Genomic DNA, 72,089 nt, shown 5'->3' with positions numbered 1-72,089 from the left:
AATCTTCTTCAACTGGTCTGATTGTGCCTTTGAGACAATCTGTCTGGTGAGTGATAATGGCAAAGCTAGAGGTAAACACTGCACTATATGAGCAGTCACAGCCTGCCATTTCACATCGAGAAAAAGAATTACTTTACTCACCTGAGAAGTCAAATGGCATTTATTTGAGTCCAGCCACAGATTGTACTTAGCACAAAGACCTTGATGAGTTCTAAATATCTGGTGATGGTTACTTTTACTTGTTGCTCATCTTTTAAAGAGTTACAGAAAAAATATAGTTTCACATTATTTGTTAATTTCTTGGAGTATCTGATCAGATTCTGCTTTTCTGACAGGAATATACCCCTCAAATCCCCTCAAACGGGTCTTTGATTCAGAGAGGGGTGGAGACATGCTTTGAAAGTCCTCCAGGGTTTATGTCTCTGAATCAATAGTGTCACCATTTCAACATAAAAGTGAAAAGTGCCCGGCTTTCAGAGGAATACCCCGGCAGGCTGGCAGGGATACTTCCAGCCGCTCAAAAGGTAATCTAGCCTTTGTGCGTTGCTGACCTACAGCAGACAAGAGCTTCTGGACATCTGGACTCACAACTCCAACAGTTTTATCGCCGATCTCCGACTCATCCCAGAGATCTCCAGAACACCGGAGGCTGCCCACTCTCCCCGGCTGGGCGGAAGTGCACGCAGACGGCGCCGAGATCGTAAACAAAGGCGAGGTAGGCGCGGAGGGCTACGGGCTAAGCTAAAGCTAACACCACACCGGCTGCCTTTACCCAGTATTTTTCTCGCCAATGTCCGTTCTCTGGCAAACAAAATGGATGAGATACGGCTCTCCATCACTAACAACAGACGGATTATGGACTCAAATGTCATGTTTTTCACCGAAACATGGCTGAACAACAGCTGCCCGGACAATGCTATCGAGTTAGCAGGACGCCACACACGCCGAGCCGACAGGCTAGCAGATGACTCCGGCAAGACCAGAGGTGGAGGTTTGTGCATTTATATTAACAATGCTTGGTGCATGAACTCCACTACTACTGAGAGTCACTGCTCACCTAATGCGGAGTTTTTAATGGTCAAATGCAGACCTTATTATCTCCCCAGAGAATTCACTTCGATCATACTCACTGCCGTGTATATACCCCCCGACGCTAATGCTAGGTTGGCCATGAAAGAACTTTCTGCAGCCATTAACAAACACCAGAATAAACACCCCGAGGCTGCTTTTATTGTTGCTGGCGACTTCAACCACACCAACTTAAAGACAGTCCTCCCCAGATTCCACCAACATGTCTCCTGCCACACCAGAGGAGACAAGACTTTAGACCATGTGTATTCCAACCTGGCTGGAGCCTACAAAGCCACACCCCTCCCCCACATTGGACAATCGGACCATCTCTCCCTGTTCCTCACACCACGGTATTCACCACTCATCCAACGTGTGAAACCTGCTGTGAGGACAATTAAAGTGTGGCCAGAGGGGACAGACGCAGTGCTCCAGGACAGATTTAAAAACACAGACTGGAATATGTTCACCCACACAGACCTGGACCAGTACGCCTCATCTGTACTGGATTACATCTCCAAAACCACAGACAGTGTCACCACCCAGAAACGGATCACCATGTACCCCAACCAGAAGCCTTGGATGAACCGGGATGTTCGTCTCCTCCTGAAGGCCCGCAACACTGCCTTTAGGTCAGGAGATGCACACGCCTACAGTACAGCCAGGGCTAATCTAAAGAAGGGCATCAAAAAAGCCAAACACCATTACAAAAAGAAGGTAGAAGAACACTTCTCCAACTCCAACCCCCGACGCATGTGGCAAGGACTCCAGACCATCACAGACTACAGGACCACCAAACCCTCCCCCGCATCCTCTGATGTCTCCTTCCTCAACGAGCTCAACAACTTTTATGCTCGTTTTGAGCGAGGGAACCCCACAACCACAACCAAAGCAGACATGACGCCAGACCACCAACCTATGACTCTCTCCCCCACCGATGTAGGAGCGGTGCTGAGCAGGATCAATGTCCACAAGGCTGCAGGCCCTGATGGCATCCCCGGGCGTGTTCTCAGAGCGTGTTCTGGGGAGCTTGCAGGAGTGCTCACAGACATATTCAATCTGTCCTTGGCCCACGCTGTGGTACCGGCCTGCTTCAAATCCACCTCCATCGTCCCGATACCCAAAAACTCCAACCCATCTTGCCTCAATGATTACCGCCCAGTAGCACTCACCCCCATCATCACTAAGTGCTTAGAGCGACTGGTCCTAGCACACTTCAAATCCTGTCTCCCCCCCACCCTGGACCCCCACCAATTCGCATACCGCCGGAACAGGAGCACAGAGGATGCAGTCTCCATCGCAATGCACTCTGTCCTCTCACACCTGGACAACAACAACACCTACGCCAGAATGCTGTTTATAGACTTCAGTTCAGCATTCAATACAATCCACCCCTCACAACTCATCAGGAAACTGACAGACCTGGGCATCAGTTCCCTCATCTGCAAATGGTTACTGGACTTCCTGACCAACCGCCCCCAACATGTCCGGCTGGATAACCGCTGCTCATCTACCATCACAATGAACACCGGTGTACCACAAGGCTGTGTGATGAGCCCTTTCCTCTACTCCCTCTTCACCCACGACTGCAGACCTGCTGATGGTTCCAACACCATCATTAAGTTTGCAGATGACACCACGGTGATTGGCCTCATCAGTGACAACGATGAGGCCGCCTACAGGGAGGAGGTGGATCGTCTGGCTGAGTGGTGCGACAGAAACAACCTGCTGCTTAACACCGAGAAGACCAAGGAGCTCATCGTGGACTACAGGAGGAATGCTGACCCACATCCACCCATCCACATTAAGGGGACGGCTGTGGAGCGTGTGAGCAGCTTCAAGTTCCTGGGAGTCCACATCTCCGAGGATCTCACCTGGACGACCAACTGCTCCAAGCTGGTCAAGAAGGCTCACCAGCGCCTCTTCTTCTTGAGGACTCTGAGGAAGAACCACCTGTCCTCAGACATCCTGGTGAACTTCTATCGCTGCACCATCGAGAGCATCCTGACCAACTGTATAACAGTCTGGTACGGGAACTGCTCTGCCTCGGACCGGAAGGCGTTGCAGAGGGTCGTGAAAACTGCCCAGCGCATCGCCGGAGCACCACTTCCTGCCATAAAAGACATCTACAGGAAGCGGTGTCTGAAAAGGGCTGGGAAAATCATCAAAGACCCCAGTCACCCATCACATGGACTCTTCACCCTCCTGCCCTCTGGGAGGCGCCACAGGAGCCTCCGGACTAAGACCACCAGGTACCGGAACAGCTTCTTCCCCACAGCTGTCAGACTCCTGAACTCTGCCTCCTGACATCTGACCCACGTTAAACTCATGGACTGAACATACACACACCCACAATGGACAACTGTACCCTCAAACACAATAATAACATGGACTGAACCACCACTCACAACCACTAGCACTTTATATAGCCTCTGTAGAAACTATCTACACCCTCACTTATCTTAACTGCACTACTGTATAGCTCTGTGTAAATAATCATTCTGTACATTCGATAATTTTTAATCCTACAACTGTTTACAACTTGCATAGTTCCCATTTCTGTATAGCTGTATATCCCAGATTCTGTAAAGTTATTTATTTCATATTCTGTATAGTTTTTCATATTTATATCCTGTTCATATCCTGTACATAGCTTGTACTCACTACAGCCTGTACATACTTATAGTTATAGAATATTCACAACATACTTCATACCGTGTACATTATAACATACCATAATAGACCCATTTCTGTAATATACTCACATATCTATATTATTGCTAATATATATTGTAATATATCTATATCACTAAAGCACTTCTGGATGGATGCAAACTGCATTTCGTTGCCCTGTACCTGTGCATGTGCAATGACAATAAAGTTGAATTCTATTCTATTCTATTCTATTCTATTGATTTGTCAAAGCCAAAATTGGTGGTTTGGATTGAAGGACAGAAGGGATGTATATATGTATTTTATTTTCACCCATTTAAAAATGCACATTTTAAAAAACGTCATTTTAAAAGCAACTGATTTGCATGAAACTGACTTTTTGTGTCCAAGTCAGAAAACAACAGCAAATTTCCCAGATTGAAAGTAAAGTTTGATGGAAATTTTCATAGAGAAAGTTTGTGGTCCATGACCTGGTTTCATCCATGTTTTGAAACTAGCCCTGTGTCTCATGCCCCATTTACCAAGCCATGTCTGACACTCTTAATTGTGCAGTGTAGCACATGAATTTGGACAGGGTACTTAAATTCATAATTTCAAAACACGTTTTAAATGTCTTTCTCTCTATATATATATAGATATATTCAGCGCTTAGGCATAATATCACTAGGGATGGGAATCGAGAACCGGTACTCTACAATCAGTTCCAAATAGTTCAATTCCTAGGAATTGTTAGTCTGTGTCAGGATGAGGTCGTGGACGAAAGAAGGAGGACCCAAACGCTGGACTCACAGGTAGGTGAAGATTGGTGTTTTATTGTCAACGGAGTGAACAAACAGAACAGAAGTAGGAAACGGCTGGCCGGCTGGACGACTGACTGAATGGATGAATGAAAGACTGACTGACAACTGACCGGCTGACCTGACGGAACTGAACAGAGGACAACCTAACAGCGGCGAGAACAACATCACAATAACATCAATGACACGACATTGGACTGGTTGAACTGAGGGACATAAATACACAGGCTGAGTGATGAGAGATTAGAACCTGGTGAGTACACAGCTGAACATAATGACCTAATGATAAACGGGAAGAGGACGGAACATAATGCACATGGACCAAGGCTAACACAATAAAACAGGAGGTGAAGCAGACAGAATATAAACAGTGAACATGAACTAAGAATACTGGGTCAAAGACCCAGAAACCCTGTCACACTCCACGGTCTACAGCGTGGATATCGACATTGTACTTATATTGCACAAAAGGATGGGAGTGTGATGCTAAAGTGGAAACTGCATCCAGGACAGAAACACCCGTATTATGCCGCTTACCGAACTTTTGAATCTTTGCGAACACCTGCAAAGACAGTATGCTAATGCTAAGCAAGCCAAGAACCTAGCGTGATGATAAAGCTGCGTAAATGCCGACACCAGCCCAGTAGCCAGACCCTGAACTTCAACAGGTAACAAAGGCAGTGATGAGCAGTCAGCCTGCGGCCTCCGTTTCTACCTGTTCATGTTTTTAGAGTAGAATCACTGTGGTGACTGCTTTGAAGTGTCTTTGTGCTGGTTTTCACCTTTGCTTTGTGCGGTTGGCTTTGTGTTTATAACTAAATACAAAGAAAAAGATTGTGTGTTTCCTCATTAAAATAGGGATTTGTGTCGGTGTGTGGGACTGTAGCCTGTAGGTTTATATTATTGGATGGTGATTATGAAATAATGTGTTTCACATCATCTTATGGAGAAACATGAAATTAAAGAGTAGTATAACGAGTTACTTTTTCTTTGGAGTAATTAAGTAACGTACTACATTCTGTGTTATTTAGTCATCATAGGCATGAATGTCGTCGTTTTGGAAATTTGAATTATATTTGAAATGTTCTTGTGATTGCATCTTTAAAGAGTGTAAAAACAAGGACTGGTGCACATTTTTGAATTTATTTTCTCTATTTTTTTATTTTTTGCTTTTCTCTAATGCAGACATGGTCAAAATTATACACACAGGTTCAAATATACATAAATACATTATATACAAATATACATTGTAAGCTCAAGCTTACCCTTAGCTGGAAAATTGTGACTGTCCACAATGGACTGAGAGGGTGCTGATGAGGAAAGAAGCCCCAGCTCCAAAATCAATACCTTCAAGCACGACTGAAATTTATAGTTGCCAACATTCTCTGTATTATTGTACTGTCTCTACCTTACAACATAAAGCACCTTGATGTGACTGCTATGTGATTTCGCACTATATAAATAAAACTGAATTGAATTGAACTGACAAGCAAATATACTCTCTGGGAAAAACATTTCATGGTCAGAAGAGACAAAAATGAGCTATCACAATTACAAAGGTATGTCTGAAGTAGTTAAGGTGACTCTTTGAACTCTAACAACAATCTACCTCTCTAATTGTAAGCACAATGTAGCATCATGCTCTGTGTTTTTGCTGCCAGTGGTAGTTCATTGCAGAAAGTGGATGGAATAATAAAGAGGGAGGACTATCTTGAAATTTTTCAACTTCACCATAAATCAGCTGGTTAAAACTTGGACACAGGTGGGTGATCCAATAAACTGGTTTTGACCCACTTAAAATCAACCAGTTTAAATAAAATCTACCAGTTCTGCCAAGACAGCTGGTCAAATATCCAGCCAGAGGCTTGTTAATGGCTAACAGACTGCATGTGAAAAACATGGACATGCCTCTGGGCCTGAAAAGAGAACCCAGTGCATACATGCCATAAACCTGTACTTTTCATAATAGCCAGCAAATGGCAACTTCTATGGTTAGTAGTCTTTGATAGGGTTTTGTAGTCTTACTGAATACAACATGATGTTCATTTAGTGAGTTATGCTCACCATTAAAGTAAAAATGACAAGCTTTATATCAAGCCCACCATTATGATTATTTAAAGTCAGATCTACCCTCTGACTTAAGTCTATAATTTTTACCTTTCTAGCACACAGATAGCAGGATGGCAGCCATGAGAAGTGAACATTGTTCTGCACTCTTGTGTACACCATCCAAATAGTTGGATTTCATCTTATATAGGTATAAGTGCCTTTATCTGCTCTAATGCAAGCTGCAAGCATAACATGTGTAACATGACTAACAAGATAACTTCTTAAAATGTCGATAAATCATGAAACACATTGCGGCTGGAGCTCAGGAGGTAGAGCTGCTAATCGGAAGCTTGGTGGATGAATCCCTGGCTGCTCCCAGTCTGCATGCCAAATGTCCTTGGGCAAGATACTAACCCCAAGCTGCTTTCCGATGCATTCATCAAAGTATAAATGTGTGTGAATGTTAGAAAGAAAGCAGTTAGGTAGGAAAAAGTGTTCGCTTTCTGTACATAGCAGTCATCTTTGCATTGTATAGTATTCTGGCTTCTTTTTTTTTATATTTATATTTTTCTAATATAGCTCTAATTCACCTTTTCTTTCTGTAACAAATGAATTTCCCCAGTGTGGGATTAAATAAAGTCTGTTTCTATGTCTTGTATGAGTGGGTCTGAATGAGTGAATGAGGCAAGTTGTATAAAGTGCTTTGAGCGCTCATGTAGAGTATATATAAGTCTATATAAGAACCAGTCCATTTGCATGAAAGACTAACCCTAAAGTTTGCAGTTACAAAAAAAAGTGCAACTTTTCCCCACTTACTAGTAAGTCTAAAGTGCTTAAAAACTGCAAAGGCATTAAAAACCCCTGTTATCTGCTGTGCACGAATAGAAAGACTGACAGGGATAAGGGCAGTAATTAAAAGGGCTGGGCTTAGCAAATTGTCACTTACTGTGTGCTACTTGTAAGAGGCTGAAAGAAAGGATGTGGAGGTCAGGTTTGTGGATGTAAGTTGCTTAACTGAAATGCAAGAAACTTTCCTCTTGTCACTGACCTGCAATTAAAGGTTGTGTTTATAATAATCATATGGACCATCTTTCTCCAGACTTTAACCCAACTGTAATAACTATCTGTGGATGTAGACATTTTGCACTCTAAAACTTTGCCAAAGATCATGCACAGTTTTTTGAATCATGCATTATTAACTTTCTTGCCTGGGAATAGTTTTAAACATCAAAGTTAATTTTGATTTCTGTACAGGCAGCTGCCAAATTATGAGCCCCACAGATGGACCCAATTGGGATTAAACTTTAGAATATTTATAAAACTATCGCAAAATCTTATCAATGTCTCCTTGAATACTGTCTAGCTCTGCAGATAAATACTTAAATGTGTAATGTGAAGCAGAAGAAGAAAGCATAACAAGCCATTCTGGAATTTTTATAACTCTGATATTTCTTATGAAGTAGATAATCTAATACACTTTTATAACATTGTTCAGAGATGTGCAAAAGCATTATATCTCCTTTTCAGTTATTATATTGAATCTGCTGAAGATCCGTTTCCATCGGTTACGAATAGAGTTGTCTAAAATGGAATAAAACAATTGTCCTCAGTATCCATCATTGAAATTCACACTGCATGCTACTTACAGAGGAGCAGACACAAGGAATTAGACTTTTGGAGAGTGTAGGAGCCATTATGTGATTAAATTACCATTCATAATTTTACTATTTTGTGCTTTTATCCTGGATGGTTGCCTGGATAAACAGGCTGCCTCTTCCAAGAGAGATATGTGTTTTCCATATTGTACAATAATTTATTCAAATTGCATTTTTTAAGAGTTTGAGTACAATTTAAGAGCAGGAGAGAGACATGATATCTACACAGTGTCACGGTGCCCTTTTATATTTATACCTTTGATTTTAACAGATGTGTTGCATTTGGCAGCTGCAAAGAATAAACTGCTACTTCTACTTTCAATGCAGGTGAGTTCAGACTCGTTGAGGAAGAAAGACTGCGTCAAGTGTTGAAGTGAAGTATTGATCCTAGCAAACCGGGTTTAGTGAAGTCCATTTCATAAGGGAAAACAACAATGTCTTTTAGACATCATAAACCACGCAATAGGTCACATTTTGAGTTATGAAAGCATCTTAGTTTGAGGGATATTTGACGTTAAGATGGCATTCATTCCTTTCTTGTCTTGGTGACATATTAGAGCCAATTTTTTTTTTTTTTTTTTTTGGCCTTACAGTGCCTCCCAGTCGTCATTCAATATATTTCTTTCTGCACACATTACAAAAAAATATCGCACCTTCAGGAAAATGAGCTGAGGCATATTCAGCTCAGACAGGGGCATAAAACAAGCCCCATGCTGATCAACATACTCTGGTTTATAACTCACAAGCCTTGATAACAAAGACTGCAGTGGACAGCCAAATTGATGAGGCTGGTTTGTCTCTTTGTGGAGAAAAGGCCTTTGTCAAAAAGCTGGTTCAAACGCTGATAAATCACAAACCTCCAATTGTCTCCCGTCTCTTGTAAGCCTGTGATTTGTGGCGGTCTCCCTTTTTGTCTGCTCATATTCAAGTTTATCTAAACCCAGAGACTTCTTGTTGTCTCAGCCATAAATTAGACTCGTTACATCCTTTTCCAAGTAACGTTCCCAGAGTTCATATCCAGTTATTCAAGTGAAGATACAATTAAATGGCTGTGCTAATATGAGACTTTTTACAACTTGCAACAAAAAAAATGACTGTAAACAACCTGCTTACATGCTGTACACAGTGACTACAGAATGAAAAAACAGTTGTTAGATGTTAAATTTCATATCCAGCTGCTGCTGCATGATTACAAAACAAAGGCTCTGGTAACCATGATGGCAGTCCGCAGCATGAAGACACATAACCCCTCTGGAGATATGCAAATTATTAATCAGGACTTCTTCAAGGTCAGGCGCTCAGGCAATTTACATTTACCATGGTCACTAGCAAAACAAATCAATTTCTAAAACTTAACCTCTTCATGCCATTAGGTGAGCTGGCAGCGGACACATGCGTGCTGGTGACAGAGTAAGTTAGTGGGGGCTACTGAGAGGCTACATCCTCCCACACTCTTGAATGTGTCCTCTGTACAGAGAATCAGATGCAAAAAAAAAAGTGATAGATATGGAGCAATAGATGAAAAACTAAAACCCCCACAGAAATGGGTGCCAGGCAACAGATGCTGATAACTGCTTCAGATTAGATCCTAGATTGTCATCGGCTCACGGCAAGACTGATGCTATATTTACAGCTCCTCTCCTCTGATCGTCTGTGCCACCGTGGTGTGTCATCTCCACATTATGTCTGGCATCTACGATGGAGTGCCAGGTGTGAAATGGAGATGAAATATTCATTTTGAATACCAGCACACTTTCACTTAAGAAGGGAATAACACAGCAGAAGTAAGAGAGATGGAGGTTTTTGAAGTATATGCATTTGCGATTCAGACCGGGGCCCCAGATGTTAGGGGTTAAACATGTTTTTTTGCAGTTGTGAGAGCACTTTTAAAACATTTTCTCATGATGGAACTTGGAACTGTCACAGCTGAGCAAATGAAAATGATGTTCTTTGTGTTTCATCCAGCTATTTTGAAAAATAAAATGTGTTTTTTCTTCTTCTTTTTTTTTTCCAGTGAAGAGCTAAATATCAGCCCCCGGTTTAGAATTGGATTCAGAATTTCACTGAAAGCAAGGATCTTTAAAAATGGTCTATGGATTTGACAAAAAAAACATCCTAGTCAGCAATGATGTCAAAAGAGATAAGAGAAAGAGTGTGGGGGAAGATTGGTGTGGGGGGAAAGTACAAAGGAGCATAAAGAACATGTGCTGACACCAAAATTTTGACTTGAAAGCCTTTCTTTTGAAGAAGGTTTATAGGACTACCAAGTTAAAGTATAAACGTATTAAATTAACAGTTTTGTTAGCAGTATCAATGTTTTATGAAGAATACATACAGTGGGTTCCATGCTGCTACACATTAGATCACTGATGTATTACAATGTTTTTTGAGTTGCTTTGGCTTTATTCACAATATTTAGTTACTTCTGCACTCAAAATAGAAAATTTCTCATTCTTAGTCCATGCCCCCCATGGTACAATTAGCAAATGTACCATGGGGGGGCATGGCAGTCGACTGGACCAGCACAGACATGCTGCAGGACCGGATGCGCTGTCTACACCGGCTCTCTCTTACCCTTTACCCGCCCCTGTTGCTTGTCTTGTGTTTCTATGGTGTATTGATAGTCATGTGCTTTTTGTGCTGAGGGGTTTTTTCTGTTATCAAACTGTTCTCCCACTAGGAGCTCAGTCTGAGTGGAGTTTTTTTTTCTCCTCCTCTTACCTCATGTTATGTATTTTTGTTGTTTTTTTCCTATCAGCCTACCTTTCTGACATGTCTCCCCAATGCGATGTTTGTGCAAAGTTGGTCAGAAGGTTCCTTTGTAAGTGCGCATGCGCCATTAGCGTGCTGCCTGCTGTAACCCTAATTTCCTTCGGGATTAATAAAGTATTCTGATTCTGATTCTTGAGGTGAAACGGCATTTCATTACACTGTATACTGTGTATATTGTTCTACTGACAATAAAGTTCTTGAATTTTGAATCTTGAAATGTTTTATAACATTCAGGCAAATAACATTGGTTGTATTGTACATGTGTTATAATGTTTCTTCCCTCACTGGTTTATTCACCAATATATGTATGTTCCACTATGCAAGTCTTCACATGCAGTATTGTTCATCTAACTGTCAAACTCCAGCATATCCATGGAAGAGGAAGAGGAGACAACGTATTATATAGTGTTGTGTAAAAGTTTTGAGCTTTGTGTAAAAGCTTTCATTACATAGTGTTTATGATAGGTGCCAATCAGGCTTCAGATCAAATCATTGCACAGAAACAGCTCTTACCAAAAGCACAAGTGACTGAAGATCAATAGTGATTTACAGAGTTTCAGTCTTAGTTTTACTTTCTCTCACTGCTGCTTTTGACACTGTTATTCATCACATTTTAATTTAACGGCTTCGTGATTCAGTTAGTCAGATTCTTATTTGTCTCTCATGATACCTGAAGTGTGGACGTTTTTATGTTTCAGTCAGCAGTTTGAGACATCCACAAGTAAAGATTCAACCAGGAGTTCCTCAAGATTCTGTTCCTGGTCTATTATTTGGTACTATCATAAAAAAAAATCATAATATATCCTACAATTCTTATCCAGATGACACACACTTGCACCTATTCCAGTACTGAGATCACTTTGTTAGCTCGCAGTGCAAAATAGAGAATTACTTTTAAAATCATGTTATTACTTCACAAAGCTCTCAGTGCTTTGGCCTTCCAGTACATCTTTGACTTGTGCACTCAGTCAGAGCTCTCAGGTCATCAGGTGTAGATCTTTTAAAAATTTCTTAGAATGAAGAGGTATGCTGAGGGCGCCATCGATTGTTGAGGCCCTGTTCTTTGGAACAAGCTGCCTGCTGACCTGAGATCAATTACTTCTGAACCAACAGACATAAACAAGCTCGAAACTATTTTTTTAAAGTTTTATTTTGCTGTTTTTACTGCCTTAAGGAAATGGTAAACACACACGTTTTTATGTTCTTATTTTTAGTGTTAAGCGCATTAAGTTTACATATAATGAAACATGCTATAAAAATAAATTGCCATTGCAATTACTTCCAAGGAGTCAGACTTTGAGATTTCATTTTAATGTGCCATTTGAGGAATGCTTCTCCCGGCTTTCTAATTCTTTCCAGGTTTTCCACTGGATACCATTAATTTTCAGTTCATTTCTTATACCTCACCATTTTCAGAGGACTGTTTTTGTTATTTGTTTTTTTTTGTTTTTTGTTTTTGCTAAGCTTAATATGGAATCACGCATAAAAAGCCACCTAACTCATATGAACCAGTGGTGTAACTACACATATAGGGCAACTTAGCAAAGAAGCTTTTTTTTTTCTTGAATCTATGGAAAATGCTAAAGTTTACAGGGTTTGATGGGCATAATAGTGCTTTTTGCACAGAGTATTTCCACAGAGCTATTACCAAAAATTTGGCATATCGCACTGTGCAATGTGTCCTTAAAAAAAATAAGGAAACTGGACAAGTAGAGGAAAAAGGAGGATCTTTCAGGCCTAAGAATTATCTACAGCAGATGAACAATATCTAAAAGTCATGTCCTTAAGAAACAGGAAGAAAATCCATCAAAGACCTGACACATAACCCAAGAGATGCACCTGGCCTTTAAGCTGATCCATCTTCTGTTCACCAAAGCCTCATCAAAAATGTCTCGATGGAAGCATGACTGTGCAGAAGTCATTTTTAAGAAAGGGAAATGGAGAACAGACTGTAGTATGCCAAATAATGCAAGGACTGAACTGAAACTCAATGTCAACAGGTCTTGTGGAATGAGGCAGTGAAGAGAGAGCTACAACAGTGAGTGCCTAAAGTCATCTGTAAAATGTAGTGGAGCTTTTGTATTGCTTTTGTCAAAACTGATGGAATTATGAATGCAGAAATGTACAGTTAGAATTTGATCCACCATGCAACACCATCTGAAAAATGTCTGATCAGCATGACAATGACCCCAAACACACCGGCAATTCAGTGAAAGAATACCTAAATGGGAAAACATGCAATGGAACCCTATCATGAGCCCAGACCTTCAAAAATGTTCAACAATGGTGAAGCAGTTTGAAATCCTCTTGACAGAGAATGGGACACAATGCAGCCAACATCAAAACAAGAGCATTTAATCTCCTTCAAGAAGACTGTAGATCTATTTCTGAAAAATGTTTAAAATAGTTAGAAGAAAGTATGCCTAAAAAAGTTCAGAAGAATAAACGTCGTCATATTTACACTTAAGCTTATTAGAACTGTATGCATTGCTTTCACCTTATATATTGTATTTCCGTGTAATTTTGAACATTTCAATAAATTGCTGCATCCATTTCTCATTTTTCTACCAATTTATATGTAAAACAAATAAAGGGATTTGCAAGGAACAATATAAAAATGTAGACAATGAATGAAAAAGATAACACATGGCTAAATGAGTGAAAGGATTGCAAGCACCGCTGCTGTTCTGTTTAATATTGCTCACAGGAGGCTTATTTTTTCATCCCTGCACATGTCTTAGTGTTGATAATCTGGGTGTTTGTTTTTTTCCGTGGTTTACTGTTTTCCATGACCACTGGAGGAAAATCACCATAACCATTCACACTGATAAACAGAAATCAGCCATCCTCAAAGTATTCATTATCTGGGTTAGTAATCATCAGTGAAATGATGAGGGACAAGACGGTTAGGAATTTAAGGAGGATAGCATGCTTCTGGAGTCACCAGTCACTCTGTCAAACTAATAAAATAACACAATGTCATTTTCTGGCAATGATTTATTAATCATAACACACACACACACACACAGGCACATGTGAAAAGCTGTAATGCGTAGTATGGCCTTGTCGCTCATTTAAATAGTTTATTAAGTGCTGGGTGATAGTGTGTCATTTGTTTTAGAGTTATATCTATAAAATAATGTACAGTATTATGTTTCCCCCTGAACTGGAGAAGTATTGTGAAATAAAAAGTACTTAAAATTATATTCATATTCAATAAAAACACTCATTCGCTCACATTAATAGTCCAACAAAAACCATGTTATAATATTGTTGATGATTAACAAAAGTACTGTTTTTGATCAGTTCTAAATAAAAAGACCAGCACTGAGAAAATCCCTCTTGATGGTTCAATTTTAAGCCAGTAGGCTCTATACCCACTGCTTTCACAACAAAGCGGAGCTAAATGAAAAACTTTGCACACTCGGTTGTTTGTAAAAGAGAGACAAGGACACGGGACAACGGATCTGAGGACACGAATTCTTCACAGCAGCCAGTCAGCAGCCTGAACAGAGCTGGTTAATTGAGGAGCCTGAAATAGAGACATTCTATTAGGGCTGGGAAGACACCATTCACCAGCAGCCTATCAGGAGAAATAATTCTCTGACTTTGCTCTCTGTATACCCTCAAGATACTGTGAGGGGAAAAAAGAGACAGTTATCGAATAGCACAGAAATGCTGCATAGTCATAGATAGGAAGCACACTTGTGCTTTTTCTGGTATGCCCTAAAACTTCAAGCCCTTTTCTCTTTCAGCATTAGATTCAGAGTTATAGCTTAAATCCCTGTGGCCAATAATCATGAGCAGGAGTGGATCACCAGAATGACCTCTTGACAGCCATTAATGGCACTGAAAATAATAAAAGTGCTTAATTACCCATTATTCTTATCCACAGCCACGGTGAATAGCTTGTATTTTGGGTGTGTATTGGGTGATAAAGCCCCTTTTGGTCATTGTAATGTTGGCTTGCATCGTGAGAGCATTGCACTCTACTGGCAGCTATTATGTATTGCAGAATGGGCTCCAGCTTTCCTCTGAGACAGTTTTCAATCTTCAGCACAATGAATAACTCACCTGATTTTTGCACACGCCATCTGGAGAGCTACGCCTGATAACAACTACAAAAACAACAACACAGCTGTATCCCCTTTGCTATAGATTTAGAAAATCATAGACAATGTTGTCTCATTAATGAGATACAAAGAGCTATTAAAGTCTGTTTTTGAAATCACGCAAAAACACAGGGAATTTAATACCTCCAGTTTCTTCCGTCTGGGGAGCTTTAAATTCTCAAAGTTTGAAACTGGCTGTTATATTAGTTCGTCTACAGTCTGAAAACCCTTTGATTTCCCAAGTGACCTCAGCAACCCTGTGACATTTTTACCACTCTTTTCAGAAATCACTTAGACTTACTGCAGACTCTTACAGTGACTGTGGCACCAGACAGCAGTCAATAATACTGAAATCCCACAAATCTACGAGTCTTTTGCTGGAATAACTAATATTCATGGACATATCTTAAAATTCTTAATGAGGTGATATGTGTGTGTGTGTGTGTGTGTGTGTGTGTGTGTGTGTGTGTGTGTGTGTTATATTTGTTATGTACTGTTTTAATGTGCACATCACACTAAGTTGATTTTTTTCTTTCTTTGTGTTTTTTTTTTGTGTGTGAAAATGACGTATTCATGCTGTCAGTTGCACAAAGTGACAACCTTTACACTTTTGCACCAAGTTTGATTTTTGAAATATTGTACTTGAGATTTTTCTGTTTATTCTACGTTTGATCCAACATAGCAGCTGTGATTCCAAATTAGATAAACAGCACAATCAAAATGATTCATGAAAATTCCCAATCCAACAATATTCATTATTGAACAATCAGGGGGGGAAATGCTTTATAATTAATTATTCATTTATAATGGCTGCTAGAGGGAATGTTGTTGGTTCTGTTTATTTGATGTGTTTACTTGTTTTACGCTGCAGGGCAGCGCATATTGTCTCTAGGAGGACAATAAGTTTCAGTCCAATTCACCAACCCACTATGCAGAATAGCCCCCTCTCGAGTGTGTTAAGTATACTGCACTATTAATATTTATTTGCGCTTTTATTTCGGGCTTGCAATAGAATGTCTTCTTTAGTCTACTGTGGTATTACAGTACTGAAATAAAGATATTCTGTATTTTTTGAAGGACATAACTATTATAAGCGGAACCACATCAATGTCCACGATTTACCTGGGGAAATATTACACGCTTATTTCGAGGAGAGGACAACAAAAACTCTACTACACAAAAGCGCGATATGCCAGAGATACAAAGTCACTTCGTGACTGTCTAAAAGTAAACCACGTGTAAAGACGTTCGCATGGTTGTAAGACACTCCAGAGTAAAGACAGAGGAGGAACTCGAGAAATACTAAACAAAGAAGTCCAACCAAAAACCAAGAAGTAGATCGTCACAGAATCTGCCCATTCCCGCATAATCTCGCCTCTCATTGGTCAGGACTCAGCGGCCGTTCACGCCAATTGGCGAGCTCGGCCGTCGTTCAGGACGCTTCTTGGCCGTCCAGGGTTCCGCTGCGACGGGATCAGAAGACGCAAATCAAGTGAAAGAAATCTTCTGACAGGAGAAAAGTTCATGCTGGAGTTCTCAAAGACCTCCGAGGGCCTCATGAAGGTAAGAAGTCACGCTGACAGCGTTTTCTGTGTTTGCGGTATGAAGTTGTACACGATAGTTTGCAGTTTTGCACCGAGACTTTTTGTCTAAAGAAGGGAAAAAAGAAAAAAAAAAACCATAAAGCTTCAGCAGAGAGGGTACAGGCCGAGCCGTTTGACGTGTTTCCATTTGTGAAAAAAAAGTTTAAGACTAAATATTTTTCCTAAAAAACAAAACAAAACAAACGACTTTTCAGCTCGTCATCATCATCTTGAGCTTCAGATGACCGACTGATCTTTGATAATGCTGCTCTCTGTTGCAGCGGCTCCAGTTGTTAAACGACTCTTAAATCACAGAAGAGCATACGCCGGTCTTACAACACACAGCTGCTTAACTCGATGTAGTTCTTATTTTAAAACTATATCACCGCATGCAGGGAGGAAGCTAAGTGAGGAAGGAAGCTAAGTGGCCTGTGCAGAAATTAGGTTGGCTAACAAATCCAATTTAGTATCTAGACATGCTGCAGGAAATTCAGGAGACCTCTCGAGCTTTATTTCCCTCTAGCTGACCTCCATCTCACGTTAGTTTGTGTGGTTTCAGACTGCAAATAGGAATCTATGCGAAACTTTTATCTTTGACTAAGTATGAAATCATCTGTCAGATGAGGTTGAGTGGCTTTTGATCTGACTTCGTGTAGTTTCATGTAAAATAAATTGCTGTCTGGCATACTTTGGATAGTGTCAGTATGACAACTGGGATTTGGAAGCTTAGAAATCCTTCTTGGATTTAAAAAGAAAAAAGAAAAAAAGGGGGTATTTAAAGAACTTTGGCTGTACTAGGGTGAAAGAGGGTTTTTTCGCCCTATATACTACATACAAAAACACAAGAAGATACAAAACAAAGGCCTCTTTGCTCCAATGTTTGTTTGCAGCGAAAGTAACTGTGTGTTTTAACGAGTTTACAGTGTTGCAGACGAGGCACATGGCTATCCTGGCTTAAAACAACCACGGATAAAAAGATTATGGACACAGGGCTTTCGTCATCGGAAGTAGAGCAAGGAGAACTTGTGGGAATATTTGCATTTCCCATGCTACCACCCTTTGTTTGTATACACTAATAATTGCCAACTGTAGCTCAGGGGGATTAGGCAGAACAATTTTAAAATGTTGAGGGTCTAGAAAAGTACAGTGGCACATGCAGGCTCCTGTTGGTCCAGACTCTTCTCATAACACAGTGCACACACTTCTCACAGTGATTATGGTGGCCTGTGAAATTAGCAAGCGGGCCTGTAAACCAAAACCGAGGGAGATGTGTGTGCTGTAGTTTAATTAGCTTTTTACCCATGTGGTTAGGCCACAGGCCATGAGTTCTTCTAACGGCACAACTAAAACACTGTGCCTTCTTTGTGCGAGGACGCTGCTGCAGACGGTAAATGCAGTTCAGCAGGGTCATTTCGTTTCAATTTCTGCATACTTGTTCTCCTGTTAGGCGTCGTGTAAATGCTAAGGTTTCAAGAATGCTATTCATCTTCAGGCTTCTGTGCAACTTGCGCTGTAGAAGACTGGGAAATATTGTGGCTTTTTCCCCCCTTTTTTTAAGATATCTCGTGATGACTTTGTGATGTGGGATGGTGTGGTGACCACAAACTGCTCAGATCAGAGTGAATGCTTGTTCAGGTGTTGATTACAGTCTGGTGACAGCAAAGAGTGAGATTTTTTTAGATGCTTCAGCCACTTAACAGAAAGAATATTTCAGTTATTCAAGCTTGAGCGTGCATGACTGTTATTAGGTAGTCAGTTGGTGGAGTGTTCATCCATCCCAGACGTCCCACGTGATGATTCTGGTCTATAAAGGATCGTCAGTGCAGTGCCATCAACAGCTTTGATCTCATTTCAAAGAGAGGCCTGCTTGCATTCACTTGGGCAGAGCGTGGTTGGATGTTTGAGATGTGGACACCGCAGGGCTTGTCACCAGTACCAACACAGCTGTGAGAACAGAGACACTACAAAGAGACCACATAACTTTAACAACAAAAAAATAACCAACTGCCATAATGTCCAATTATGATGGGAACACACAGCTGGGAAACAAAGTGATGTGAAAGTTAAGTTACTCTGAGATTATCTGGTCTCTATCTACGGTCTCTTATTTGAGATCCGTGTGCTCTGATCAACACGTCCATGTTAGTGAGCAACCTTAGAAACACAGAAATTGCGCTGTTGCTAAATATTTATTGCATTTTACTAGAGAAAGTCACTGTACCTTTAAGCTATATCCAAACTAATGATCGGGTTTCCTCAAATATAAGACCGAAAAGATTTTGTATATGTTTTGCACACTAAGTCTGCTTTGTAAAATGACCCTATCCCAATATAATCACCACTAATCCACAGAAAGCTCATAAATCAGTGGGTTAGATCAGATGGCTGTCTGGATCTCTGATTTTGGGAGAATTGGAAAACATTAAGCTTTATTTGACAATGAAATGAAAGACCGAGTAACTGCAGTATTGTTATGGGAAAAAAGCAAGATTAATACTTTCCATGTGATTTTTCTTCAGTAGTAGAGTAATAATTACGCAATGTATAAATCACAATGAGCAACAAAAAACAGGCTTTCTCTTTTTATGTCTTGCCTTTACAGTCCAAACTGAACATGGAGAGTCTGAGCAAGCCAGAGTTGTTGATGCTTTTCAGCATCCTGGAGGGAGAGCTGGAGGCCCGGGATCTTGTCATTGAAGCCCTAAAGGTACCCGTCATCAGAGCTGGGAACGTTGTCGTGTTATTATAAATTCTCTGCACAAAATGTCTTTTTAATGTAAAACATTCACACCCGAGGCTGAAAAGTGGCTATTCAACGCTCGTGGTTTTGGCAGTAAATCAGTGTTCAGAATGAATTCAGCAATGACAGGCTTTCACAGCAGCAATTAATCTATCCATAGAAATATCTCAAATAACTCCTGCATGCAGCCATCGCTGTTCATTTATACTGTCTGCTTAAAGGGTCATTTTGGTTTTATTTCTAACCGGTGTATTTATCCATTCATCTGGATATTATGGATCTTGGATCATGCTAAGTTTTCACTTTTGACCTTGGTGTAGAGACGTGGAAACATGAGGAGTAGCACGTATATTACCACAGCGTTCATGCATTAGAAATCTTCATCCAGAATAATGTTATAACTATAAACCCATTATAATAACCACTGTTCAAGGCTCTAGATATTAATCTGTTGATACGTAGTTGGGGTGTGACTCATTTCCATTTCCCCGTCTTTGTTTGTTATTTAGAAAAACTACTACTAAAATCTTTCTACTACAGACAGGAGGACTTGATCCAAATTAGGTTGTCACAAAAAATGTGAGTGCATTTTTAGTTCAGTCTTTACCTGAACGATCTTTAAACATTAACGCTTTCATCAGATTAGCAAAAGCTGATTAGCATGAGCAAGTACTTCAAGTACAATTAAATAATGAACTGATATAATGAGCTGGCTCTGCAGTGAGTCTCTTATCCTACAAATGAACTCCAAGTAAAACTTCACTAATTTATTCTCATGCTTGTCTGTGCAGACCCCTAAAAGTCAAAATCAGAATCTTAAAGTGGAGTGACGTTAATGGGGAGCCATTGCAAATGAACTACCAATGATGTGATATGCTAATACTTAGAAGACGTAATCATGATGTCCTGCATAACCTGCAGACGTTCCAGGGAAGCTTTGTTAAGACAAGTGAGCAATGAATTGCACTAATCCAGATGTTATGAAATATAAGCATGAATAACAATTTCCAGTTCAGAGCATGACACAATGGAACTCAACTTGGCAATATTTCTTAAGCGATAAAACTAAGAGCAAAACAGAAATGAATGCGAGAATTCCAGAGTGAAAAAGGAGTCAAAAGTTACCCCACGGTTCCTAAATGAAAATTCAGCGATAGTGACAAGGAAATCTAGAGTTTCCATTACTTTAGACACATTCTGTCCAGCGCACAATCAAGAACTTCTGTTCTTTCTTCATTAAGTTGGAGAAAATTGTCATCAGCCATCCAACTTTTAATAGAATTCTAAGTACATATGCAAGATCATAACATTAGATATATCTTATGCCTTAAAAGAGTTAAACAGCAGAATGTCATCTGTGTAGAAGTGATAAGAAATATCCTTAAAAGTGATCAAAATGTGGTGAAGAGGGAGGAGATGTAACAGAAAAAGGAAAGATCAGGACTTTGTGGTACGCTGTAGGCAGGATGAATGGAAGAGAATCTGACCTTAGAAGTGGCATCTGAAAAGGATGGTAAAGACAGATAGCAAGAGAAGCACTCCAAAGCATGCCCTGATATATCCATCCAGTATCTCAGCCTATCTTTATTTATCAGCAAATCATCTTTCAAAAGAGGAGAGAGGGATTTGTCCATTAGTTAATGTACATAAGTGGTAGCCCAAGTAAAGAGTTATATGTAGCCTACAAAACATTTCTCCTTGCATGTCATCTAGATTTTTAGTAGCATACAGTTTGCTGTACAAGGCTATTTTCTGTGACCGTTAAGCTAAACTTTCTGAGTTTGCCTAATCTGAGAACTACTCTCTGTGTCTGAGAGAATGGACTAAATCTTTCCGGGCATTGTTTACGTATACCATACACTGGAGTGAATAGATGAACCAGTGAACAGTGCACATGCACTCACTTTGAACTTGCTGTTGCAGAGTTTAGACTGTCAGTTTGACGCAGAGCCACCAGCTCGGACGTTAAAATGCCTTAGGCTGGCCAATCCTTTCAATTAAAGGATTGGCAGGCTATTTTCCCCATTCTGTGTCCTTTTGCTGTACCAGCAGGCTCACATGCTTTCTCATGCTTTCTGTAAATTTTTATGTTATATTAAGGATCTATTGTATTTTATTTAGATATATTTTTTAAATATAATAATAAGTGTTGTTTTTGACGCAAAATCACAAATGCATGATAAATAGCGGTTAAGCAACTTCATGATGCAACATTTCTGCAAAAGATGGCTTTGCCTTTTTCAAATTTTTTAATGCTTTGCATACTTCATTCCTGCCAGTAATGTTTGCGTCTTACAGCCCTTACGCACTTGGAATTCTAGTCATTTTCGTGTTGTAAAATGTGCCATTGAAAGAACAAACTTGAGAGGAGGCAGCTTGTGGAACACTGCTGAATGTTCATGTGTTGTGTCTAGACCACATTCCTACATCTCCTCAGGGATCTGGCCATCTAAGGCAAGAAGAGTTACAGCACACTGGGTGCCTGATGACTCACTGTGAGCATGAGTAGGAGTGAACAAATAAACATTGGCCTTAACTGGAGGGAGCTTGAAGTGAATATGGCTATGCTGCCCTCATCTACACAAATTCTTAACCCATTCATCCCTTCAGTTGGACCAGTCTGACAGTTTTATGGTACTTTAATAATTATGCGATCACTAAGTTATGGGTAAAAAAAATTTGTTTTTTCAAGGAAAAAAATCAGTATTAGTCACGCAGCCTTTAATTCCAGTCATATGCAGTTAGGATTTTTAATCATCCAGCGCTGCAGGGTTCTAGTTTTTCTAAATGAGTTTGCTAAAGTGAAAACACAAGTTCATACCTTTCTTTTGTTCTGCTCTTGAAACATGGCACCTTGGGTCTTGTCCTAACATGAAAAGCGGATTGTTATCAGAGAAATAGCACCCCCATAACCAGATCTTCCATTGTTGTTGCATGGATTTATGAATGGCAGTTTGTCTGTTAGATAAATGTTGTAACTGCCGTTGAAGGGACTGTCATAAACAACAAAAAAACACCCAAAAGTTATGTGCAAAGTTCTCAGGCATTTAATTCTCTCATTTTATCTACATAAACGAGGTTGACATTTTGGGCTTTTGCTTGTCCACTGTGGATAGATTGCAACAAAATGTGATTCCCCATAAAAATTGAGTTTGAGTTTGTCTAATATTTGTACTTTATAAGAGTAACTTGTATCCATTGCTCGTTGCAGATATTAGCAAGTCTGCCAGCAGTAATTGGAGAAGTAAGGCCACTCATGTTGGTTTTATCTGATGTGTCAGTGCCACACTGTCACCGTCATGTGAGAGGTGTTTAGCTTTAACACAATTTTCCATAGTAATAAAACAGACGCAGATAAACTGTATCACATGCGTGATAAACTCTTCACATATTTGCTTTTAAAAGTATAAAAACTGTCAAGTTTCATCTGTTGTCTACTTTCTCTGTGTTTTTTCCAAATCTTTTATCAGTGATTTTCTACAGGACATTGTATTGTATGGCAAGTACAGGATGTGAGGTTAATGGCGTGTTTCTTCTGTGGTACTCTATATTTAATTATGCAGAACTATCAGTGGCATTCTAACTATCTGCTGCATTTTTCCCCTTGTGACTCACTTTTGCAGCTGCTCACACTGTGGCTTTCAAAAGGAAGTGAGTCTCTGGCAACGCTTATATTTGGCACACAAAACCCTGCAGTGATCCAGTAGTCCCTTTGGTTTGGGAAAGGAATATGAGTCTTTATGTTCAAAAGGGACTCGGATATGGAAATTAGCCTTTAATTAACTGTCAGGTTCACATGGCGTGGCAGACAAGAGCTTCCAAATGAAGCTACTTCAAAATCTTACCTTGTGCTGTGTTTAGGTGCTGAAATAGGAAAGAGCACTTTTGTTTGTTGGGCTGCGATGCATCAGCTGATTAGATTCGCTATCAGATAACATAACATATTTTACACTTCAGTGATGGATAGTGGTTTTAGATAGCCTTTTCCTTACCATAGAATGCTAATGACATGCATTAACAACATCTGACATACAGTATACAGGATTCCAGGGTGGAAAGTTATTCATAACTTTTTATTTTATCAATCTTGTCACTAACACTGCATAGCAGAAAGACTTGAGGCATATGTCAGCAAAAGATAAGCTGGATTTGAACCAACGTAGCCATGGCAAAAAGACAGCTTCCCAAGAAAAAGCACCCACAGGTTGCCAGGAACTGTTGCCAACTGACAAAGGCGTAAATAATGAAACTAGACTGTGATGCATAACAACCATGCCCTGAGTGTTTATGGGTGTTGTACATGTACTGTATGATGCGATGAATACTGTGGTAGGTGTGGGCGCTAAGTATGAAGTAGCATGAGGAATTGGGTTTTTTTCCCTTTACAGAGAAGCGATGCAGAGGAAAACAAACTCTCTCTGTGCTGAGGAAGTACACATCTGTCTGTGCACTGAAGGGCTGTGGAGGGAGAGAGAGAAGCACGGTCTGTGTTTATGAGTAAACATTTGTGTAACGAGGGGGTGCTGAGAATTTATCAAAAAAAAAAATCCTGACAATTTAAAGGCCCGTTATCCACGTATATTAAAGTGTAAACAGTGCAGGCTGAATAATTAGACATAAACAAGGAAAGAAATGAAAACTTTTTTTTAGTTATGTATATGTTTCTAAGTAGCTTTCTCCTCTGTAAGGAATGACTTATAAATCTAGTCTTATTTTCCCTTTAAGTGTCATTTTATATGACTGACTTAGGCAAGAATGGAAACTCCCATATAAGGTTTTTTTAGTCTTGGCCTGTAAAGTGACACATCAGAGCAGACAGTCACTGACGGGAACAGGAGTGGGCTGTGGGCCAGCTCTGCAGACAGATTTCGCTTTTCAGACTTCTCTTTAAAATTAGGTGATGTATGTTATTTTTAGCCCCAGTATAAACATTATTTGCTCCCTATAATATAGTCGGTACAAGAACAACAGAGTAGATGTCCTGCATAGCACAAAAGTCTGCTTCTGAGTTCCTGAATGGTGATTGGGCTTTCGATAGTGCCCACATTTGAGAGGCATTTTTGAATTCTCTCGGGCAACCCGTGTTTTCCTGTTTCACCCTCCATTCTGTTTGATCCGCCTTCACACCGTCCTCAGCGGACTAGATCAAATAACAGCTGCGAAGCCTCGCAGCCTTGTCCTGCTCGCTTTGTGCCAAATGAGCCAACATTGAGGATTGAGAAAACGATAGCCGTAAAGCTTCTGATCTCTCGTGAAATTATGTTTGAACTTTGATTTTCTGTCTAAAGCCATTGGTGAACACTCCCGGTGTTTTTCTGGAAACAACTAAGTGAACTTGAAGAACTTCCTAAAAGCAGTTAGAGTTTGATCTGACACTGTCATTTTAGTTCTATAGAATTGAGTACAGCATTATAAAGGATCTTGGTGTTTTTCAGCTCACGTTTTCTCCCCGCTCGATTAGCAAATGTCTATTTTGTTTTGTGAAATTTCATTTATGGCAGAATCTCTCCACAACTACTAATGGCTAATGGCACTTTTGTATCAATTATATTCTGCCCGAGGAAGCTTATGATGTGCTCATGCAATAGTCAATTTATTAAGCTCGGTAGTTATCCACCATGATGGCTAATCTGTCAGCCACAGTGGGCTTTTTATACCACGGGACTCCTTAATAAATGCTGCCAGTGAACTGCAGCAAGATGCAAAGATTTTAATTACTTATTTTGCTTTTCTTACAGGCTTTGTAAAAGAATGGATGACTATTGCTCTGCAGGCCTTTCCACACTTTGACAACACTTTAAACCTTTCAAGTAATCTTGGTATCAGTCTTCAGGAGCTCTGTCCTCACCCTGCCAGAGCTGATACCGCTTTCTTTAATCTCTTCATCCTCTTTTGTTGAAACCTCACTAAGACACTGCTGGCTCTGCTACAGCCCTCCTCTCCCGCTCTCTCTTTTTCACTTACTTTCTCTCTCTACCTCCCTCTGCAGTACCTCTTCAGGGCAGGCCTAAAGACATCTTCTAAACCTGAAATGTGTGGCTGCTATTGTTCCTCCTTTGTCATGAGTTAAACAGAACAGGTCTCCCTTGGCCGAGGCCCAGTCTGGTGCAGCTGTCCTGCTAAAGATAGACCGACACGCGGACCATCTGTTGCTCTTTTTCCTGTTAGTGTTTTTTCTTATTTTGTTTTTTAAACATCTCCTTCTCCATCTCTCTTTTTCTCTCTTCCCCTAAGTACTGCTTCTTTACATCTTTACCATCAGTATTAGAAATGATAATCATGGTGTGCTGAAAACGGCGTTTGATTTCCTCTTTTCATGGAAGGGAAGAGATAGCAGCATGTGTTAATGTCATAGCTGCCAGAGATTAAAGCTATTAAATCATTTCATAATCACACTCTGTGCTGTGGATTGATACTGTCTGCTTAAATTAATTGAGATATCTTTTTTACCGACCAAGAGAAGCATTATATACTACAGTGGAATTCTGTTCATGAGATTGTTCTTTAGTACGGAGGCATTTTGAGGCAACCAGGTAAAATGCACGAAGATTAATATTCATTCAATTTTGCAAGTATTTATTCATAAACAGAACTATTTTGACGTGATGATGGTACTAGATGAACATCAACCCCATGGTGGGTCTATTGGAGAACTTAAGAAACCGTTCATGAACACAAGAGATGTCAGCTGATAAAATTGGCTATCATATAGGGCTGTGCGATATGACCAAAATCTCATATCCCGATATAAGAATTCTATCGTCGATAACTATATAAATCACAAAAATGTAACATTTTCTTTAAATTATGTGAATCTCGGGCAGCTCGACTTGCGGGAAGTGTTTCCAGCTGCGCGTCATGTAGCTGGAGTCGAGTGTTTTAACCGATGCATGAAACGATACATTTTTAGACATAAGTTGTAAAGGCCGCCGTTTTCTTTGTGAGTATTTATTACACGGCGTGCTGCGGGGAAAAGCCTGTTCTAACGTTTGAGTCTAAGGTTTATTTTTTAGCACCTGGTGGCTCTTTTCTTTTTTACTTCTCATCCGTAAATAATCTGCTCTTTCATGTGATTCAGTTTATTTTGAAAAGTCTCAACAGGATCTTGAGCTTTATTGTGAAAGGTTTATGTGGAACATAAACAAGCGCACACGCGATGCTTTTACCGCCGTTGTTGCTAACCACAACACATAAAAACAGGCACTTGTCCATCTGTAGTGTGGTTATATTAAATATAAGAGAAAGAGAGAACTTTAAGAAATTAATATAGCCACTACAGTGACGATCAAAACGATGAAAAAAATATTGCCGTTAAGTTTATTTTGTGACACCACGAAACAAACGATAGCGTAAAATGAACCATACACGTTTTTATATCGTCATTGGATATATATCGTTATATGAACAGCCCTACTGTCATACATATTCTGGTGTTGGCATATGTGTCATCCAGTATCATATAGCCTAATGCAGAAGTAGTGCTCAGGGTCAAGTGAATATCTTACGATACAGCGGTGCAGAGTCAGATATTATCTTCACAGTAGGTTAATGACTCTTGTTAAATACATGCCTGGACAGTTAAAGAATAACTTATAAAGAATAATCTATACTCTGTACGTCCTGTGTGCATATCAAGTTCAGGTTTTATTGATCACTTCAAAAGACCTGTTGCCACTAGTGTTTCAATCTTTTCTCCCTGCTTCTCTTCCTTAAAAATGGTTTCTTGACAGCCACCTTTCCTTTGAGACTTTTCTGATGAGACTTCGGCGAACAATAGATGGATCAACTTAAAGGCCAGATGCGTCTCTTAGATTATGTGTCAGGTCTCTTGTCTTTTTTTTCTTCCTCCAAATGTCTTAAGGACATGACTTTCAGATATTTGGTGTAGATAGTTTTTTAGGCCTGTTGCTTCTTTCTTTGTCATCCAATCGTTCAGTCTCCACAAATCTTTAAAGGAAACACTGCACGAAAACCCGAGATATGCTACATTTTCTGATAATGGCGCTTTGGTTAATATCGTTAATATTGTTGGCACAAAAACACCGTTTTATGCCTGTAAAACTGTTATCTTTGGCATTTTTTGCACATTCATTTAAAGTGGTGGTAACAAATGTTTGTGTTTTTGTGACAGTCTGCTAATAACGGAGGGCCTAAAGATACAATTTAAAATTCGTTCTTTGTTAATTTGTCTGTTATGCATACATGGAGCACTGGCTCATTACTTCAGTTAGGTTCCCTTGGAATGATTCATAGGTTAATTCAATTCAATTCAATTTTATTTATATAGCACCAAATCACAACAAAAGTTGCCTCAAGGTGCTTCATAGATACAGAGAAAAACCCAACAATCATATGACCCCCTATGAGCAAGCTCTTTGGCAACAGTGGGAAGGAAAAACTCCCTTTTAAAAGGAAGAAACCTCCAGCAGGACCAGGCTCAGGGAGGGGCGGGGCCATCTACTGCAACCGGTTGGGGTGAGAGAAGGAAGACAAGATAAAGACATGCTGTGGAAGAGAGACAGGGATTAATAACAGATATGATTCAATGCAGAGAGGTCTATTAATACATAGTGAGTGAGAAAGGTGACTGGAAAGGAAAAACTCAATGCATCATGGGAATCCCCCGGCAGCCTACGTCTATTGCAGCATAACTAAGGGAGGATTCAGGGTCACCTGGTCCAGCCCTAACTATATGCTTTAGCAAAAAGGAAAGTTTTAAGCCTAATCTTAAAAGTAGAGATAGTGTCTGTCTCCTGAATCCAAACTGGAAGCTGGTTCCACAGAAGAGGGGCCTGAAAACTGAAGGCTCTGCCTCCCATTCTACTTTTAAATACTCTAGGAACAACAACGTGTACCAAGTTTCGTTGCCCTCCATTCTAAAAAGGCAATAATAGCTAAGATTCTGATCAGTCTGAGAAGCCAGAAAACTGATACAGTTGCTACAGCCCAGTTACAAACATTGTGTGGAAAAAGGCTGACTCCTCTCTCTCTCTCTCTCCGCCCCCCCTGCAGGCACAGCGTAAAGAGCTATTCATTCAGGAGCGCTATGGAAGGTACAACCTCAGTGACCCCTTCCAGGCTTTGCAGAGAGACAGTGAGGCTGTGGGGGGCCAGGACAAAGAGGCTGGCTGTTCTTCCTCCACCTCCAACCCTCTAGTGGTCCTCAAACTGGTGGTGAGCCACTGCAGGAGAATGCAGGAGAAGATGCTGGCCCAGCTGGCTGCAGCTGAGAGCAGGCACAGAAGGGTGGGTGGACGTGTCGTCCTTAATCAGAAGCGCTGGTAATGAGATGATTTGGAGGGGAAAAAAAGTTAAAAGTAATCCTCAGCGTTTGAGAAAGAAAACATAAATGAGGCAGTAGCCAGTGAAGTGCTGGCTTGTAATGCACTGTGAATAAAGAGGGTTTTTAAAATAGCTTTTTATGAGTTTTTGTGACTTTTCATAATGCAAATATTCAGTCAAATGATTTATATTTATATTATTTATTATATTTACTGTTGTTTATTATTTATTTATAACTAAAAAAGTTGCATATTCAAAAGATTTTATTTTTCTGTAAAATACCGCGTATGCAGTACCTCCAAAGCCCACCAGGCCAGGAGGCCGCTGCCCCATTTAACTTGTTTAACTGTTTTAGAGATAATCAGTATTAATGTTATTTTTTAGCAGGCCAAACTCAGATTTTGTCTCCCTGCTGTGTTTCCTTCAGGTCATTGCAGACCTGGAGGAGGAAAAGAGGAAGCATGCAGAGGATACAGCGGAGGGAGATGATGTCACTTATATCCTGGAAAAGGAGAGGGAGCGCTTACAACAACAGGTGCCTTCTCACTGATGACTCATCAAATATTTGTCCAAAATGTGCTAAATCAGTAATTTTCAGATGTTTAAGCAGCCATAGTGTGTTTATGAAAATCAGTGTATTTTCAGATTTTTTTTTTTTAATTTATTTTTTCTTCTTTGTGTTGCTAGCTGGAATTTGAGAGGAGTCAGGTCCGCCGGCTGGAGAAAGAACAGCGGCGCATTACTGACCAGTTAGAGGACGAGCGGGCTCAGCACAAACAGCTCTCCTGTGCTTTGGCCAAAGAGTGCAAGTGGGCCAGTGCCAGAGCTCTGGAGGAGGGACACCGACTGAGCGAACTGAGCCGTAAACTCGAAAAGGTATAAAAACATTTGGAACCCCATCATTGCCTAGCACCTGTATGTGCTTAGGCATATTCGATTTTTGATTTTCTTTTTCTGATGTAGGAAAAAGAGACTTGTCAGTCTCTTAGAAAAGAACTGGAGGATGAGAAGACAAAAGCTCTGAGGATGGAGGCGAGAGTGGAGGAGCAGCTGGCTGAGTTTGACACAGACCGTGAACAGCTCCGCTCACGACTGAAGAAGGAGGAAGCTCACTGTTGTCAGCTACAGCATCAGGTTTGCACAGTCATCACTATGGAGGATGCACATTTGGCAAAATTTCTAATTTCATATAAACTTACTCCAGCAGGGGAATCTTAGTGCAGAGTCACATTTCTGCATATCTTTTTATTTTTCTTGTAATCAGGTAGAAGACCTCAAGAGGAAGCTGGAGGAAGTGAACACAATGAAGGAAACTAGAGGACCCATTACAGCTCCAACTGAGCCAGGAGAAAAGGAGTGGGCCACAAACGTTCCTCTGGGAAAGTCATTAGTAGACTCTGTTAAGGTTGAGGACATAGAGGAGGACAGAAACAAGCCACCTTCACAGGCAAACGGTCATCATTGTCCAGCAGAGACTAACGGGCATCATGACCCACAGAATGGAAATGAAAATCCTCCAATTCAGACCCAAACATCGTTCTCTCCCTCCACTGCTGTTTCTCCAACTCTTCCTTGTTCCTCCCCCTGCGCCTCACCCGTTCTTGCCAAACGGCCACCAACCAGCCCAAATCAAGAAAGCTTTCAGTCTCCCTACCAAGCCGGGATCAATCAACGTTTCCATGCTGCTCGCCACAAGTTTCAGGGTACCCCTGACCCAGAGCCGCAGTCCCAGGCTGTGCAGCCTGCTCTTCCTCTCTTGCCGAAGGACCCCTCTCCTGCGGCCGTCACCTCGTCGCCAGAGGCCAACCCGGTCAAGCAGATTGCCCGCAGCACAGTTACTCAAGTCCTGTCACGTTTCACCACCGCCCAGCAAAGTGCTACGGCGAAGCTCGCCACATCGAACAACTCACCCTTTGGTACAGACTACCGCAGCCTGGCAGCACCTTTGTCTCCAATCATTGGAAGGGCTGCAGGGATGGTTCCCCAAGGAATAAAATCGCCCACCATTCCCAGGGCAGAGCGGGGCAACCCTCCACCAATCCCTCCTAAGAAGCCTGGTCTAGCCCAGGCCCCTTCTTCTCCAGCTGCAGTGCCCAGGTCTCCCAGCCATTTCTCTGATAGTCCCCTCGCAGGAAGCTGTGGCCTCACCTCCAGCCAGGAAGGAGTTAAAGAACTGGATATGGTGGTTTCATCTAATTAACCGATCTGCTTGTGGCAACATTCACATTTCATAATAAGATATAGGTTTGTATATAACCAGAGTTTTATCATTTCCTTTTTTTAAACAAATGACCCCTCAAACACTGTTATGCTGTTTGTATTTATTAGATTTATTTGAAATACGTGCGAGGGCACTATTGTAGGAAGTAGATGAAGAGCTGGTAGTAATGAACAATTACAGCTGAGTTTAAGTTTCATAAGGTGCATATTATGTTGTTACGATGTATAATTTTTTTAATAGTGTCTTTCCACTTATTTTGTCTCAAGTATGTCGCTTTTTATTGTAAGAATAATCATCAGTAACTTAACCTTTGACCAGTGTAGGCTACAGAGTCGTTTTAGTTTGCACTAGTGTTCTTTTTTTTTTTTTAATTAAAAACCCAGTAGTCCTTACTTATTACTGCATCTTATTTTAACACAACAAATAATCTGATTAGTGCCGTAATGTCATGTCATGTTTTGTTGTCTATTAATTTAATGATGTAGTTACAATAACTATGTAGACTCTGATGGTTATATGCAGGTGCTGTTGTAAAAACTGTTCTGATCATCATGTCTTTGTCCTTTATAACAAATCACTATAAGAAAAAAATGTAGCCAATCATAGCTTTGATTAATATCGCATCCTGCCATGCTGGGTATTCCTCTGTTTTTAATTATATTTTTTACAGTACTTTTTTGTTAGGCTGGAAAGTGGTATCTTTAATAAATATATCCTAAATTTTGTCATGCATTCATCTGTTTATTAGCCCTCCTACAGGAATTATAGTGTTTTAGGTATTATTGCCAATAACTTGTTTAAATAACATAAAAAAGGACATTCAGTTTGGTGTTATATATATATATGATAAATCGTATTAATTCCTCACTTTTGATAAGGAAAAACCAGTGAGGTCAGATTTACTTAAGAAACAACTATAGCCTGTGGATATCATGGAGTCCAAAGTGTACCAAGAAAATAACCCTACACCCTTGCACCACCACCGGTCGCCTGAACTATTGATACAAGACAGGACGGTCCATTCTTTCATGTTGGTTAAGCCAAACTCTGACCGTACCACCCAAATGCTGCAGTACAAATTGGGACTCATCAGACCAGGCAATTTTTTTCCCAGTCTTCTACTGTACAATTTGGGTTAGCCAGAGTGTGAATTGTAATCTCAGTTTCCTGTGGTTAGCATGTAACAGGAGTGTTGCATGCTGTGGCCCTCTAATGCCATAGCCCTTCTGCTTCAAGATGTGACGCGCTGTGCAACCAAAGAATGCTTTTCCACATACCTTGGATGTAACAGATATTTCTTTCTTTTTTTTCCCAGACAATTATCTGAAAACTCTAGAGATGCATGTGTGGGAAATTGTAACCATTCAAACTCCCTCAAATCACCTTTCTTCCTCATTCTGATGCTCAGTTTGAACTTCAGCAAGCTGTACTGACCATGTCTACAAGCACTAGGTTGTTGCCATGTTATTGGCTGTTTATACTTATATTTGCATTAATTAGCACCGGTATACCAAACAAAGTAGTGAATGGATACTATATAAAACAAAAAAAATCCAAAATTGGACATGCGCTGCAACATAAAGCAGTACATAAAACACGATGCACCTCTTAAAAAAGCAGTTGTTGCAAAAATTGTTCAGGAACAGCCTGAGAAAAATGACATTGAGCCCAAGGTGCTGACCTGACCTCTAAATCCCTGAGGTCCCAATCCAATCAGGCTTCATGCATACAGGCCCCACCCTGCCAAACCCCGAGGATCCGCTCCCAACATCTCAGTGTCAGGCAGCTCGCGTGACTGTGCACCAAGGGGTCAACTGTTTCAAAATTACATTTACAAGCTGCTGTCTGTGTTGACAGAGCATGTAGCAAACCTTTAGTCCGATTAAACTACTTTAATAAACAGAGTTTTTAATGTCTATTTCCCATAAGACACTCGTCTGTATCAGTGCATCTTTATGTCTGTTATCTTTTTGATCATTCTGTTATTTGCTCTGTTGTTCTGTTGTCTTGAAGAAACGCGAGTGTGTTGTCTTGAGCAGGAAAAGAGGAAAAAATGTTGTTTTGTTTTGGGAATGATGTGCTTGAGAGCAAGCAAACATTGCATCAAATCAACTCTGAAAAACATAGTCTAACAATCCAACACAGTCCATCACAGTGAATAGAATTACTGGACTTAACTTCATATCATACAATATTACACAGGTAATTTTAAACGTTGTGGCTTCTTTTTATGTTTTCAATATTGTACTGCCAAACAGTGTCCACCAGAGGTCAGTGCTTGATAAGAAGCCACAGGTGCCTTTGCTGAGTTGTGAATGGAATCAGATTTTTAAATCAATTTCTATATTGTACTTTTACATAAATATGGCTGTAAAAAGCAAGTGTGTTTATCTGTGCATCTGTTTGTAATTTTACAGACTGAAAAATTGTTATTTCTCTACATGCATTAGAAATGACAGAAACCTCTGCGTGAAGGCCTTACATGCAAAATTTATCAAGTAAGTTCTGTGCTGACAATGAGAGTGAATCCATTAACATAAGATATTAGGTTAGTGTATTATTTGCTTCTTTTTAAAAAAAATTTAGTCAGAGCAAGAAGCACCCATATCTTATGGAAATATATCTTAGATTGAAGGAAGGGTGTACTAAGAAGAGGATTTTTATATTTTGCTTTTGTTCCATTTCAAAAATGAATATGAGATCTTTGAATTAACTCAGCTGGTTGGTTTTTGTGCTCCTTGTTAAGAGAGTCAGTTAAGAGCGAGAAGCTAGATTGTTGCAATGACCTTTTATTAACCTTTTTTTTTATTATAAGTCCACACAAAATACAGAAAGAGGAGAAGCAGCAGACTAATAAATTGACAAGGTGTGCATTCTCTCTGACTCGATCACATTCTTAGTCCGAGTGTCCTAACAGTGAACACTCGCTAACTCGGCTCTTTTGATACACTAAATTACCCTCCTGGTTGCGGGCAAAGCAATGGGCGGTTAACAGGACAGGTCACCTCTCTTTTTTTTCAGTTCACCTAATTAACATTCCAGTGTAGGACAGCATAGCTGTACTCCACTTCTAACACAGACATGCACAGACACAGCAAAGCCCCATCCTTCTCCGCCTCCATAAACACGGGCTCAGGTTGATGAGCTGTGAGGGGTCACAGCTCATCAGCAGTCCGGGAAGCCATGCTGGCTGCTCACTCTGTCTCATACGCCACTGATGCCTTCAGCAGCAGGGCACAGAGTTCAAGAAATAGTCAGTAATTGAAAACGTTATGTGAGGACCCTGAAAATCTTGGTATTTAGCAAAATAAATATCAGTTACATTGTTTTGTAGTCTAGGTATGATAACTTCTAAAGTGAGTTTTCAGCAAGGTTATGCAGTTTTACCGATGTTAAGCCACAAAGGCAAAATATCAGCCTACCGAACTGATATTCAGGGACCAACTTGGTAGTCAGATTAACTGGGCTAGATACTGCACACTCTGCAAAATATACACTCTATTTCACTATATATAAATAAATGAACTTGAACTTGAAAAAGGATTGCTGCCAGCACATGCCTCTCCCTGGCATGCTTTATTACAATTTCAGACTAGGCATATGGTTGCAGTGTCATGTCGTGTGAATGAGATGATGAAACGGAGGTCAAGGAGGGAGCGCATAACCTGTCAGGAGCTAAACCACAAATTTACAGCCTCCTCATCTTGGAGTCAGACGTGTTCCAAGAAAGCACAGTACAACTGTCTGGCCGTTCATTTTATCGTCTGTATCGACGATGAGTGACAGCATTGGACCCCCCAAAATGTTGTAATCATTACGATCTACACACTCATCTGTGGTTGCAGTGGCCCAGTCACTTTCTCATTCTCCTGTTCCTTTTCTTTTCTTGATCTCATTTTCTCCATCCAAAATTATCCCGGGCCACGACACGAGCTGAGAATAGGAGCTCAAGCCCCCATATTGAGCCCCTTAAAGACCACAGCTGGAGCTGGCTCAAAGCGAGACAGGGGTAGAGGGAGGCCTGGATGATGAATGTTATCGCCACCATCACCTGCTCCCTGTAAAGCAATTTGTTATGGAGTTGTCACTGTAAAATAGCCTGTCCTGTGGTAAAGAAAGACAGGGTTACATGTAATGAGGATCATAGTATGGCCCTAAGGCCAGGTATGACATAACTGAAGGACAAACAGCTGGCCTATATGTTTGTCTATGACATAGGACGAGAAGAGAAAATGTGCAGTAATAGACGAGCCAGAGATTTTAAGCCTTCATTACTAAATTATTATTGTAAAGAATGCAATGTTATATCAGTAAAATTTATAATTACATACTTATACAATGATAAATAGTACTTTTAAGAAAAAACTTGGTAAATTCCCAGCTGAAAAACAGTTTGCATTCACATGTAAAACACACTATTACATTTCCTCTCTGTGCTGTGGTATTTTTAGGCAGCAGCATTGTTATTGACCTTTACTTACATCCCTAAATAACACCCTGGATTTGCACTGATTAAAATGACTTCACACACTCATACACATGACATCTTGGTCTGCCTACCTGCTGGATACACAAGACACTGATTTACTCACCTAAGTCGAAGGGATACAAGCCAGAAATGTCCTTGAGGTGGGTCAGATGTTTCCACATTACCCAGCTGATATTGGATCAGGACTGCTGGTATGAGCTGAACTACAAACATGCGCTCCAGAGGAATTACAAAGGGAGTTTCAAATGCTTGTACCAAAAAAGAACATTTTATTCTCCCACTGGGTTGCATGGCACAGAGGAAACTTTAGTAATTTATTAATCATTTTTCAGCAGAAGGGAATTATACTGAGCACTATGCCAAATTTTGGATAAACCGCAGAATACTGCAGGACGTGACAGTTCTAAAAATTGTTCAAGATCGACAATAAATCTACTTTTATTCACGTGGAGCTCAAATTAATAAAGAAGGAAATTTTTATTCTACATGTTCAGTTGTAACTGGAGGGAACTCTTGCAGCATCTGGGCTTTCAGTGTCTAAACGTATACTGGTGCATCTTTCATCCATGTGTACGCCTCTTACATGACCTTTGTTGTAAAAAAAAAAAGGAGACGGGGAGGCAGAAGAGATATTTATCTGTGATTACTAAGAGAAACAAAAAGAATCAAAAATGACAAACATGAGGGAAGCCAAACAGTTCAACAATCAAATGTGTTCCTCTTCACAGGGAAGGCGTAGGTGGCCACAAACACACAGGCCACACGCTTTCAATACAAAGACACTCTAGCACTGGGGTTTTACTCTCCATCACCTTAAGTATTTCCAGGCCTAATTGCTGAGTGGAGTCAACTTTTAGCAGTTTGATTCAGTTTTATTTATACAGCACTAATTCGCAATAACAGTCACTTCAAGGCCCATTATATTGCAACATAGTGACCCTACAATATTAGAGAGAAAACAGCAACAATCAGATGATCCCGACTGAGCAAGCATTTGGATATAGTGGAAAAGACGAACAGAAGAAAACGCAAAATACACACAAACAGCAAAAGCACTGCTTGGGTGGTTCAGATCAGGTTTGGTGTAGATTGCAAGCTTGATGTCTTCTCTTATATGTATATATTATACACATACATGCATACAGTTTATTAAAACATATGCATAGGAGTGGCTTCGTGCAACGTACAGTAAACAAACAAAACAGAAGAATAAGAGCAAAATCTGGACCGGATCAGTATTGTGTAATCATCCTTTGCCTTTTACCTTATGAGTTCATACCTTTGCATGCATCTATTGGATTCTCTATTTGGGGAACTCTCTCCTCTGTTCTATAGATGCTGTTAAAGGTTATATTTACTGTAAAGCCAGATTTGCAAAGAGTTTTGCTGAACGTAATAAACAAACTGGCCACTTAATGACAAGTTTAATTTTGGACTGAAACTTCTGCATGTCAGCGATTGTAAATCTGTTTAAACATGTGTTCCTTTGCCAGGGACCACACAACCTAAAATCTTAAAAAAGATGAGACCAGTTACATTAGAGGAGCAGATGCAATGAGCCCTGGGAAGGATTATGTATTTCTGATCATGTGTAAACGCTTACACACTTGCATCATTACTGAGATCTGATTTTTCCAAACTAAACTTTCTCTCATATGACAGAAAGAGAAAACAGAGACAACCTTCTTACCGACCTTTTAATTAAATGAGCTAACGAACTGTGATGCAGGTGTAAATTAAAGAGTGGATTAATTGATTTGCCGGGAGAAGTCAGGCAGAACCTCCTTTCCTTCTGTCTGCAGATCTGCATACCGGTCTCTGTAATTTTTTGACAAAGGGCATTGGTGTGGTGAGAAGGGAGGGAGGGGAGGCGCAGACAGCTGACGCACTGAAGAGGAAAGCGCAGCGTTTCGGTGCGCATCTTCATTATCGGCAAGTGGGATGAAAGGTGAGCAGCGCCTGTCCCATCCACGCAGACACTTTTCCTATGTCAGGATCTGATTCGAGTGGCTTTTATCAGTTACGAAACTGATCATCGGCATTGGATTTTATAGTTTGCAACTTCTCACAGATTTAGTGAAGCCAGATTCGGAGCGCAACAGCTGAGGAGAAGACGTGAATCTACGCAAGATTGTCTGAAACGAAGGACTCATCCCGCTCACTTAAGTGCAATGTCCAAAGCTTATGGATGTAATGCTAGAAAATCAAGGCTGCATTATGACAGCGAATAACTGAGGGGTCTCAAAAGCACTTTTCCTCTTTCCTAACTTTTATTTCCACCAGATGATGGAGGACGCGCAGGCGTCAAGGACTTTCACGCCTTATTGCACAGCCAATACATGAAAAGAAGAAACATGATGACATCTACGGGCTTGTCGGAGAAAGCAATGAGGATCAGAAATGGGGCAGGAAACCACCATCACTCCAAACCCATCTCTAAAATATACTTCATCTTTATTTTGCTCCTGCTCATATTCACACCGATAGTGGATTCATCGTGGTGGTAAGTTTCACCACTGAGAGGAATTTGATGGTTCGTCCGATTGGTTGGTGTCACATACCAATCGAATATAAAGTACGACTTACAACAACGACAACAAGGGCAAAATTTCACCCAGAAAATATAGATAACGATTAGTTTTAATTAATTAAGTTTGCAGTTGAAAAAGTTATCTTACAGTGGATTTTATTGTTTAACCCTATGTATCCTTGTCCTTGGAGCTGTTACAAATTTAAAGATGAGAAATCCGTCTGTTTATATGTAATTTACACCTGCTTACTTCTCAGATTTTCTAGTAAAAGATCTACTTTGCTCACATGAACATCCACATCCATAAACGAAAAGAGCAGGCTGTGTATCCAAAGTTCATGAAGATTAATGATGTTGATGTGTGTGTTTGGGTGTGTGTGTATGGGGGGAAGGGGGCGTCTCCCCTATCCATCTATTTTGCCCAGAGTACACGGCAGGTGCAGGCGTTGGTGCATGAATAAATGCCCCTTGATGATTTCTCTTGAGGTTTTCAAGACCTAAAACATGCTGGAGACCCCCCACCCCCAGTCTCTCTCACCTGACATTGTTGTTCTCATATTTCAGGTGACACTTAACAGAAAACCTATTAAATGACTTTACATTTAACTAGCCAAGGGAAACCCCCCATTTTAAGATCTTACCCTACACTTCATAACAGTTAAGATCTAATTTATGAATTTATTTAAAGCTAAAACGCACCCATTGTAAATAATGCTATGTCTGGTAATTTCCCAAGAGAGCCGAAAGCACATATCATCCAATTTGCTCTTGAGTTTCCCTTTCAGGCAAATTCAGAGTAAACTGTGAATAAATCGTTGAGAAATTCCAAAGAAAAACGTAATTGATTCCTGCTTTTTTTTTTAAAAATCTTCCTTTGAATTGTTTAGGCCTATTTTTAACTATTGTAATAATTTATATAAGCACTGTGCGCCTTGCTGCACTTCTCTCTTCTTCTGTGTGTGTCCTCTTGGAGAGTCAGGGGTCCTTTGGCACAGCTGGTTTGTACAACACACAGTAAACGCAAGCAGTGCTTCTGTTCTGCTATACTGCTCAGGCAGATAGTTGCATCTAGAATGGGACTGGGACAGCCATAAGAGGAGTGGAAACTACCTGCTATATCTGTTTCTGTCTCAGTGGCCAGGCAACACAAATGCGGCTGCGATTAGGGACTATAATGATATCCGGATGGAGAATAGAGTGTGTAGGCTTATAGATGGACTGGGGGGGGGGGGGGGGGGGGGGGGTGCTCATTTGTACTGTAGATGACGGCCATGTCCTGTTGAAAAGAGAACCCCCAGAGTCACAATGCAATCAGCATGTGATCACCCTTCTTAAGAGTTGTTGCAAAGTTGGGGATTATTTGAAGAAAGCAGAAAGCAAATGCATTTCACTGAACGAGAGGAATGTAATAATCTCTTCAACATCCTGAATATCTGAGTCTTAAGAAGACAATGGGGATGAATGTGAAGAAAAGTAGGAACAGTATCAATAATTTAGATTCATCGAAAAACATTTTACACGGGGAGAAAAGTAGTAATAGTAAAGTTAACTGGCACAGAAGACAGAAAAAGAAAAACAGTTTGTCCTCTCTTTGTCTGAAGGCAATACAATCCACTTAGCAGCTTTACTATAGCTTACTTGATGTTTAATGTTCCATAAAACAAACCAAAGAACTGCTTTTGTCCTGGGGCAGTCTCGTGGTTTGCTTAGATACAACTTTGCAAAACTAAGACATGCTGCCTTGTCTTTTTAGAGAAGAGCCTTTCTCCTGGCAACTTTTCCAAACAAGCCATAATTTACTTGCTTTATTATTATTTATTTATCTGTAATTTCTTTGAGTATTGCACATGACATTGTGTTAACACAAACCTGAATGCTTCAGACCACACCTGCTAGGAGCACCTGGCTGTTTAATCTTTTAAATTTGTCAGTTTGTTAAATTTATGCTGGTAATTGTTTTCTTTTCTTTTTTATCTATTTCTTTTGCTAGTTTAAAATTCTCCATTAGTGGGAGAGCCTTTCCTATTTTTACACTAGCCACATTTGGGAATATTAAAACTTTTTTTTTAAATATATAATGAATATTTTCTACCATACTGCTGTACCTCACTGAATGGCAACTGAATTAAATGTTGCTCAGGGGTTGCTCCTAGACTGCAGGCTGCACTTGAGAACCCTGTGATTACAAAGAAGGAGCACTGAGTACAGATGTCTGATAGTTAAAGGGCTTTTTTTAACATGAAAGCAGCAGTGATCAGTAGCAGGCTCCTTTGAGTCCATAGAATTTAATGAGCTCTTAAATGTTGGTTACCCATAATATAACCCAAAGATTTTTTGGGGGACCCTCTATATCTGGTAAACACTGGAATCTTCTTCACTCAGAGTTCCCAATTTCCCAATTTTTTACACATTTGATTAGAAATGTGAATTGTTTGAAGATGTAGTCAGACCAGATTTCACGCTGACAGCTTACATGTGTTGGCATTTAAAACAAGTGGCACACCAAAGGCCATGTAGGGTGGGCTTCACCCCATTACCCTAAATGCAGCAAACATACGTCTCTGTTATTTGTACTATTTCCACTATTTGTATATTTCTTGAAAATCAGATTGGACCTTAACCTCTTGCAAATCAGCTAGCTCAGCTAGCTACACAATTTTTTCTGTTTTTGTCTCGATGAAAACAGGAAGGCAAATTTGAAAGTAAACTCACTGGAAAAAGAAATCCTGGCACACAGTCTAGTGACAGCTGCAGGTGCACTACCACAGAGTGCGCTTTCAGTGGAATTGTCCTTGAATTTACCAACACTGTGTTCGATGGATCTGTGCGCAGGTACATCGGAGCTCTGGGTGCGCGGGTGATATGCGACAACATTCCCGGTCTTGTGAACAAGCAACGGCAGCTCTGCCAGCGGCACCCAGACCTGATGCAGTCCATCAGCGAGGGAGCCAAAGAGTGGATCAAAGAGTGCCAACATCAGTTCAGACACCACCGCTGGAACTGCAGCACGCTGGACCGGGACCACACTGTTTTTGGCAGGGTGATGCTCCGAAGTGAGTCTGAACATACATGGCTAAGGCTTCTATCTGTGTGGTTCTTTGTGCGTGACAGTGGTTGTTTATATCAGTGACACTCAAGTTAATCATCCTCATAAATGTCTCCTCTGTTATCAGATAAGCAGGGAATTAATAGGTGTCTTATTAAATCAACTTTACCCCGGAATGCAAACAGAAAGAGAAATTGTTGTGGGTTTTTTACCTTCTCAGGAATGAAGGAACATTGGGAAAGTGGATGTTCTCTGAAAACAAGTAGCAGATTGAGAGATCCACACTGGTGATGTATAAACAGTAATAGGAGATGTAAATATTTGGGTAGATGTTTCTGGCAGCCAGACAAAGCTTTACTCCCTGACATCTCGCCTGTGTTCTGCTTCATTGCGTGAGCAGGAATGAGAACAGGAGGAGGGTGGGACAGCCAGACCAAATAACCTCCAAAATCTCCTCTCATCTAAAATGAAAACACTGCTCAATGACTTAGAAAGCTGCCATCTGTGCAAATTAATAGGTGAAAGGAGAGTCGGCTGGTCTAATGTTATAGCTGACATGCTGCTACCACTGTCTGGACCATCCACCATAGATGGACTGATCTTGGTATGCCTACCTTGTAGAATTTGCAGAGAGATGACTGCTTTACTCACCAATAACACATGGCTCTGGGCACTAGAAGAACAGCTGAGAAAAACAAGTGCTATGACAACTTTTGAATAATGTCACATGTCAGATATAGGCAACATTAGGTCTCTCTTTACCAACAGTCGTAAGTTACTTCTTTAAATGATTGCAATTGCAACGCTCCCTTCCCCGTCTATCCAGGCAGCAGAGAGGCAGCATTTGTGTACGCCATCTCTTCAGCAGGAGTGGTCTACGCCATTACCAGGGCCTGCAGTCAGGGGGAAATGAAGATCTGCACCTGTGACAGTCAAAAACGAGGGCAAGACAGTGACGACAAAGGCAATTTTGACTGGGGCGGATGCAGCGACAACATCAACTATGGCATAAAATTTGCCAAAGCTTTCGTCGACGCCCGTGAGAGAATGGTGAAAGATGCTCGAGCCCTGATGAATCTGCACAACAACCGATGCGGTCGGATGGTCAGTGGAAACGTTTTTTATATTAATGTTTAAGCTTTATCTCTTAATGGAATTGTAAATTTAGACATATTTAGGAAGTAACAATGAAAACAACAGGCTTTTCAGGAACATTTTCAGGGGACGCTTTTATTGTTGTTTTTGTTAAACGTAACATTGACCTACAAATTTATTCAAACATAAAAAGGCACCCAACTCAAGCGATGAACCCTTTTTGTGTCTGCACACAAGAGATAGCTTAACAAAGACCCAATGAAGAAAAAAAAAAAGTAGAAATAAAAACCAAAAAAAGACGTGTCACAAAACCTGAGAGATACACATGGCCCTTCAACTCATCCGTCTTCTGTGAGTCATAGATTGGTCTCTCCAAGCTTAAAGTTGGTCATAATAAACATCGACTCTTAAAATCATTAGAAATTCTTTTTTGCCTAAAGATGTCTTCAACTACTAGGCTAGTTGACTTACTTGACTAGGAAGTAAATCTCTTAAGACTAAGAATCTGTTTATTGAGAATATTCCGCATTATCCCAGCATCTATTGATGATCCAGCATAATGCATATTAATATGATAACTGCATATGAGGGTCCCATAGCATTAAATTCTGCACTGTTCAAGTTATTGACATGGCTTTTTCAGTAAAGACGTCTCTGAAGGATAATGACGTAAAAGCTGTTACATTAAGAATATTTAGCTAACCGTTATGCTAGGAGAGCTTATTACACCTACATCTTCTCTTGTACAACATTGTTGGCTTGACACTGTGTCACCTTTGATCTCTGCTCCAGGCAGTGAAGCGCTTTATGAAGCTGGAGTGCAAGTGTCACGGGGTCAGTGGTTCCTGTTCTCTCAGAACCTGTTGGCTGGCTATGTCTGACTTCAGGCGAACTGGAGACTATCTTCGCAAGAAGTACAACACAGCCGTCGAGGTAACCATGAACCAAGATGGGACAGGATTTATTGTGGCTGACAAGGACTTTAAGGGAAGCACCAAGAATGAGTTAGTCTTTGTTGAGAACTCTCCAGATTACTGTCTCATGGACCGTGCAGCAGGTGAGACACACAAATAAGCTACAAAAATAAAACCCCTTGCTTTATATTGTGTACATCCACAGTCCTCAGTCAGAACAGCTTTGACTAGTTGAGGGATGGACAAGAGATCTCTGAGGGTGTTCATTGGTATTTGGCACCAGCATGTTGGCAGCAGATCATTTGGGTCCTGCAATTGCAGCAGGTGGGGGTTTCCGTGGATCTACTCTTCCCAGCATATTCAACAAATGTTCGATTACACTGTGGTGTCTGGAGGCCTGGTCAACACCCTGAGCTTTTTTCCAACACCAGCAGCTTTTGTAGTGTAGTGGGAAACACTGTCCTGCTGAAGGAGGCCACTGTCTTTGGGAAAACAACGTTTAGGCAGGTGATATGTGCCACTAGTGAGACTAGTGAAGTTTAAAAGAAGGGTTTTTATTATTATTATTGGCCAATGCTGATAATTCTTAAATAACTTGCTTGTGCTAACCTGCTAATTCTGTTTTTAACATGTCAAACTTTAGTAAAGTGCCACTGTTACACAAGAGTAATATTATTATGACAATCATTTATTATTACAGTAAAGAAATTGCCTTAAGGAGGGTCCTTTTAACTTCTGAGGAGTAGCATATTGATATGTTGTGTTTGTGGAAAACATCAGCAACTCACATTCTGAGATTCAGTGAAGTCCTTTTGAAGTTGTGCTTAAACAGTTTAATCATTTTTGTGTAAAATACTGTTGTTGTTGTTATTATTATTTAATTTAAAATCATGAGTATGTTGTTATGGGATGGGGCAAATAGGACTGACTGCTTAACAAAATCTATGAGAATCAGAGACTCATTGACTGCAGGCTTGCATTCCTTCACAGCTTAAAGTTCAGTGATTTGACCTTTAACATCTCCTTTAATACCTAATGTTTGCTTTGCCTTGTTAGGCTCATCTCTTTCCTAAAGTCCAGCTCCTTCAGTAGAGCGTGAAGAACTTTGCTAACTCACTGTTAATATGTTAGGGACGATGGCATGTGCAGGGGACACGTTGGTTCTAACTTAACAGATTCTGTCACTCCTACCTGCGGTTAGCTTGGCCGCACTTTGACAACTGAGATGCAATGAAGGTGTGTTTGCTCAAAGGAAAAGCTGCCTTTCCTTGTTAAAAGGTGATCTTAAAAAGTAGCCGATGACCCTCCTCACCACTAATCTTCATTGTATAGGAATTCACAGCCTAAGGATACATGCAGGCTTATTTTTCAAATCTTTCCTTTGGTCAGCATTAAGCTCCACTCCCTAGAGCCTGAGGGGAAGATCTCCTCTTATCCTTTGTTCTCTAGACTTCTGGGATGCTTTGTTAATGGACCTGGCACCTGATCTTAGGCTTGGATTTTACACCTGAGTACATGAACACAATTGCATTTAGGTCTGAGACTATTCTGTTGGGAAGCTTATAGCCTGCTGAAGAGTGAGGGAAAGTGATATTTTGCTTTGGCAAAACAGTTTCAGTTTTCAGCATCAACATGAACATTGCCAATAATAACTTCTGCCAGCTTTCACTCCTGGGCATCCACGTAATCATGGAAAATTTTCAAAATGCTATTAAGCTGAGTTGGATGGCACAGTGCAGTGGATCTGTGTCTACCCCAGCTTCCTTCTGAGCACTGAGACATGCCTCTTAGGTTAAATTGGGATTCTAAATGGGTTTTAGGTGTGAACGCACAGGAGATAAAACACTTAGGTATATTGAAAAAAGTGCTCTATGGATACATGCGAAAAGGTGAATGTAGCTTATGGTGGAAAGACATTTGAGCGGTCAGTCAGACTATTTATTTGTGGTATAAATCGTTCAGTTCCCCAAGGGAATGCATAGACAGGAAACCCACTATAGTTACTGGATGTGCACAATTAAAGTTCTATATTATGCCTACTTTAAAATAAGAAGCAACTTCTAATCAAGGAGCTGTACTTATCAGTGATTTAATAATGAAAGCACACAGAGGTATCACCCCTCTCTGTAGCTCTACAGGACACATCTTTGTTTCATGTTGATCAGCATCATTTCTGTCAGCAGCAGGTATTTCTGTTCCCTTAAATCTAATTGAATCTGCTGCATATTATCAGTCCAAATCAATTGTTTTTTCTAAAACAAAAAATAAAAGAGTCCCTGACCTTTAAAACTTTAACATATTACAGAAGTGTCATGAAATCCACTGCTTGTGTTAAGTTAAATTTTATATTAGCTGTTTAATATATGTAAACAAAAGTATCATACGTATAACAAACATTTGATTTCTTTCATCCTAACCTGTATTTCTTATAGTGATAACTATTTATTTTAATAGTCTGGCAGGGCATGCACAGATGGCTGTCTTCTAATAAACTAACCCTTTTCCTGTCAGTTGCAGTACCAATATTCTTTGTATGCCAAAACAACATCTCTGGTCCTTTATTCTCATTATAGGCTCCTTGGGCACAGCAGGCAGAGTGTGCAACAAGTCCTCAAGAGGCATAGATGGCTGTGAAGTCATGTGCTGTGGGCGTGGCTACGACACCATGCGAGTCAAACGTGTCACTAAGTGTGAGTGCAAGTTCAAGTGGTGCTGCGCTGTGGAGTGCAAAGACTGTGAAAACGTAGTGGACGTTCACACCTGCAAACCCCACAAGCGACCCGACTGGCTGGACGTAACCTAGGAAGGAGAGCGGACAAATCAAACGTGCACCTGACTCATTAGCCTGTGCACTAATGACTCCATTCTAGTTGGGATCTTTTAACTATAATACCTCTGGCTTTTGATGCTTTTATACTTCACAAACATTTGTTAGGTGATAGTAAACTGGAAATTAGAACCAGTTACTGATCATGTGCTGCTTTAAAAAGTGTTTTAAAAAATAATGTGCGGAGCGTTTTTGAATCAGACTTTGAAACTTTGATGCAAAATGGCTTAATATTATATTCTGTTGTAAATGTACCCTTGGTTGAGGCAGATATATGAGCTACTGCCTGCTTCTTGTTTTATAGTATGTAAAAACTGTGTGCACATAAGAGATGAAAGAGATAATCACAGTAGTACTTTGTCTGCCGATCGCTCCTTCAAGGTTGCCTTGTACACCTCTGGACTGATTCCCATTCTATTAGAACACTCCCTTTTAGTGCACTCACACTCCACAGTGGCAAAACAGTGACCTTTAAATTTTTTACTTAATTTTATGAAAAAAGATCCAAGTTGTTTAGAACCAAATCTAATGGGTAGGGTGAGTGGTCCAGATGTTACAGCAGACCTCTGCACATGATTACTTGGAAACTGGTGTTAGCCTGTGGTTTTTGCTTTTCCAAAACTTCCAAAACTTTTTTGATCCCACCGTGCACCCGAAACCACTGCTGCTAATTTGTGCAGCTATCACACTAAATAAATATAGCGCTTTCCAAGAGGTCTTTCTTAATTAAAGCCAGGTAATCACATTGTAAGGTCAAAGGAGCCACAAACAGAAGAGCAAGCAAAGACTTATCATTTACAGTGACAGCTCACTTTGTATACAAGGATTGTGGACACACCAACACATCAAAATAGCCTCACAAATTTTGGTCTGTTGTTTGAAAGATACTTGTACAGTATGCTAATATTTGACTGTAACAGATCTAACAAATCATTCAGCTTCATGGAAAAAAATTGTAATTTCTACCTCCGGTTCTTTGTTTTTGCTTCCATTACTACTGTGAACTTTAAACAAATTCCATAGGCCATGCTAATGCAGACAAGTGCACAGTAAAAAGAGAAATACAAAGCTTCTTTATTTTGGACGTAGTGACCCTCCAAAATTGTAAATTGCAGTGTCATACAACTGCATTATAATGAATACAAACTATTAAACCGGCCTTCCTGATATGTCACTGGAGCTGCAAATATTTTCAAAACTCAATATTAGTTTCCAGACTGATTTATCTTAAATAGAGCTTTTGTTTAACATTTGCCTTATCCTTATTACAAAGGCCAAAACAGCATATTTGTTCAGCCATCATATTGTGACAGAACATATTTATAATGCAATCTTATGCAACTGTGCTTTCAGTTCTTTGTGGACACACTCACTGGCTCTGGCCGGTTTTTAAGAAGTGAATTATTTCATGAAACAAAGCCAAGCCATTGCAAAAAGAGCACTGAAGTAGCTACAGACCTTGCATTTGGCTTTCTAACATCTGGCAGTGCAGCCAGACATAGTGTTAAGCCATTGGAGACACAACCCTCAGAGGAGTTTATAGATCTAAATGAATCTGACAACAAGCTGTGAAATGCTAAGAGTCAACAAATTGTTTCAACTCCACGTAATGAGAGGCACAGCCAAAATAAAGTGCTTTGGACAACAGCAAATGACACCAAGTCAAAAGTTAATTGCAAGCAAGAAAAAAAACAGAAAAAAGCCAGTTTTGAATGTAAATGAAGAGTAATTTAGCTGTTTTTGAAAGATAAGAGGAAAACTGTTTCAGATTGTGGGCTCAGGCCTGGACCTGTGCTGTTCTGTTCATACTTTTAATTCCCAAGTTCTTTATAAGTTTCAACATGCTATATTCAATCCTACATCTGTAACCACAGGAGTTTCACTGATTTGGATTTATGGAGCGCCAGTGTCATAATTATGAATTCATTTGGTTCTGTTCGGTCTACTATTAAAAGATGTCAACTTCCAGATGTTTTTCTTTTTCTTTTTTTTAATTCCAGGCAGAAAAACAGTAATAATAATCTTCTCAATTAAGCCTAAGGGCCTATAACCCACATGTATATATTTGGGTTTTAGGTATTCCCCTGGTCTCCTATTACAGTTATCATTACCTTAGCTATGGCGTGGACGGGATAAAAACAATGCAAATGACCAGTTTGGTTTTTTTTTTTAAAGTTCATTGTTCAGTGTTAGACAAATATTTTTTTATTAGCATAACAAGACTGATGGTAGTCTTAGATAGCGTGATAAAAAGAATCACAAAATATCTTTAAATTGAAATATAACAATTTATTTAGGTTTTTTTTTTAAGTAATTTCTTGATCGACCAACTATTAAGCTGTATAAACAAAGAAATTTCTATTAATATATTGTTGATCTTCAAATTAGTCATAGTATCTGTGCTACTTTGTCCTCCAGTGTGGGTCACCCAGTTGAAGTCTGTAAAAATAAAAGGAGTGGCATTGCAGGCATTCACTGCCATCGCAGTGATATCAAATGGTTTAACAACATTTCAGAGCTAAAATGGTCTCAGGGGACAGTGTGGTCCACATGGATGCTTCACATTCATGGGAAGCAGAAGAAAGAAATTCCATAATCCGTACTCACAAACTGTAATGACTCAAGAACAATTTATTGCTATGCCACTTTTAAACCAAACATGTTTATTTTAGCCTTGCTTGACAAGTACTCCAGTCTAAGTCGTTGCACTCCGATCACATATACATCTGTGACTTGCCTATAGTAATATGAGAAACATGCTGATACGCATGCATGCTGAAACCGTTGCACTGTAGAGCGCTTTGGAAATGAAAATTATTTTTTAAATGAAATGTCCCAACAGTTTCAGTGTTGTTCTTGGAAAAGAAGATCACCCTTATGACCCCATCAGGAGTAATTAAGGGTTTTATGTGGACATGAAATTGGACTCGACTGTAGCTGCTATAGTTTATTACTTGCCAAGTGATATCTTACAGATTTGTTACTGGTAAAAGGAGTAAAATTTAGATATAAATCAAAATGTATGCATGTAAAGGCCAAGGAACAGACTCTTTAAAACACTTAGCCTTATTTTTATGTATCTACTTCACCACCAAATCTATAGTAACAAGCAAAAAACCAAACATTTCAGATTTTAGTGCCATTTTCAAGAAAACTTGAGTTGGGCAGCAGCTGTTACTGCAGCAGGAAGAGCCTGTGAATATTTTATAGCTGATGTGACACTTTTTTCCTCACAAAATACAATTTATCTTTTGGAACGAGTAAATCCACCATTAACCTGAATCAGCATTCACGATGCAAACAGTGCAAACAATGTCATCTTACATCCCAATCATACACTGCAGGCCATGGATAAATTGTTGAGGAGGTGCAGGAGGAGTATAAGCAGCAGTAAAGATTTAGGGTGAGGACATTCACATTCAATATGTGTGACAAAACCAGGTTTGCAATAAGACAAGTTTACTCTTGTAAAGCAAATAACATTAAACTAGTCTGATTTAAGTGTTATCTTTAGACCTCAGCATGCATTGCCATGTCAATTTCAGCATCGCCAGCAACCAATAATTAGCAAACAGCAAAAAAGCTGCGCTACTCTTAAGCAAATAACCATAGCAATACACATGAAAACAGTCAGTGGTTACTTATTTTGCCAATCAAAGAGACATAACCCGAAGGGTAAAGAAGGAACGGGATTACATGCTATTCGTCCAAGTGAAATTTTGAAAGATACGTATGTTAGGAAACACAGCAGTGCACTTACATTGGCTGAAGAAGTCCTCAGGAAACATCCCTTCCAGTTTTAACTGAATTCTGATATGGAACGCCAGGACTAAGGCCAGTCGATGAAACTGATAAATATCAGTTACTGCGGCAACATAGGATCAGATAGATTGAGCTAACAGTCAAATCATGTAATAAAAATCTAGATCACAGTTGTTTTCAGCAGAGCAAACCAGTGTGAAGTGTGACAGATGAAGTATATACTGTAATCAGTTATAGTCTATCACACGTGAGTGACAGGTTATGTCAAATGCAATGGACACGTTAGAATATTGGACCAATAGAACTGTCAGCGCTGTGCCATGTTGCTTATATAAACGCACTGGGTGGTCATGATGAAATATGCAAAACACCTCATAATGTCAGAATTTATAAGTTACAAAACCACATTTCACTTGGTGCTTTTTTGGAAAGGGTCGATGTGAACACAGTGAAACAGACCCATGGACAGACAAAACACATAAACTGTTGTGAGCAGTATGTTCTTTCACTCCCAGAAGCAGATTTTCAAGAGTCTTCAGTCCAACACATACTGTATGCAGCCTTCAGGGACATGCTTGGACTTGGCACAGATCCCACTCCACAAGAGTTTGTTCATTTATCATGCCGGTGACCTTACTAGATTGATAGTGGGGTATTTAGTGGGTCAACTGTGTAAGGTATGCACTAAGGTCATGCATCACCACCATAAATGTATTCATTAAACAGTTTTCCACATGGATTTACCCCCCTCATTCAAGTTTTTAATTTTGTACTAACCGTACCGACTGTGGTCATAAATGTAAATGTTTCAACACAAATGCATTTTCCTTTTTTCTTTCTTACATATTTTTCCTGTCATCTTGACCTTGAATGGCTCTGCCACGAAGGTCCGTGAGCAATTCAAGTTTCGACATGCAGCATGAAACCACACTCTGGCACTCTGAGCAAACACTTGAGGTCCAGTCAACAGTCCTCAACAGACTTATTCATTACTGCTGCACACCACTTAAGCGCGAGTGTATGGAGTATGATTATGGCATCAAAGGTTCAGCAGGAACATGCCACATTAAAGCATCTGCTGATGGTGGCAGAGTAGTATAATCATAATGCTGCGCAAAATGGCTCTTGGCTAAATATAGCAGTAGCTGGATGCCAGAGTAAGTGTCTTTCAATAAGACACTAGAGATTTAAAAAGATGGAGGAAAATGACATCAGCTGTGCAAAGGACCGCATTTATGTCTCATTTGATCAGCTAAGCCATTGGCCGTGCCTCTGTAAGCCGTTTTCAACAAATCATCAAAAAATAAAGCTTGCTTATAGGAAACACCGACTTTGCCTTGAACAGGGTAAATCTGGGGCCTTTTGCAACAAACTCAAATCAGAAATATGACAAAAGCACAGAAAGGTCAATGAAAGACTAATTTATTTTGTTTTGCTTTCAAACTCATCCACACGTAGTTACAGTTGTTCACAGATCCTCCTGTCTTCAGCATACTGTTAAATTTCAGCTGCACACTAAAGATCCTTTGTGTGTCACACATTTAAATAGACAAATACTTAAGATCAAGGTAAAACACAGAATGCAGTCTAAGTAGTCAGAGTTTGGAGTAGGTCTGAATGATGTGTTTGTGTGTTCCCTTGCATAATAACCAGCATGCCCTTTTTTTGCTTTTGTTTTTCATTGTTATACTGATTCCATATAACATTTCTATAAAAATGACCCTTTAAGCATTTTTTTCCCAAACTGAGTCTATCATACTGCAGGTGTAATAAATACCAAACAGGCTTTTAATCACTACACAGTAGTTTAGCTATGTAATGATCTAAAAGGCACTTTTTAAAATTATTATAACATTTTCTTTCACGTAAGGTGGAAAGCTGTCACCGTGATGTCAGGATATCTGAGAAAAAACTGATACCTGAGATTTAAGAAAATTATTTAAGCAAATTTGTGGTTTTTAAAACTTTCTATATTACCTGTATACGTTTTCTATGAATTAAAAACAGGTACATTTGTTTCCTGTTGTTATGTTTCAATAAGATCTTTCAATGTATAGCTCTAATAGAGCATATTTAATTTAATACAAAATAACAACCTTTCACAGAAGAAAACATTAGCTTAATTATACCAATTCAGACAGTCATCAAAATTTTAGTAAAATAAGGAAAAGGAAATTCTGCCCACTCTAAATGCATATCAGCAGGCAGTTGAAGTGACCAACTTGACATGTTTGCCTAATGATAGATCGTGAGGGTTATTGCCCCAAGTTGACCTTACACAGCATATTTAGAATTATTTTAATTTTTGTTATTGAAGATGTTAAATTGCCTATGCTGTGTGATTTTAAGTATGATTGCTGACCGCTGATGATCCTATTTACATTTTGATGATGCAGTGGTTACCCCAGAGATGTAGTGCTGAGATATTCAGCCTTAGCGACAATAGTTGAACTGCACAGGCATTGTATACACTGCAGTCCCTCTGAGGTTATAAATCCTGCCTCTGTTTTAGGAGGCCTCAGACGTTTAAATCTGCCCTGCTAGATGTATGTGAGGGTCAATATAGCCCACTGAAATGGCATCTTTTTGATTACACAAAGAAAAAGAATATGTTTTGTTTGCAAATGGGCAGGAGACCCTTTATGTACACATTTTTTCTTCCATACACAGGCAAAACCAAATTTTAATCTTTCTTTTTTTTAATCTGAATTTACTCAGGAGCTCCTCTCACCGAGGCATTCTGGATTATTGAAAAATGCTGGATTTCCCCATGCTAACAAAAGTGAATGACCCTATGAAACTGTTGCAAATGGTATTCACCAAATGTGTTCTTGGAAAAACTGACTATTGGAAGAGTGTGGGAGAGCATCTTAGAAGTAGTATTACTGTGTTGATACAACTTCAGCCAACATACGGTAATCAGTAACAATGCAGCAAGTGGGCACTAATGCTGAAGACAGGAGAGAAAACACTTTTTGTTCAAGGGTTTGGAGTGATATTGGTGTGTGTGTATGCATTGTGTCTGTGTTAGACGGGGTCAGATCCGAGTCAGCTGGTGCCAAAAACTGGACGGCATGAAGCTTTCCATCTTGTCTGCGAAGAAACCCAGGGGTGCAAAGAGTGTGCTGAAGAACTGAAAGTAAGAAAAGGCAGAATTGACTTCCGGTCAACGGTTTGTGAAATTTCTTCCATTTCAAATTAATATTACTACTTCATAACATATCTTTTTGAATTCCATTTAACATTGGACTTCAAAACTTTAAAAAAAAATGTATTATGTGTTTTTTTATATATACTTTGAGTTACATTCATTTAGAAAAGATTACAAAGTACTGCTGTTACACACAGTGAGAAAAGTACACAGATTTAAATAAAGTAAATAGAAACTACTGTCCTCTAGCTCACCCCTTTTAAAATGGCAACCTAACATAAAAAGAAAAGAAAAGAAAATTATATAAGAATTCTCCACAAGCCTGACTTTTATATGCTGGGATGTACAGTTGACTGCTTAGCTTTTTTTTCTCCCTATAAATCAAGCTGAAGTCATTCAGCGCTGCAAATGCAAAGCACAGCTTACAGTTTGGTGCAGTCAGAGTCAAAGGCGGAACATATTTGTACATTTCCTCAAGAAAGCAGAATCATCCAAGATTGATCATTTTACAAACTGCATTCGTGGAAAGATCACAGATGCATCACTACATTTAAGCAGTTTCTCTATAAACTTTATATTATCCATGATTTATGAGAGACACTTTCGGACAGCAGTATCAACAACAGTCACTCTTACAGCTTCACCATCTTCAAGTGAAAAAATGAAAAAAGTAAATAAACTACAGTATTTACTGCCGCTGGGAAAAGCTGCAGACTTACCCATAAAAAGTAAATAAAAGATTCTTAATAACCTTTGATAGTATGATTTGAGCAATAACAACAAAAGGCAAACGATAATAAAAAGCTACAATCAGAATTTATTATAATATAGAGATAAGACTGCAGAAATAATAACCTCTTTTAAGTATATTTTTTGGTGGCAGCTTTGAACCTTTATTGTTATAGGACAGTAGTGAGAAGACAGAAAGCTGAGGAGAGAGAACAGAGGGAAGGTATGCATTAAATGGCTCAGGGTGGATTCGAACCAGGGCTACTAAATGTACACTGACCACGTCCATCTCTTTATGACCACAGGTTATCCATCTTCCGATGGCTGCTTCCAGCAGCTTAATGCGCTATTTCACAAACCTCAAATCATGTCAAACTTTAATATCACAATGAGGTCTCAGTACTAAAATAGCCTCCACAGTCACCGGATCTCAGTCCAGTAGAGCACCTTTGGGATGTAGCTGAGAATCAGATCACGAATGTGCAGCCAACAAATCTGCAAAAACTGTGAGATCTTATCATCTCATCACGGACCACAATCTCTGAGGAATGTTTCAGGCACCTTGTTGAATCTATGCCACAAAGAATTACGTTATGATGCAATTTAAATGCTAGCTAATAATAATAGTTAGATGTCCTCTGAAATATTACAATATGAGGTCGTGCTAAAAGTGTGTTTGATACACTTAAAATCCAATTAGTAAAAGTGGGCAATCCACAGGTAAGAAAAACACGCGGACTGTCACGACCACCAAAATCCGCCGCGTTTTCCTGCTTTTAAGAGCAGCAGATTCATAGAAATCTGTTTTTCCTCAGAAGGCAGTGAGTACCTCTGTGTTCCTCCCTCATTGGTTTTCATGCACTCTATCTGAACATCTGAACATTACACAAACCAGACTAGCCGGACTGGCTGTAAAAGTCCAATCTGCACCCAATCTTTCCCATAACAAAAGGAACAGAACTAGATGTTCTCAGAGACTCGCTTCAAGACTAAAAGGCCCTAATAAACAGGCTGACCATAAACAAAAGATTAGCCAAAGTAAGAAGTTTGCCAAACTGGCTAAAACACATAACACAACACTTCTATAATACACAAACACAAAATGAAGCAGTGCAAGCATCCATACGTTCTAACCTTTAAGGCTGCATGTTTGCTGTGGCTTTAAACTTGTATTTTTCAGCTCTTCCCACTGATAGCTAAAGTTAGACTATAACTTGTTATCATAAACACTGACTTTACAAGCCTTCGACTCCCATGAGCCTCCAGTGCTGCTGACAGTGATAGAAGGCAGCAATTACCAAAGGAACTTAGAGGTTCGGGTTACCAATAACACCCATTAAAAAATGAGACCCAATGGTCAAAGCTAAAACTGGTCAGCCAATAACCCTGAAATCTGAGTCAAACTCATGATAACATTAAAAATTTCAGTGATAAGAAATCTATAAATTCAAACCAAACGTGTTTGAGATGAAACTGGGAAGTCAAGCAATACCACTTACTGCTTTGGCAAAGACACCCATTAGTTCAGGAAACTGATGTGTGAGCATGGCCAGCATGGCAGTGAAAGAGCAAAGGCCTGCTGTGAAGAGGATGAAGAAGGGAAGCTCTTTCTTTGGGTACACAGACACCTCGTGGAAAGCTGGAGAAAATCGAGACAAAAAGAGAAACAGTATCACAAGCAGGGCAGATGAACTTTTGTTTTAAAGAGACGAGGTTTTGAGTAGATTTAATGTACTTACAGGGCAGTAGTTCCCTATCTGCTGTTTCTGTGCATCCTGGGTACGGGTAAAAGAGGTGACCCTTCTCCAGTGGGTAGGGAATTATTCGGAAAGCTGCAGAATACAGTCGAAGGGGAAAAGCGGGACATTAAATCTGGATGAGTAACACACCACAAACTATGCTTAAGTGCAGCTATTTAAAACACAAATACGGAGCAATTTTCGGTAAACCATTTAAGTTGGATACAAGATACTGACATCCAGATAAAATATAACAATAATATTCTTCTTGTGATGATCTCATCCACTTATAGCAATGTGTATTTGTGGGTGTACTGTGAATACATGACTTATGACACAATGATAAAAAAAAAAAAAAAAAAGACAGGGCAGCTGACTAGTAAAGCTTTACACCTGCAAGGCTGTAGGTTCAAAACCAAAAAGAGAAGTAGCTTTTCTAGTATAGTGTTTTCAAAGTACAGGCTAGGTTGGGTGACAGCTTACTAACATGAAAGAAAGCAAATGAGAACCTAAAACATTTATATCTGAAAAAAATAACCATAAAAAGAAAGGTACATACTGCCCTCCCAGGTGCAGTGTAGTAGGTTTAAGGCTCCTTCTGCCCTCTTCCAGTGCTGCAGATGGAAGAAAGCGTATGCTACTGCCTCACTGTCACCCCTCTTCAAGATGTGCTCTGGAGGCAGGATCAAGCTCTTCATCTCTAATAAGTACTACAAATAGGAAGTGGAAAAAATACAGGACTTCTGTTCAGTATCTGGTCTTTTTGGTACCTTTATATCTTCATTTCTCATCCTTCACTCAGCTGTACTGTTTAGTTTAAATTTATTGTCATACTGTGATCAGTTGCACAAACAACATGAACTCAAACGAGCACATTGCACATTATGTTTAGTCAGTGATTCAGATTTCCACCTTTTTTTTACATTAGGATTTACTCAGCCATAACGAATGAAAACGCGTTTTTCAAATAGCTTTAAATGCCAAAAAATTGCATAGATTTCTGATCCACAATGTAAGACTGACACTCTTTTTCTTCTATGGGAACTAACTGTACATAGTCACGCTCATAAAAGACCATTCTGAGCAAAAAAAGATCCTGAATTTGTTCAGTTACCGACTTCTTTTAGTATATTTTTGAATAAGAGCAAGAATAATAAAGCAGTTAAAACAATTTCTATTCTGATAGATGGTAAGATAATGACCTGAAATTGAATGACAATTTGACAAATCAGCAGACAACTGTTTACTGAATCACAGTCTGGGTGTTGTCTGAGGAAGGCACTGTGGACATTGGACAACATTTTGGGACTTTCGATGCAGCCGGCACACATGTCTATGACAGCAGACACAGCAGATTTATGACGCACCTTAGATGTAAGCTGATGGTTCTGAGATTGCATTTGGACAAATGGACTATTAACAACATGCAACCAAAGTCTGCTCAAAAGTACAACTACTGGAAACAGAAACCAGGAAAATTAAAGTAAATAAAATCTTATCCAGTGCCCACAAACACTGATGACTGTTTGGGTTTTAAAAAAAAAGATTCCTTGTGGTCCCAAATAACTTCATGCAGCTTCAATGTTGTCATTCATATTTTCTCGTCATTTCTCAATGAGTACTTTTTGCTCTATTGTGCAAATCCCCCAGGCTAACTCCCTGTGGAATGTAATCATATTCTGTACATGTGAGGTATTTATCTAGAACCTTATTTTGCAATTGTTCAAGGTGGAAGGGAAAAGTTTTCCAAAGGTCTCACTCTCTCTATATACGCGAGTCAGTGTATGTGTGTTATTGTTACAGTACAGTAACATCATTCCATGAATGTGTAACATGCCCAACTTGCTTCTATTCTCTTGGCCTACTGCATAAGTTTGTCCCAGTGAGTCAGTTGGTTCACTGAGCTGACAAATCCCAGAGTTACAACCTATAGAACTTCCTCTCTCTCACTCTGAAATAGAAGAAATCTAGCTTTTAGAGTACATACATCAATATATTGTGCAGAGCTTTTTCTGGGGGGGCGGGGGGCAATAAATGTTTTTAAAGGTCTATATCCGTCAGCATAGAAGTCCTTAATGTATACCTATTGACGCCGATGAATGTGACAATCTATGCATTTCATGTCTGTGGTGCCCAGTGTGGCAGGGGTCTGTTTTAAACAAAATCCAAGTGCAGTGCTGGGGCCCCCTGGGCTGGATTCCCGAGCGGCCAGCTTTGCAGTGCTTTGGATCTCACACTGACACTTTGGGAAGGTTACCCCACAGCTAATCCTGTCTAATCCCTTCCATGGTCACAGGTTCAGTCATCCATCCATCCATCTAGCCAGTCAGACCATGCAGCTTCACCATCCCTGACCCTGTCCCCTACCCCCATCCCCATAATCACTTACTACCAAGGCTCATCATTGTCTTTCTCCAATTTGTCTTTACATATGTTCAAGGCCCTATAACTGCTACCTGTGTCACCCATTTTTCCTACTGCCTGTAGCTGCACATCATTTTCTCTCTTTCTCAGTTGACATGTAGATTCTTACATTTTTCATCACATGTTATTTTTAGACACCTATACATAGCTGTACAAAAAAACTTGCAAATTTACACCTATGTTACCTCTGTCCTTCTCATCTCTCATACCTCTCAGCTTCACGGATAAAGGCTCAATTAAGCAGGTTACCATCATAAAGCAACACTTAAGTAATCATCTGTATTTCACAGGATTTTAGTGGACTGTACTGTCTTGCAGTTTTTCTCCGTCCATCCTGACATTTTCTCTAACAGCAATCGGCAGCCAAGAGACAACCAGAAGGTGCTTGTTTGCCCTTCTCACTTATCCTGTCTGACTTACTTACATCAGCTCTACTCGGTTCAGCCAAGGCACTTGACTGTCTTCATCTTCTTCCTTCCTTTATTCTCAGCACAAACATTTCACCATGCTCTATTCCCTCTCAGAGGAGAGGCAGCTAGCCAGCTCGACCACCACAGACAAAACCTATCACTGGTTTATTGTGGTGGATTATAAAACCTCCCTAACTGCTATAATAATTCACATTAATTTTATGCAACACAACAAAGGATAGCATAAAATAGAAGAAAGAACTTAGTGAGTATGGAAGCAAGCTTTAATTCAGACCATTTATCAGCAAGAAAGCCAAGTCGTTCATTCAGTAAAACAGGTTGTTTTTTCGATTATTATTATTTCCTGTATTTCAATATATTTGAACTTAAAACATCAGCTGATTTTATAAAAAATCAGACACTAAGAACCCTATAAAATATACAGGGATATTATACTTAAAATGTATTAATTGAGGACAGGCATTCAATTTTCTTTAGGTGTAGGTGGCATCAATAATCCTAAAGGTGAACTTTTAAGGAAAAGCAGCTCATGCAGCAATACAATGACATAAGCATAGATGTTCTTCTACAAAAGAACAGTAAAGAAGAACAAAGGTGGGGTTTTAGAAGAGTTAAGTCAAAATCCTGACTAATAATCGTGATGGAAGGATCTAAAGCAAGCAGTTCATGTAAGAAACACCACCAACATCCCACAGTACCTCGTAATGTTGCTATAGTAAAGATTCACAAACTTTTAACGATCCTGTTCCTTGTAAATATTTCTGTCTAATTTTTTAACTGGGTTAACCGCAAGTATTTTTAGGTATTCCGAGAAAATGTGATGATATTTTGGTCGATATTCATTCAGAAATTAGGACAATTCTAAAGGATTCACAAACTTTCAAGCACCACTGTATCTATACATATTTTTTAGTAAAACCTGAATATTTTTGCATGCATTTTTATCTCTGTTGTTAATAATGAGTGGACAGTACATGGCACACATATGTCTGGGTGTTTCTATGTTTTAAGACTAACCATTTAGAGTGGCTGGCTGCTCAGCTGTCCTTCCTTGCATGCCATGGCATTAGAACTGGTGACACCTCAGTCACACCCCCACCTCCCTGTTCTGCAGCCTTCCTCTGCACTCCCTGTCGCCTCTTTGATGAAGGGATTGAATTTCATGTGTTCTCCTTTCATCCCTGGGCAGTCATAAGCTCAGAGCATAACTCATAAGCTTCCTTTTGATTCTAATCTGCGGCACTTTGCCGCACACAATGAAGCACAGAGGCAACATTGCCATCAACCCTGTAGTTGTTTATAATTTTTGTTTTTTAAAAAATGTAAAATATATAATTTTAACAAACATTGACACTAGCTACTTCATCTTGTGCCACAGGTAAGGGAACTTATATTTGTCCCCAAGTGGGCGAAACTTAAGCCACAGTCCAATTCCTGTAACTACCCCATTTTTGTCATCTGGATGAAACCTCGTCCATCTTAATTCAGAACAAACTCAAATGCTCCTATTCCGTCTCAATTTACAAACCAAACAGCCAATTTCAGTGATACACTAAGAAAAAAACTCTGGTTTTCTGAGCCTTGACAGGCAATCTAGAGGAGAGAATGTTATTGAGAATTGGGTGAGATAAAAAACTGCCATTTAAAGTGGGGTAAACTAGCAAAGTAAATAGGCCTGGGTCGCTTTGAGCGCTTCAGATTGAATGCATGTTAGCAAAAATGGTAGTAAAAATAAATGTAAAGCAGATTTAGCAAGCAGGGACATTTGATCAGTTATCCAAGCATCTGGGAAACTGTCAGTTTCTTAACCACTGGCTGCTAGAGAGGATAACTGGAATGGACAGGCAGATGTAGAAATGAGTGGAGGATAAATAGAAGAGGACAAGAAGATGAGGAGGAGAAGAAAATAGAAGGGAGCAAAAGAGAAGAGGAGGAAATTAGATGGATGAAGAGCTGGTGAGGAGAAGGGGCTGAGCGAGAGCACTGAACCAGCTGTGCAAATGAAGTGTGTGTGTGTGTCTGTATATGTAGATTTTTGTGTGTGCATAGCCTTTTAAGCAGTCTGAATGAACTCATGTGATGTAGCCTGGTATTATATTCATATATAATCTGCTTGGCATGCTTGATAACACACTCGCCACTTAATGCTTGGCCCAACAATGCTCCTTCAGTATTCCAAATCTGTGTGTGTACACCACAGGCTACTGCACTGTTTTTATTGTTTGACTGTACGGATGGTAACGACAGTCTGACTAAAGTCAGTTTGGACAGAAATGAAAGCATGATCATAACGTTTGGCACATCTTCTCATTATACAGAGAATAAATTCTGCGGACTTTGACTTCTTCGAGGAGTGCCAGTAGTTCAATGTTTATTATATTTGTTTTTGAGAAGTAGCTTGAAAATCCAAAGGACTGCAATGGTGGTGATCTCATCTATCAACCTAGGATGATGATCTTTTGGCTGCAGTGAGAAATACTAAAGTATGCTATATCAAGACCTACACAAATATATTTTAAGTCCTCAAAGCACAAGTTGTTATACTATACTTACTTAATTCTTCACCTACTGCCATTAATTGTTTTCCAGTGCTCTGGAAAAAAGAATTTATGGCTAGCACCCTTAATCAATTGTAGCCTCACAAAGTCACAAGCATGACTGTAAACTATGAATTAGTTTGGTTTGTTGCTACTACTTGAGGTTTAACACATCACTCAGCTGCTGGAGGCTTATGATGTATCCTGTGCTCACCTCAGGTGTTGCTGTTAGATTTTTTTTTCTTATGTAGGAAGAAATTGGTTACTTATTCTTTTGCTCAATGATTTCTCTAAACTTTGGATCACAACAGCCAAAGCCCCTCTACTCTGCTTGCACCGGTTGAATGCAATACTATGTGTTCTGGAGTCTTTACAGTAACAAAAACATACTCCCCTTCTCTTATCAAGCCAACTATAATGCATCTTCTGTGGTCTCATGCTTTAGTTTATTGCTTCTTTTTTTAGTGCGTTTAATGTTGTCTGAAGTTTATCTGAAATGTGTAGATGCTTTGGTAGGACTAAAACATTAGATGTAATGTGGAAAGATCATTAAAAAAACATTAAATCTGTACTGAAACCAATTACTATAAAAAAAGAGAAATGACTCTGATAACCATAAAACCACTTTCAGTTCAAATGGGCAGATGTTGATTGTTTTGAGACTTTGTCTTTGAAACAGTTCAGAAATTTTCATCAGCTGATGGAAACACGATGGTGTGATCTGGCCTGTATAGTTCTTGTATTAGAAACTTTGCCAAAGCAACAGTAGTCCTACAGCTGAGGAAACTAAACTCAGATGTTCTTTTTTTTTTTAAGCCTCATGCACCAAATCTGCTTTTGGTGACAACAAGCCCGCCCATTTAAAGAGGCCAAAGGAGTCGCAGGTGCACTCATCTCTTAGACATGCCAGACAACACAAAGCAACACCCCCTCCTTCTCTACTGTTGCATTTCCATACCCAGTGCTCTGCTATGAGAGCACTGAGTATGCACCAGATTCCACAGTCAAATGCTGAAAGACGAGCTGTCCAATAATCCTCCATGAAAGGTGTGTTAAAATTTCATAATGTCATTTAGCCATTCACCTAAATTCAAAGAAGTCATTTTGACAAAGTTGGCAGTGTGACATTCAGACTGTCTGTTTGGCTCAAACAAGGGATGAGGGGATAAGGGAACATGAGAGGATAAGAAACAGGATGAGGGTATGTGATGAGAGGAAAGAGGACGGCTGCCTCTGGGCAGAATGGGAAGGGAGCAGTTGGAGAGATATTGAAGATGAGGGCCCTCACTTTAAAATCAAAGGCTGGATCAAAGTGCTGGCTGATGTTTCCCCCTCCATGCATGCAAACACACAGCTTCTCTTTCTCTCTCTCAGAATAGGAGTCTGTGAAATGAAATAACACCACACTACAAAGGCTGAACTGGGACAAAACTCTGCTGCATCTGGTTGTGTATCAATCTGTGCGCATATGGACGTGTGACATCTAAACCTGTGGGAACTGATGTGAAAAGAGATCTGCAGCTAGAGTCCCATATTCTCCTGGTCCAGCTGTAGACAGAGCTGTGATAATATGACCAACTGATCACCAAGTTAAAAAATATTCAGTGCACTAAAACACTGGTAAAAACAATATAGACTTGATACCAAAAATAGTGTTCTGACTTAAGAAAATGAAATATGCTGATCAAATTTGTATACGTTGTATAATAACTACAACAATAATAAAGATATATAAATATTAATATAATAACAATCAAAGTGAATTGCATACTGTAGAAGAATTTTAAATGTGGATAAAATCCACGATCTAGAGATGACACTACCAGTGAGAAAATAACCTTTACTGACATCTCCTGGTGAGCCAGCAGCACAGAATGAATGGAATGAAAGCTGCTGTAGTTGCACCACCTATTACAGTCAAAATAACTCACTTGTGATTGACTGACTGTTTACTTTACTGTCTGCTTTTCCTGTTTGCCCTGAATGGGACCTTTACGAATGGCAGCCATGTGAGTATTGCGTGATTAGACCAGATAGAGGCAGTAATATTTAAAGTAACGTCAAGCTAAATTTCTGCCTTTTGTTTGTATGCCTCCCCTTACAGGTAAAGTTGCAGTTTACGTCCATGTCTGTGCAGACTCATGTAAGATATGAACTCAAGACTCTGAAATAATTTAATATCTGGGCAACAAACACTAGTATCACAAACTGAGTATCCATTCAATTGTGAAATCTGGTCAGAATTTCCTCTTTAGTTCATTAGCTGAAAAAGCTGTTTTTTCAGAATATTAAGGTGTCACAGTGAAGCTGTCCTTTGACCTTTTGCCTCTAAAATGCCAGTTTTTCATCATTTTCATCTACATAAGGCAATGGTGAAATTTTGCAATAGAAAGTGACCAAAAAACATTTTTTGTGAGGTTAGAGTGACTTTTGACTTTCATCACCTCTTACTTAATACTCATACTTCCAATTCCAAACGATGTTGTGTCCAGTAAAACGTGATGGATAAACAGAACTATCCATCCAATAAAAAAAGAAGAAAAAAAAAACAATCCACCAAACCACTTGTGGCACACGGATGAAGGGCGTGAACTGACAGTGTTACAATGACACAAGACCGTTTGTTCAAAAACAAACGTTTTCTCAGTGTAAAGACGCTTATTATTATTTTAACAGTACATCTCAGTTTTTATATATGATAAGAAATGTTGCTGTAGTACAGAGAACTCCATCAGCACCAAAAATGTCTAAAATTACAATATTTAACATACCCCCCTCAACCCGATCCAAAGAAATTTCCATAGTAGATAGTGAAAGAGAGTTGAGAAAAAAAAAACATACAAGAAATGTTTTGTTTTCGGTGTTATTGTTTATCTAATTAGGGTGGCGATCTTTACCAGTAGAAAAGCTGTAAAACCAATGAAAATACAGTGAAAAGTGGGCACCACTTTATCTCAGGAGGTGAGCAGGCGACCACATGCCGCACGGCAGCGGCCCAGGTTTGAGTCGTACCTGCGACCCTTTGCTGAGTGTCTTCCCCCTCTCTTTCTACCCAAATTCCTGTCCTGTCTAAACTATCCAATAAAAGCCGGAAATGCAAAACAAATGCAAATAAACCCCAAAACAGTTAAAAATGCAAAATCTATGCACTCCTTCAGATTTTCCAAAGCCGTCCAGTGGGTTGGAATGGAGTCTCTGGTGGGGCAATTCTGGCCCCGGGCTTTGTGTTTGACAGCCTGGTTTAAAGATCATCTGGTCACTAATGTATGTTTTCATTCAGGATGAAGACCTATGTTTGCTGTCAGATAAATGACTGACCTTTGGCACGTGGGGATTGAACTCAACGGCTCTGTGTATGGCCTCCACAGCATTCATCTCTGCTGTGCTTAGCCCCCGCCTGGATGCTGCCTCTGGTGAAAACCTAAGAAATCACATCTCACATTCGTGACAAAGTTAGGGCAATCACATACAACAACTGAAGCTAACAGAAAAAATAACTTACTTATCTGAGACAGCCCGTGCTTTCAGCAGCGCAGATGTATAGCATATAGTAGCGGATTTTGGCAAACTGATATCTAAAGTAGAAGCAGAAGTTGTGTTTATGTGACTGGGCATGCAACTCAAATGACTGACCTACTTTGTGCAAAATCATGGTATGTTGATATTCAAAAGTAATTAAATATTTGTTGAGTTTAGTCTTACCGTCATATTTTGCAAGGACTGCTTGCACATCAGCATATGCCTGAAGCTCTAGAAGAGCCTCAAGGAGGTTTTCGTGTATATTTAACATTCCCAACAATGGGAACTCCTTCATTAACTGTACAGAGATAAAACATATTAAGGTTCACAGTTTTAGGTACAGTAAACATGTCGACTTAGTAACATACTTTCTGTGACAAAACAATAAAGCAGTAAACATGTTTAAAGGTGATACTCACATCTCTCATCATTTTTACTGCTTCTTTAATTCGCCCCAACTTGCGTGCACACATTGCCAATCTGCGTTTAATATATACTAGTAGGTTGATATCTTTTCCTGCTGTATTGCAAAGAGAAAATATTTCACTGCAAAGCAAAATAACCATGAGTTTAAAAAACAAAACAAATTAAAACTGTATTGTATATGAATATCACGCTACATTTTGTGGTCCAATGTAGAGCACTCATGTTATCTTGGAGCTGTAATTCTTCCATCATGAGAGGGAGTGTAAAACAAATAATACACTTTGCTGTATTATATCTATCTGTGGCATATTGAGAGGTCCACACTGAAGTACTAAACTGCACAATGTGGGTAAGGGCATGCAGCACAAGCAGGATAAATATACAGTGTTGAGTTACTCTTCATCTACTGAGCTTTCTTTGTACTACTATGCCCTAGAGTACTTTATTGTAGTGCATTAAAAACCATCCTTACCAATACTTAGAGCTTTTTTAAAAAGGCGTTCGGCTTCTGTGATAGTTGTTGCTTCTTCCTCTGCTAGAAGCACATAGGCTGCAGCACATCTACACAAATGTACACAAGAAATTAATGTATTTATAAATAGCAATCCAAGCTGTTTTTTATAGTGCACAAGAAAATATTTATATTTACTCACAAATAAAAAATAAGAGATGATGTCATAACAAAGACAAAACTTGAGAATGGTAGCACCCTTAAAGACGCTAATATACTGTATATAAACATTATCATTGAAATATATTAATGCATTTAAACAAAAGTCAGCACAATAAAGACTCTTCAAAGATTATTTAATTATTACAAGTACCATACAAAGCTGTCTGAATTTACTTGTACTCTAAACTCTAAGTTCTCTAAATCTAAGATTCTAAACAGCAGCACCAACCTCAACCTCTTTTTCTCATTAATGTGATGGCAATATAACTGTAATACAGTCTCACTTTAATGAAGCCTAACACTGAGCATCTTGAGGTGCAAGGCGTCTAGAAATATGTATGGAGAGGTTCACTGTGTATGAGTAGAACTCACTGGTGGTTGATCTCTATGGCCTGATAAGCTGCTCTGATCCTGGCTTGAGGATTTCTCTCTCTCCAGGCCTTCTGCATCACTGTAAGAAGATGATCATCTAGGCTTACTGCAATATAGATGTGAGTTTATGGTACTGGTATACAAACCCGTAGTGCTTCACATCATAAAAAAAGGAATTTCTGGCATGTATTGCATGTATGCATTGATTGCATAGATTTGAGCAATTTGCCTCATCTTTGTATAACTCACCAGCATCCTCTGGCCTTAACTGCTGAGTGTCTCCTGTGAAGAAGGTCTGATGATCTTGAGCAGATAGGTTCATATCATAATATGTTAAGGGTTCCTTCCCAGTCACCCAGGTGTACCTGTGGTACACAGAGTAAAAATAATAGCTTCCATTTTATGGTTCAGTGAATCAAATGAAAAAAATAATACTTCTGCACTAAAGACAAAAAGTAGGTTTAAATCGTTACAAATCTTTAGAAAAATTCAGATATTATGAATTACTCATTTTAAAAGGCTATTTAACAGAAAAAAATAATGTTCATATACATAGCAGCAGGCACTGGTTCGTGAAAGCCGCCATGTTGCCTCCTTGTCTTGAATACAGTGGCTAACATGGACATTGCCATTGTTCCTGATAAGTTTCATATATTTAGCCAAAGATTGGCCAGTATCAAGATAGTGCAGTATATCTTATAATATTCTTTTGATCTAAAAATCACAAATAGCTCTTTCAAACTATAAATGTCCATTTAATATTTGTATATTTTTCTCCTCCTCCGCCACTGCTCCATCAATTAAGCTGACTGCAATCTGCAATCTACTGACATCAAGTGGTGAGATTTTACACACTTAACCTTTATGAAATTTAAATGTGTTTGAACCACATAATTATCTGAATAAAATCTTAAACAAACACATACCTGTTATATTCAGCTCCTCTAAAAAGATTCAAAGGATTTCGCCAGACCTTGCATTCTACAAACAGAGGTTGTTGTTACTGTTTACATAAATATGAATAATAATGCTATGATCGGCTGCATCATGTATATTTTTTTTTACCAGAAACACTGGGCCTAGGCTCTGCATCTCCATTAACTGATGAGAACAGACCAGTTGTGGAGCTGCTTTCCACTCCACCAAGCAAAGGACGCAGGTGGCTCACCGATACTTGTTCAATAAACGAAGTCCCATATTTACGAAAATACCACCATTCAAATATCTGTAATAAAAACATAAACGGTTAATATGCTTTTATTAATATGTGCCATTATACAGCCTGAACATTTGTATTGGTATTTGTCGCTGATTTTGTGCTAAATGAATCTTTAAATTGAGAGTGATGAAGAGCTAAAACACTTAAAAAGCTAAAAACAACAATAATAATAATTAAAGGGTTTATGATGATTTTTTTTGGTTCCTTCTGAACATAAGAAGGAATGAAAAATTATATATATATATTTTTTAAAACATCTGAAAAGAATTATTGCTATCTGCATCATATAGCATAATGCACTCTAAACCAAAACCTACGTTACAACTGAATGTATTAAAATGTGTTACGGTTAAAACGTAATTTATGGTGATAAAGAAATTAACTCACAAGGATGAGTCCAGAGATAAGAGAGGAGGTTCCAGTGAGAGCCACGTAAAATTTGGGTGTCAGTGTGTTTAAAAACACTGAAGCTGAAAGAAGAAAATAAAGGAGACACTTACGCCCAACAGTAGTTTTAATAAAAACCTTGAAAATATTCAACTTCGATGGTCTTTACCAGGTGACATTTAGCTCACAGTAGCAAACTTGGTAACACAAATCATCAACTACTTAATTTCGACTGCATTCAGTGTGATCTACGGTAGGAGAAAATGCAAAATGTGTCTGCCAATTAATATCTAAATAGAAGCTTTACTTTTAACCAGACAGTCGCCACTGTTCGTGTCTCGATAACTCAGACAGCGAGCTGTCAAACCACAGCTTTCGCTAAAGCTATACACCCGTAGGCTAACAATAGCTAGCTAGCATCTGCCTTAATTCACCTGAGGTAAGAGTTTCCTGAAGTTTCAGCGGACTCCACAGGACGTATATCATTATCAGCACCATCCCGAACCAAAGGAAGCACACATAAGTCCATGACCAAGAGAGCCAAGACTTCAGTTTCTCTGTGAATCCGGGAGACTGGGGATTACTGCCAGTGCTGTCCTCCATGTTTCTCCGGATGTCTGTAAACAGAGGAGTCACGTGACTACGGAGCACCAAGACTTCTACTTCGAAATCGTTGCAAGAAAAATGTTTCCCGAGGCTACAGAAAAACGTGTATGTATTTTTTTCCACACATATACACGCTATTTACTCCTCATCTAAACCAAAGAAACTATTATCACTATTAGAACGTATACTTTGCATACAAACGTCTTGCGACTGAATTTATTAATACTTACTATAAACAGCTTTATATTTTAAATACCAAAATACTGAAACTATTAATAAGCACTTCAAGAGCGCAAAACTCACCTCAGCTCACTCTGGCCAGTATTTAACTGTTAGAGAAAAGTGTTGTATTTTGTATATATTCATTAAAAAAAATTTTTTGTTCTTTTTAAACGTACTCGAAGAAGTCTATAGTGCAGTAAAAATCAGATAAGGGTAGCATGACATATGTGTACTTTGATTACACAAACATTATGTAGGAGCAGGTGGTATTGATTTGTAAATAACTGGATACAAATATTTTCAGCTTTTGAAAAAAATATTTTTTTATCTTGTCTTGTCTGGCAGCGTTAGCAAACAGAATTATGATCTGAATGCACTCGCAATTCTCATAATCGTAATTCTGATTGCAAAAGCTACTACAGTATATTTTTAACTAACTATGCACAGAAAGCAATGTGATTAGTAATGCAATATTTAGAATCTCCAAATATCATTACCTATGTGGTCAATACAGTCAATAGCAGTAAGAAACATAGTTTTATCACTTTCAGATCAATCAATTAATCTTGAAGGGAAGGTCAGAGGTCAAACGTTAATACAGCTTATGAGTTCTGTATGTGGGCAATGCACACCACACTTCCAAAAAAATCATAGTTATAAGGCTTTATAGTTACAGAGAGAATGACACACACACAAACTAAGCCAGCTTCCTTACCGGAGGTAAAACTATGGTTAAACAAAAAGGATACATTACATAACTACTAGAGCTTTAGCTAACAAACATTTACATAAGTATTTGTTTATTTTACTCAGATTGTAAAAGCAATGGGCTATGAGCAATGGGTAATGATGATTTCTTTTGCTAACTAATAATGAGGCCATTAAATATTATTTTATGGAAATATGCTTAGCAGTTATTTTGTTAATAAAACTCCTGTAGACCTTAATAAACCACTTCCTTGGTAGATACGGTGCTTAAGCTGTTATGAATATTTGCTGACGATAATTATCTTGGCCATTAAATGTAGCAAAACTGCAGGCAATCATTTCCCAGTTAATTTCCCTGCCCATACTGTCTGTTCCTATTCGTGGTCAGCAAGTGGGGCTATTACACCACCAACCCATTGACTTTTGTTTCCATCATTGTACTGCAGGTGGAGACAATGTTCCGTTTTGCTGGGCTCCTTTCAGTCTCTGGTTTCACTACAATGTTTTAGAAATTCATGTCGTCCTGCATGAAGGTGTTCTCTTTCAACTCTTTCACCTAATAGATTCTGTAAATTAGTTTCCAACCATTTTTGCGCTCCTTATTTCTGGTGAAGAGTTGGATTCAAATGCTGACAGTCACTGTCAGTTAGTATCCTATTCATTTACATAACCAAAATGCATACGGACAAAAATGCATAACTCAAAGAGATTATTGACACAAGAAAGAAATATATTTTTGGATACATACTTTCAGCACCACTTCCCACCTTGTGTGATTGATTCACATCTCCTAACCGGGCGGGAATAAATGCGATTTGTTGGAGTTCATTCTAGTTGGAGGTTACAGGTACTGAATGACAGAGAACCAGATTTGGTCCTACTCACACATGCCCTTGGGTGTTTTTCTGCCTGATGCTGATGGACAAGAACACGCAGGGTTAAAGGCCTGTCATATAAATCAGGTACAATCACTTTAGAGGTGAAAACATGCATGATGCTGCTGACAGGGAGAAATAGAGGGGGAAATGAAAAAGAGACTAAGAGGAAGGAAAGAGGAGCAAGACAGGCTTGCAGAAGTTATCTGGAGTGTATAGTATGACCTACATGTCTGAATGTATTTTCAGATGAAATGATATTTCCAAATGACCTCGTCTCAGTGAGTCATTCGCTGATTAGACATGCATGTAGCCTCCAAGACAGCATAAAACAGTGCAGTTACACTGATGCACTTTTAATAGATATCAACAGGAGAATATGTATAATGTCATGTCTTACATGTGTTATCAGAACAAGGATCATTTCAGAATTGTCACAAAAATGCACAAAGTAATTAATTTGAAATGCTCAAATAAAATATTGATTTTAGGGAAAAACAACTTGTATAGTAAACTCGAAATATAAAACACAAACACTGACTCAAAAATTGCGATCCAGTTTTTGTGTCCTTACTACCTTGGTACTGAGGTAGCATAACCTGTGCACAGTTCAGTGTCCAGCCACGCAGAAGCAATATCTCTCATCATTCTGCAGTCACCTGTATACTTAAGGTTCATTTACAATTTCACATCTGGTATCCATCCAGCTATTCTGGACTTCGTGTTCTGTTTATGTACTTTCTTTCTTTTCTCTGCCCAAAGCTTTTAAGAGTCTTCTAATCATACATAATTAATTGAGGTTTTCACTTAAATGCACTGCATTTCTCACTCTCATTATTAGTTAAGAGGCTGCTCTTTAGGACTTAAAAATACCTGGCATTCTCTCGATCAGATTGTTCATGAAGCTTGCTGTTAAAACAAATGAAGACATATCGGGTATATGAGTGATAGAGTGAGTAAAAAAAAAAAGCCTTTGCATACTGTCATGCGCTGTAAATGTACAAGCTCTTTGACTGATCGTCTGTCAAGTCTGCATTTGGTGGTCCCTCCTGATGGAAACTTCAAACTTTGTGAAACTGGTTCTTGTCTCCCACTCTGCTTTCTCTCTGTGAGTTTACATTACTTGTCTCCATTAAGGGACTCTCCCTCCCTCACTCATTTCTCTCAAAACACTTCATTTTCTGAAAATGTCTGTTCTTTTTTTTGCATCAGGAGACCATGCAGTTTGACCACATCTGAAGGCAATGGTGCCGCAGAAAAATGACTTCCTCCATGACAGGCTTGGAGGCCACTGAGGTGCATTTCACAATGTTACTTTGTAAATATATGAGGGCAAGTGAATACCTACCAATCAAGCTGCAGCAGGGAAGATGCATGCCATGTACTGTAGGGCTTTTGAGTAGCCTGATGTGGCCTCTTTTTAGTAGAATGATCCTTTTTAATCCTTTTTTATGTTTAGTATATGTTACGGCTCGCTCTTTTTAATACAAAGGAATCCAATTAATCTGTGTTGTGAAGTTTTAATTGTTTGCTTCAAAGTCAAATAAAGCCTACAAAACATAAAGCGCAAACTGCATGGAAATGAAAACATAAAGCATGCAGTAACAGCATGAGTGCAGCATGTTCTCATCCAGCGTATAGCTTACAACTCTGGCCAACTGTAAGTTCAAATGGAAGAGGCAGAAATGAATAATACATAGCGACTACATTTATGCAGTCAGGGTGTTCATTTTTAGCAAAATCAAAGGCAAGGTGCACAGATAAAACTGCAGCAATTGAGAGTAAATACTGTAAAATATCTGAAGAAACATGTGCTACATTATGAAAAACAAACAAGCAAGCAAAGTAATAGCACGGTTTTGCACCAAAGATTAAAGCTGCACAAACAGAGCCTTATTCATATTAACAAGGTTGCTTGTGTTTGTATCGTGAAAATACATGTCTGATACTGTATCATCGTAAGTTGCTAGAAAAGTGTTGACATTCTTTCTTTTGTTTCCAGTATTTTCTGTCAAAAGGAGATTTGTCAGTGTTGAGAAAGTAGATATGGGCCAGTAATGAAAGCTGCAGTCCATGATTACAATACAAACAAAGCAAAGCAGAAATACACAAATCAAAAGCAAAACATAATACATACATTTTTACCCATATTGAATTATGCTGTGTTATTGGTCACTGTGTTAATGTAAAACATTCTGATAGCAAAATTTAAAAAGAGACCTTTGTGATGAGTCTGTAGACGTTACACACAACTGTAATGTTGATGGAAAAAGAAACAGGTGAGACTTTTATGAGTCATTTTGAAACCATTTTGATAACACCATACAAATCCAGCAAGATTGCTTACCAGATTTAAATATGAATCATATCACAATAGTGGTTACACTTTGCTGAACTTAGTAATGTTTCTGTAAGCTACATACGGGTAAAAGAAATAAGCAACCATAAAAATCAGA

General features: G+C 39.3%; 3 protein-coding genes across 4 annotated transcripts; 2 read left to right on the top strand and 1 right to left on the bottom strand.

The window, feature by feature from the left end:
• The first annotated feature begins 16,503 nt into the window (after window positions 1-16,503).
• Window positions 16,504-31,675, top strand: LOC147331285 (CTTNBP2 N-terminal-like protein). Its single transcript, XM_086293504.1, has 7 exons — window positions 16,504-16,689; window positions 19,312-19,416; window positions 28,462-28,695; window positions 29,159-29,266; window positions 29,419-29,607; window positions 29,695-29,865; window positions 29,996-31,675. Exons 1-7 carry the CDS (start codon window positions 16,651-16,653, stop codon window positions 30,929-30,931), a joined length of 1,782 nt encoding a protein of 593 aa, XP_086149630.1. The 5' UTR covers window positions 16,504-16,650; the 3' UTR covers window positions 30,932-31,675.
• A 5,713-nt stretch (window positions 31,676-37,388) lies between these two features.
• On the top strand, window positions 37,389-48,269 carry LOC147331284 (protein Wnt-2b-A-like). Its single transcript, XM_086293503.1, has 5 exons — window positions 37,389-37,944; window positions 40,804-41,024; window positions 41,844-42,121; window positions 42,905-43,169; window positions 45,600-48,269. The coding sequence occupies exons 1-5, from the start codon at window positions 37,781-37,783 to the stop codon at window positions 45,827-45,829; spliced, it is 1,158 nt and encodes a 385-aa protein (XP_086149629.1). The 5' UTR covers window positions 37,389-37,780; the 3' UTR covers window positions 45,830-48,269.
• A 2,751-nt stretch (window positions 48,270-51,020) lies between these two features.
• On the bottom strand, window positions 51,021-67,840 carry LOC147331283 (suppressor of tumorigenicity 7 protein-like). 2 transcript variants are annotated; one of them, XM_086293501.1, is made up of 15 exons: window positions 67,657-67,840; window positions 67,223-67,305; window positions 66,682-66,841; window positions 66,543-66,597; window positions 65,866-65,981; window positions 65,617-65,722; window positions 65,044-65,132; window positions 64,565-64,665; window positions 64,329-64,443; window positions 64,129-64,201; window positions 63,945-64,047; window positions 55,794-55,944; window positions 55,235-55,327; window positions 54,995-55,134; window positions 51,021-52,748 (listed from the first exon to the last, which is right to left on the bottom strand). In XM_086293501.1, the coding sequence occupies exons 1-15, from the start codon at window positions 67,823-67,825 to the stop codon at window positions 52,653-52,655; spliced, it is 1,650 nt and encodes a 549-aa protein (XP_086149627.1). In that variant the 5' UTR covers window positions 67,826-67,840; the 3' UTR covers window positions 51,021-52,652. The 2 variants fall into 2 exon arrangements, with proteins under 2 accessions (XP_086149627.1, XP_086149628.1); XM_086293502.1 differs by having other exon boundaries at window positions 65,617-65,695.
• Window positions 67,841-72,089: the final 4,249 nt, after the last annotated feature.

This window comes from Aulonocara sp. 'chitande type north' Nkhata Bay, linkage group LG5 (genome assembly GCF_057382095.1).
Source record: "Aulonocara sp. 'chitande type north' Nkhata Bay isolate Kocher_YH1m ecotype deep benthic linkage group LG5, A_spYH_male_GT1.1, whole genome shotgun sequence".
NCBI lineage: Eukaryota > Metazoa > Chordata > Actinopteri > Cichliformes > Cichlidae > Aulonocara > Aulonocara sp. 'chitande type north' Nkhata Bay.
This window is presented reverse-complemented; position numbering and strand designations above follow the sequence as displayed.

Coding starts and splice junctions, on each gene's coding strand:
- LOC147331284 (XM_086293503.1), top strand. CDS start 37,781: ATGAAAAGAAGAAACATGATGACATCTACGGGCTTGTCGGAGAAAGCA. Junction 37,945..40,803: donor ATAGTGGATTCATCGTGGTG/GTAAGTTTCACC, acceptor ATCTGTGCGCAG/GTACATCGGAGCTCTGGGTG. Junction 43,170..45,599: donor TCTCATGGACCGTGCAGCAG/GTGAGACACACA, acceptor TTCTCATTATAG/GCTCCTTGGGCACAGCAGGC.
- LOC147331283 (XM_086293501.1), bottom strand. CDS start 67,825: ATGGAGGACAGCACTGGCAGTAATCCCCAGTCTCCCGGATTCACAGAG. Junction 64,202..64,328: donor AGTCCTTGCAAAATATGACG/GTAAGACTAAAC, acceptor CTTCTACTTTAG/ATATCAGTTTGCCAAAATCC. Junction 52,749..54,994: donor TGGGTGTCTTTGCCAAAGCA/GTAAGTGGTATT, acceptor TCTTACTTTCAG/TTCTTCAGCACACTCTTTGC.
- LOC147331285 (XM_086293504.1), top strand. CDS start 16,651: ATGCTGGAGTTCTCAAAGACCTCCGAGGGCCTCATGAAG. Junction 16,690..19,311: donor CCTCCGAGGGCCTCATGAAG/GTAAGAAGTCAC, acceptor TTGCCTTTACAG/TCCAAACTGAACATGGAGAG. Junction 28,696..29,158: donor CTGAGAGCAGGCACAGAAGG/GTGGGTGGACGT, acceptor TGTTTCCTTCAG/GTCATTGCAGACCTGGAGGA.